Here is a 72089-nt window from a genome sequence, read left to right as displayed (position 1 = left end):
TGGGCCTTGATGCCTTAGAATCAAATGTAATAGTTTTGGAAGAATGTTATGTAAAGCCCTTTCCTTAATGTATGGAGCTTTAAATTAATAAAATTGCCAATGTATTTAGAATTTCTGATGTATTTAACTTTCCATGGATTGTTTTGAGTACCGAAATAATGACGTTAAGTCACCCCAACCTAATTGACAAATGCTACATTGGGATCATGAACCCGCGCTCGGTCACCCTCCATCGCACGCGACAAGGCAGTCGGGGTCGGGGTCGTGATAGATATGGTATCAGAGCAGCTAGGACATGATTCTTGGCCTAGGGAGTTTAGAGAGTCTTTAGAATAGTTTTGAGGTAGATAAGTGACTGGGTGCTCCTATGACTAGGTTGAAGATGCCGAGAGCTCATACCCACGATGCGAGTTCTAGCAATGAGAACATTGAGGTGCTCAGTGAGTTTTATAGGACTCTAGGGTTCATGACCCAGATGATGAAAGAGTCAATGTCAGCTTAGTCTACTCCTACCTCGGAGCAGAATGACAGTAGCCTTATAGAGAGGTTTAGAAGGCCGGTGCCCCCAACCTTTTTGGGGCAAGGAGGAGTAGAGAAGGCTGAGAGATGGAAGAGGCAGATAGAAAAGATCCTAAAGGTGCTGCATTACTCGGGTGAGAAGAAGGTTAGATTAGGAACCTTCATGCTGGAAGGAGAAGCCGAGCACAGGTGGGACTCAGTAAAGCAGTCTTGGGGGGAGTCGGGGACCGAGACGACATGGGTAAAATTCCTGACAGCCTTTGATGAGAAGTATTTTCCAGACTCCGTCAGGGAGAGAAAAGAAGTAGAGTTTATTGAACTTCAGCAAGGGGGTATGACGGTGGAGCAGTACACCCCAAATTTGCAGAGCTCTCTAGGTACGCGCCCCACATTATTAACACCGAGGCACTGAAGCTAGGTAAATTCGAAAGGGGCCTTCCGTCGAATATTAGAGGGAGAGTAATGTTGGCCAACTTGAAGTCATACACTGGTGGACCTCGCCTTAAGGATTGAGAGGGACTGCGGGGACCATAGATCTAGGAAGGAAGGAAAGATAAAGGTTGTGCTACCTGGGAGGTTTGGAAAGAAGCCTCAACAATTCCTAAGGAGGGATAATCAGAAGGCGCAGAAGAATCACTCAGGAAGCATGGAAAGTGATCGATGCCCGATATGCTCTCATTGTGGAAAAGACAACCACACTACCACTGAATGCTACAAGAAGCAGAATGTGTGCCAAAATTGTGGCAAGCCCGGTCACTGATTTAAGGATTGCCCCATGGTAAAAACTGAGGACTGACTGAAGACTCAATGACGAGTGTTTGCTCTCATCAAACAAGAAGCCAAGGCGTCCTCCTCAATGAACAGAGGTACGCTCTGTATTTGCAGTGTTAGAGCCAAAGCCTTAATTGATCATGGTTCCCCTCATTCATTTGTTGCACCCCATTTTGCTTGCCATTTGAATGTTACACCTGGATGTCTCAATTATACTCTGGTAGTAATCACACTTATGGGGGATTCCATGGAAACTGATAGGGTATTTAGACAGTGTGGGGTTAAAATTGATGAGTGTGACCTACCTATAGACTTTATCCTCTTAGATATTCAGGACTTTGATGTTATTTTTGGCATGGATTGGTTGTACACCCATCGTGCCACCGTCAATTTCCATGAAAAGACAATAACCTTTAAATGTCATGACCAAGCATAACTACACTTTGAGGGCACTAGGGATATTTCCCCTCTATACCTTATTTCTGCCCTCCAGGCCTCTCGCCTCCTGGCTAAGAAATGTGAAGGGTATCTAGCCTATGTAATAGAATACTAGGGTGTTCAGGCCCAACTAAAAGAAATATCGGTCGTTAGGGAGTACCCTGAGTATTCTTAGAAGAGCTGCCTTCCCTATCTCTAATGAGAGAAGTTGAATTTGAGATAGATGTAGTCCCGGGCATGGTTCCCATCTCTAAGCCCCGTATAGAATGGCTCTAGCTGAGTTGAAGGAGTTAAAAGAGAAATTGTGGGAATTGTTGGATAAGGGGTTCATTCGACCCAGCGTGTTACCCTGGGGTGCACCTGTCCTATTTTTGAAGAAGAAGGATGGTCCCTAACGCTATGTATTGACTATAGGCAGTTGAACCAAGTGACGATGAAGAATAAGTATCCCCTGCCTAGAATTGATGACCTCTTTGATCAGCTCTAGGGGGCCTAGGTGTTTTCAAAGATCGACCTCCGATCAGGGTATCACCAACTGCAAATTAAGGAGGGAGATGTCCCCAAGACTGCTTTTAGAACTCGATATGGCCACTACGAGTTTCTTGTAATGCTGTTTGGGTTAACTAATGCCCTTGTGGTGTTCATGGATTTGATGAATAGAGTGTTCCGACCTTTCTTGGATGATTTTGTAGTAGTTTTTATTGATGGCATTTTGGGGTATTCGAAGAGTTGGGAACTGCATGAGTAGCATCTGAGAACAGATTTGCAAACTCTGAGGTCGAAAAGATTGTATTCCAAACTACGCAAGAGCGAATTTGGCTCCTCAGTGTAGCCTTCCTTGGTCACATTATTTCGAAGGATGGGATCATGGTCGATCCCTCTAAGATTGAAGAAGTGCTTAAGTGGGAAGACCAACAAATGTAACTGAAGTTCGCAGCTTTCTGGGGTTTACAGGATACTACCGGTGCTTTGTAGAGGGATTCTCAAAAATAACGCTTCCCCTTACTCGGCTCACCCAGAAAAATACAAGATTTTTGTGGTCAGATGACTGTGAGAGAAGTTTTCAAGAACTTAAGAAGAGATTAGCCACAACCCTAATACTAGCCTAGCTTAAAGGAAATGAAGACTTTGTGGTTTATACCGATGCATCCCATAAAGGACTCAGGGGTGTACTCATGCAGAGAGGCAAGGTCATTGCATATGCCTCCAAACAATTGAAACTGTATGAGAAGAACTATCCAACACATGACTTGGAGCTAACGCCCGTAGTGTTTGCATCAAAGATATGGAGACAGTACCTCTATGGGGCCCGGTTTAAGGTATTCACGGATCATAAGAGCCTCAAATACCTATTTTCATAGAAGGAGTTGAATATGAGGCAAAGAAGATGGATGGACTTATTAAATGATTACGACTATACAATTGATTACCACCCAGGCAAAACTAACTTATGAGCCGATGCCCTAAGCTGGAAAGCTGTAGTCTCAGTGGCACACCTGATGGTTCAAGAGGTGACATTGCTAGAGGATACAGTAGAGTGGCACCCAACTCTACCCCTCAATGATAGGGTCGGTGTACTTCCCTGTGTAAGGGTAGAGCCCCAGCTCTTTCAACAGATCCAAGTAGCGCAAAAAGAAGACCCTCAGCTCATGAAGGTTCGTGAAGAAATGAAAATGGAGGAAAAAGAGGATTTCACTTTGGGCAGTGATGAGATGTTGAGGTTCAAGGGCCGAGTGTGTGTTCCTAATAACGATAGTGTAAATCTTTGAAGAAGCACACCACTCACGCTACACAGTAAACCCTAGGAGTAAAATGATGTATTAGGATCTTAAAAAGACCTTATGGTGGAACAACATGAAGAGAGAAGTGGCTCAGTTTTGTTGCTAAGTGCTTGACGTGTCAGCAAGTGAAGGCGGAACATCAGAAACCTGCCGAACTGTTGCAGACCTTGCCCATACCAAAGTGGAAGTGGGAACACATCACAATGGATTTTGTTTTTAGATTTCTTAGGTCAAGTGTTGGACATGATAATATTTGGGTCATGTGGACTGATTGACTAAGGCCGCTCATTTCTTACCGGTCTGCACGACTTATACCCTAGATAAGCTAGCCTAGTTGTACATTAGAGAAATTGTAAGCTTACACGGTGAACCCATCAGCATTGTGTCTAACAGAGACACTATAGATTCTAGGCTGGCTTACAATAAGCTTTGGGGACCAAACTTACCTTCAGCACTGCCTTTCACCCCCAGAAAGATGGGCAATCAGAAAGGACCATTCAAACACTGAAAGACATGCTAAGGGCGTGTGTCACTAACTTTAAAGGAAGCTAGGAGGACCATCTGCCCTTGATAGAGTTTGCCTACAATAATAGGTTCCAAGCCAGCATCCAAATGGCACCGTATGAGGTCCTATATGGGAGGAAGTGTAGATCGCCCATCGGTTGGGATGAGGTTAGCGAAAGGAAATTACTGGGGCCCAAAATAGTCCAGATAACTTCGGAAAATATTGCCTTAATTAGAGAGTGTCTCAAGATAGCCCAAAGTAGGTAAAAGAGTTATGCCGACAATCGCAAGAGAGTCCTCGAATTTGACTTAGGTGATCGGGTCTTCTTAAAGATATCACCGACCAAGGGTATTATGAGATTTGGAAAAAAGGGAAGTTGATCCCGAAGTATATTGAGCCTTTCAAAATTCTGGAAAGAGTTGGGAACATGGTATACCGACTTGCCCTGCCACCTGAATTTGTTAATATTCACAACGTCTTTCATGTATCATTGTTGAGGAAATATCAACCTGACCCATCCCATGTTTTGGAATGCGAACCAATCCCACTCAGGGCGGACTTGACCTATGTTAAATGGCCAATTGGGCTATTAGACTAAAGAATACAAGTGTTACGCAATAAAGAAATTTCCTTGGTTCGAGTTCAATGGAAGTATCACTCAAGAGCTAAATCAACATGGGAACGGGAGGATGAAATTCATGAGAAATACCCCCACCTTTTTTATTAACACAAATGTGATTTGGGGGGCAAATTCCTTTTAAGGGGGGATGATGTAAGGACCACAATTTTCTCTCAGTCCAAAGATGTGCACGACGATGAGGGGTGAAACAGAGGTCTAGCAACATTTGGAGCATCATCGTACATGTATAAGAGCTTAGCATCATCTGTGACGAAGAAGCTCAAGAGAGAGAAAGAAGACACATCACCACGCTTGAAGATATGGATATGCATTGCCGTCTGTGAAAGAGGTCTAACATTGGCTGTGAAGAGAGAGGCAAAAGAGCAATACTGTGAGTAAAAATTTGAGCATTGCCGTCAGTGTAGTGCCATTTGGAGCATCACCGTGCGTGTAGGTGGCTATCGCCGCTGATGAAGGCCGCAAATGAGCAAAGTTATGCATGAGCTGGCAGTAGCGTCGTGAGTGAAAAGGTAGGACTGCTGCCAGTGCCACACTTGTCAGTGCCGTACCTGTCAGCGCTACGCACGATGATGTCAGCCATAATGTTCTTTAACCAGAGTACATAAGTCTTTCTCCTCCCCCTACTAATGCTGTTTTTCCCCATTTTTCATCTCTCTCTCTCTCTCTCTCTCTCTCTCTCCCTCTCTCTCTCCAAAGAGGTTATTGCCACCAGTGAAAGGGATCTCCTCGTGAAGCTCGTGAAGCCTGAGAAGGAAGTGAGTGGGCTTGAAGACACTGTGAGGAACAGGTAAGTGGATTTAGTGTCGTGCATCATTTCACTTCATAGGATTTAAATTTAAGTTGATATGAAGAGCAAGATGATAAAATGAGGTGTATGAATATAAATGAAAAAAAATGGGCTTGCATGAGTGTGGTTAGGTGCCTCGATCTCGTCCTTCGGATTTGGATGATCTAGCAACACGCGTCTCAGGTTTCGGGGGAACCCGAGGCTTGAGATCGCTCTCTCGGGAACCTAGCTTTAAAGCGAGGACTGGTATACTAATTGATGAGAGCGAAATGTAAGGTGAGTTCAAGACTTACTCAGGCTGGCTCATGTGGGCACCCTCTTAAATCACGAAAAAAGCCCCCCAGTCCTACAACTGGTTCAAAATCACCTCCCTTGGCATGTATTCTCCTATTTCTGCAATCATATATATGTTTAATTTTATAAGACAAGTAGGCCGAAGGACCCCACCTTGTCTTTGGGTGAATTTACACAAGGCATTCAAAGGAGAGAAGAGAAGAAGTGATGAGATGAGGATTGAGAGAAGGAAGAAAAGAGAAGAAGCAGAAAAGAAAGAGACATTTGACCTGGTGACTAGCCTAGCACAGTGGCTAGATGGGCATGATGATTGACCTGACGTGGTAGCAAGATGAGCACGATAACAAGACTAGTACGATGGTAGTACTACTCGACGATAGAACACCAACACCAACCAGCCTAACACAACAACTAGTTTGACGTGGCAGCAAGACAGGCATGGTGACTCAGATCGGTACGATGACAATACTGCTCGACGACGAGACTACCATGACAATGCTAGACATGTCTCTTGGTCAAATAAGAGACGAAGTACAAGAAGAAAGAAGGAGATAAGAGATAAGAAAAGCAGAGAGAGAAAGAGAGAGAAGAGAAGAAAGGGAAAAGAAGAGAGAAAAGAAGAGAGAGAAAAATAAGAGAGAGAAAGAAGAGAAAGAGAAGGGAAAGAAATGAATGTCATGCACAACGATGAGCATCGCCGTGCACCACATGGGAAAGGGGAAATTTGTACAGAGGTCTAGCCCGCCACTCGGTTTAAGGCTAGGCTCACTGCGCATATTTCTAGAAGATAAAGGAAGGCTGAGAACGTCATACCCGACAGTGAGTATCGTTGTGCATGACTGGAGAGGAGAGAGAAAAGAAATCAGAGTGAAGGAAAGAACTACAGGGAGGGAGAAAGAGGATTTTAGGAAAGAGGAAGACGAAAGGAAAGTAGAGAGAGACGAAAGGAAAGAAGAGATGGTCAAAGGAAAGTGAGGAGAGAAATTGGGAAAGGACTGGAGGAGTAAGAAGGAATGAGAGAGAAGAGATTAGGAAATAGAGAAGAAGAACAAGGAAAGAGGAGAGGAAAGAGGAACGCACGGCGCTGCCACCGTCATGGGCGTCAGAGAGAGAAGAAAACAGAAGGAGAGATTTGTGCACGGTGTTGCCATCGCCATGCATGTTTTGACAGAGATAGAAGAGAGAAAGATGGATCAGAGTGTCACGACCCCGCACCGGGATGTCTAACCTTCTATATGGACGACGATTGGGCGCGAATTCGTGATTCCCACGTGGCATTCATCACACAGGTAGGAGTAGATATAATGCCTTAATTTGAAAATCAAGCAAGCCGGGGAAGTAATCACTCAAATAATCTCAAATATTTAAAATTAACAAGCCCATTTACGAGGAAGATATTACATTGTATTATAGCTCCAAAAATGGTACAATAAAGTTCAAGGATTCAAGGCCCACAATTACAAGATTTTCAAAAATGAATCTAAGCAAGGCTGAGAGCCCAACACCTACAAGATTCTGAAGTTTCTCCAAAATGTGGTCTCCTCAGTCCTCATCTGCAGCCCATACCTCCAAATTGTAACCTGTTGCTTTCAATCTATAGAGAGAAAATGTAGTGGAATGAGCTTTGAAGCTCATTAAGTAGATCTAGTGTTATGCATTGGTAACAAGTCTATTCAAGATAAATAAGAAATTTATTTGAACGTAATCAGTGGCAGTGTAGTAGTTTGTATATTGGTCATCAGGTCAGTACTTCAATTATAAACATGATATCCAAGTAACAGTGCATTAATTATAGACATGGTATCCGAAGGACAGTGCGTCCCTTATATACATATCATGCAGTCATTCTAGTTATAAGAAATCACAATCACAATTTATCCATTACATGCTCACTCCCTAATCCACCTACTCCTGCTAGTGGAAGCCCTATTCATCAGGCCAAGCCAATCCCGTTGCTTCGGACTTCCACCATCCCACAGGAGGGAGGGTAATGACAAGTGGGTTAGTCCACTTCGTAACACCCTCAACTCACGCACACGGTCCCCAGCGCGCCTTGGGGGTTTAACAGGCCTTTACCTTGCAAGGTATCCATCAATCGCATATATCATCTCATGAATCGCAGGGAGCGACCCTCCTTTCTCCCTTAACCAGTTCCTGTCATTGTGCAGGTTAGGGAATATGTCGGCATCACTCTCTCGAGCCCCACCACGTAGCGGTCAGTGTTCCCATCAATAAGTCCAATATCCACTATGAAAGGGCTCGGGTCCCAATGCATAGTGATCAACATTCTCATCAGTAAAACAAAACAATACCCACTACCAATATGTAGCCCGCTTCACTTTTTGAGAAAATCAAACTGTATTCACGAGATCAAGATGAAGCCTCAAATGACCAATAGTCAATACATATTGATGCTTCAATTAGTGACTAAGAAAGAAAGTTAGATGCTTCACTTTTTGAGAAAATCAAACTGTATTCACGAGATCAAGATGCAGCCTCAAATGACCAATAGTGATGAGTGCTGATGTGTTTATACATTTTCAAACATAATTCAACATCTATAGGGAATTTGAAGAATCTCAAAACATGCAACTTTACATTCATTCACAAGGATTTACAATGGTGGAAATTTTGGGGCTTTCGGGTGTCGTTTACCTGGCAAAAAATGCGGCGTAAAAAGAGGAAAAGTTGCTGAAAATTTACAGAAACTGTGGTGGTGACATATCTCACAAAAGGAGTCATATCTTTTGATTTATGATATTATAACAGGGTACAAGAAGCAAACTTTAACTAGACATGCATATCCTTTGTTTGATGCTGATTTGGGCCCAATCAGGTGTCGTTTGGTCAGAAAAAGGCACCATGCAAAAGCCCTCACAATTGCTGGAAATTTCTTTTTCCCACAAGTATTCCCATGTTATCACCACATCACCTACCATTTACAAGTTGACTTAGCAAATTTGACAAGTAGATTTCCTTCACAATTTCTCCAAGCCCATTGGGATGGATAAACGTTCATTCTTTTCATTTTCCATGCATTTCTAAATCCTTGCATTTTAATCTACCATTTTCATATTTTGCATATCTCATTACTCTATGGAAATCTTAAGGCACGATACTAGATCCACATACTTGGTCACAATGCTCCTAAGCTTCCTCGCGCAGTCGTCTTCGAACTAGAGGCCTCCCCATGGTGATAGCACTCCCACGGCTAAGGTGCAGGCATGCACACGGCGATGGGTGGAGGGCGTTATATAAGACATGGGGGTAGGTGAGGGTTGGTGGGAGTTGGTGAAGCCCACTGTGGCTGATGTCGAAGTAGGTGGGGAAGAAAACTGTAGCACGCGTCAGCCGCGCGGCGCATCCCTGACAAAAATAGCACGACGCTTACCTTGTCGGTAGTCGTACTCAATTGGTTGAATGCGCACGGCGTTACCCTCTAGTCTCACACGGCGTTACTCACACGACAGTGACGCTTGCGGCGATGCTCATCTGCTCTTCCACTCGGCGTTAGTTATGCACTCATGCGGTGTTGCCTATTCCTTTCTCTTTCTGCTCCATCGTCAATGACGATGTTAAGCTCCCACGCGTGGAGATGCCTCAGACGGCAATACGACTACAGCGATACGCCCACCGGCGATACGCCAGTCGGCGATACGCACACGGTGATGCTTGCGCACGACGATACTTTGTTTCACACGCGGCAATAATCCTCTCACACTGGCAGCGATATCCCTTATTCACATGCGGTGTTAACATTTCTTCACCCTTGCGCATGGTGTTTGCTTTATGCTACATGGACGACACTGGGCCAAAACACCCAAACGGCGCTAGCCTTCACCCTTAACCCTGGGCGTGTGCTTTCGTCTTTCGTGACTTCCTTCTCTCTCCCCACTGCCGCGAGTGGTCCAGTTCAAATGAATTGTGGCCCTTACATCACCCCCCTCTTAAAAAGGATTCTGTCCCCAAAATCATAAATCAAAGAGATGGGGGTATTTCTCCCTAATTTCATCCTCCTGCTCCCACGTTGATTCTTTCCTTGTGTGATATTGCCAATGCACTCATACCAAGGGAGTCTCTTTATTCTGCAATACTTATATTCTCCGTTCTAATATTTCGATTGGCCGCTCGATGTAGGTCAAGTCTTCTTAGAGTGTGATCAGTTCGTACTCTAAAACATGGGAAGGTTCGGGCTGATATTTTCTCAGTAGGGACACATGAAAGACAATGTGAATTCTGACCAATTCAAGTGGTAACACAAGTCGGTATGTGACGCTCTTGATCCTCTCCAAAAAAGGCCCAATGAATCGTGGGCTTAGTTTCCCTTTCTTATCAAACCTTGGAACGCCCTTGGTAGGCAATACCTTAAGGAAGACCAGATCTCCCACCTCAAACTCGAGGTTTCTCTTATGAGTATCGGCTTAACTCTTTTGCCAACTTTGGGCTATCTTGAGCCGCTCTCTGATTAAAGAAATATTTTCAAAAGTTAGTTGAACTATTTCAAGCCCAAGTAATTTTCTTTCGCCCACTGGGGAAGGGGAAACATGGACAGAGGCCCGGCCCGCCACTCGGGTTAAGGCCCAGCTCACTGTGCATGTTTCCAGAGCATAAGGGAAGAATGAGAATGTCATGCCCGGCGATGGGTATCGCTCTGCATGACTGGAGAAGAGAGAGAAAAGACATAACAGGGTGAGAGAAAGAAAGACAGAGAGGAAGAAAGAGGGTTTAGGGAAGAGAAAGAAGAAAGGAAAGTAGAGAGAGAAGGAAAGTGAACAGCGAGAGAAAAAAAGAAAGACGAGAGAAAAAAGGAAAGTGAGGAGAGTGGTTAGGAAAGAGTAAGAGGAGAAAGAAGGAAAGAGAAGGAAAGAGATTAGGAAGAAGGAAAGAGAGAGAAGGAAACACGCACGGTGCTGCTCCATCGATTGTGTTAGAGAGTGAAAACAAAGTAGAGAGAAGTTCATGCACTGCACTGTCATTGCCATGCATGTTCAGATATGGAGAAGCAGAGAGAAAGATCGAGCAAAGAGAAAATAAATAAAGAAGGAGAAGAGGAAGAAGAATAAGAGAGAGAAGTTCATGCATGGCACTGCCATCGTCGAACACGTTCAGATAGAGAGAAGCAGAGAGAAAGATAGAGCAGAGAGAGAATAAATAAAGAAGGGGAAGAAGAAGAAGAAGAAGAAGAAGAAGAAGAGAGAGAAGAGAAAGAAAAGGAAGATAATGGCATACACGGCTCTGCCACAGCCATGCATGTTCTTAGAGAAGAAGAGAGAGAAGCAGAGAAAAGAAGAAGAAGAAAGAAAAGAGAGAGAAAGGAAGAGAAAAGAAATCAAAGAAGAGGAAGAGTAGAGAGAAAAAGGAGGAGAGAGAAGAAAGAAAGAGAGAGAATTACCTTAAAGAAGAAGGGTACTGGCTTAATTCTTCTCTCTCCTCACTCTCTCTCCAAGAGGTGCCTATCCAACTCAATATAAAAACTCAAACTTTTATTGATGAATTGAAAGTATGAGGGGGATCCTTTTACATTTAGGTTTAGCATGTATTTATAGAATTGGGCCCTAAACATGAGTGGATGCTCAAAAAGTATCCTAATTGATGATAATTACGAATTATTTAAATTAAAAAAATTCTAAAAATGGGTGCAGAATGATTGTTTTGCCCCTGCCTAACAATACATAAAATTCCAAAATACTCCCTGTTGCTGCCCTAGAATGTGCATGATCTTCCATGGGCTATTCGGGGTTGCTCTAGTGCCCATTTGACCAAAAATTGATTGCTTTCTTGTAGGACTCGTCATGGCGATCGATTTGATACCAACTTCGAGCCACGGATCGCGTTTTTAAGCCACGATCATGCAACTCGAAATTTGAATGAATATTGAAAACTTCGAATCGATAGTGTGCTCATATCTTGATGTTTCTTTATGATTTATTCCCTATATTATACTGAGCATGTTGTCATGATCGCATGGCAATAAACATAATTCAATTTCGTGCTTGGGAGAAGATTTTGCAGTCTTGGGTTATTTGTCATAATTTACAGCAACATTATCGGCTTCACGCGTGAATCCGACTGCTCATCATGCACGGCGTTCGGACCAATGGTAGCCCCGGACCTTACACACACAATGGAACTAGTCTCGTGTCAATCCGATGCGCAATCACCATGATATGGCAGCTCGAGCGGATGTGTTGCTGCTGAATTTCCTGCAACTTCCTTCACGAATCATCAACTTCTCTCTAGGTTTTCTCTCTACTCGGGCATCGTCATGAGTGTACCATATATCAAAACGCTCATCTTGACGAGACGAACATGCTCACAAAATTTAAGCATGATCCAACTTGGGACGAGTGAGATATGATTCCTAAAAGTTTATGTTCGAGACTGTAAAAACAATCACCATTAATGGTAATTTGGTGTAGGGAGGGCGCAGGGGAATAGTGTGCGACCTACCCCTTTTCGGTCTTTTATCCATAACATTATCTTGGAGCACCCGATTCAACCAAAACTTGACCCGAAGGGTTTTTAACCTTGCTAAATCCAACGACAGTGGTCCCACAGTAATTTGATGCACCGAAAATAGAGTTCTAGTTTTGGGGTCCGTTTCAGGGTGCTAAAGACTAATTTTTCTGAAATTGTTTGTTTGTTTGCACTCCCTTAGACATGTCGGATTAGGACAAAACTTGACAGGTGGCCTTTTGAAGTCCTTATGAAAGTTTTCACTTATTTTGGGACAATTTTGAGACTGTCGAGAATTCCACGACAATTCAGGCTTCATTGATCAGCTTCTCTTTTTATTCCAAATCGGGGACCCAAGTTGCTGAAAAATGTCTTCAAATAGCTTGCCCCGACGAATGTTGTTCTTCTAGAGAAGCAAGAAGAAAGACATTCAAAAAATTTCCTTCGGCTTTATTACTTTTTTCTTCCTAATCACAAGACCACGTGACTGCTAAGGAAATCCACACAATGCTGTAACTAGGACGCTCAGATGTTTGTATGTAATATACAAGTCCTTTCATAAGGACTTTAGAGGGAGAAGATAATTTTTTGAGGGATCCTATCGAATTCCTCACCCTCAAGGGACTATTTATGATTCTGACAGTTGAGGATTTTGTATAAACCTCGTTGGTCAGAATCAGGCCTGTCTGGTGGCCAAGTGTCATGCTTTAGGGTACTTCTTCCCATTTGGTCTGAGTTTCTTTGTTTTTGGATTGACAGCCAAAGAACCTTTGATTGGTGTTGTTTGCTGCTACGCCAGGTTTGCTTTTGACAAGCAGGGTACCTCTGTGGGCCTCATCTTATCGGGTTCAGTCGGGGGATTTTTGTTGGCCTGTCCCGAAAGTCTGGGCCTGTCGGCTAAGAGGGATTTTGGGGCAAGGCAGCCTCATGGAGGGGCATCACCCTTAAATCTCTGGCAGGTTTTACCCTGGCTTTGTAAGTTTCTTGCCTTCGAAGGCGTCTTTAGTTTGTCATAATGATTCTCTTGTTTTTCTTATTTGTTTTAGATGGTCTGATGAAAGGCCTTTGGTTGGCATCTGTCTGCGTGGTGCACCAAAATTTCCATGGCGGGCAGGGTACCTCAGTTTATCGAGGTGACCGGCTTTGGGCATAACCCCTACTTACTGCTAGCAGTTTCAACAATCAGGATACCTCCCTTCTTTGTCTGAGGCATCCCCTAAGGGCTCAATCCTGTTGCTGCATAACAGGTCCAAGGTCCGGCTGACATGGCTTTCTTGGGGCATCTTCAGCATCTTGGAGTGTGTTTAGTGACCTCCTAAGAATGATGCTCTTCTTCATGAGACTTGTCTTGCTATCTTGGGGAATCTTCTGTCCTTCGAGTCCTTTTTGCGAATGGACTCAGGTCGTCGAAATCTTGCTTGATGCTCGTATTTTTGGGTCCTGGTATTGTGACACCAAGGATTTTTTTTGAATGCGGGCTGAAGCCGCCTATGGAGGCGAGTGTTGCATCATCCTGCTTATTAGTCCAAGCGTCCTTTGCAAGTTTTCACTTGGACTTGGGAAGCGACACCGTAGAGATGGTTTTCACCAACTTCCTTTTATTCAAGGCTCTTTTACCCATGACCTTTCGGCCATGTCCACCCTTATTCTTCCATTTTTTTCTCATGGTGCCTTTTCGGGTTTTCACCGTGCCCGAGTTTTTATTTACGGAACTCTCTTACTCATGGTTTCGTAACCATGCCCATCCGTCAGTTTTACTCATGGCCTTCCCTTGTCTAGGTATACACCATGCCCATTATTTTTTCTTTTTGTGAAGGCATGTTTAAGGTCATGCCTTCGGGACCTGTGCGAAGCCTTTTAATGTCATGCAGTTAGGACGTGCACTACAGTTTAAGGTCATACAGTTGGATCATGGTGGTGATGAATGGCAGTCTATGGAGGCCATAAAGTGAGTATGGTGGTGGTTTTGACTCACTTTGGGGAGATGTCACAAGGCTACCTATGCAAGATGGATGATGTATGAATGGTGGGTGAAAAGTGGTGACCCACTTGCTAACGGCGAATATGGATGGCGGGATGACTCACCGTTTTGTGAGCACGAGTGAGACTCACTGGGGAATGATGAATGAAGGGAATCCCTGGGGAGTTGATGAAGGTGATATGTGCACATGGACGGGCCGATTAGGGAAGACGTGTGTGAAGATGCATGTAATGGGTGTGTGTGGGGGTGAGTTTACCCAAGACCTGTGCAAAGCAACTTAATGTCGTGCGGCTAGGATACATACTATAGTTTAGGGTCACATAGCTTAGACCATAGTTATGCAGTTTAGAGTTATGCAGCTAGGACCATGAAGTTTAAAGTTGTGCAACTAGACCTCCACTATAGTTTAAGGTCATATAGTTTGAACCATGGTGCTAAGCCTTTTAACATCATGCGACCAGGACATGCACTATGGTTTAAGGTCATATAGCTGGGATTATAGTTATGTAGTTTAGAGTCATGCAACTAGGACCATGCAGTTTAAGGTCGTGCAACTTGACCTCCACTATAGTTTCAGGTCATAGAGTTTTGACCATGCAGTTTAGGGTCGGGCACCTAGACCAAGGCTATGCAGTTTAAGGTCATGCAGCACAAACCATTGTGTGGGTCACTGTGTAGGTGAAGCTTTATGAGGGATAGGTCTGTAGATAGCAATTTAACTCCCTGAGGATAAAATAGTTAAGGATATACCTAAGCAGAGGACTTAGACGGAGATGGTGACTCGATGAGGAGTGGCAATTGAAAGAGGACTTCTGGGCATTAGGGGGTAAGCATGGTGTTTTAAGGTGAAAGATGAAACTCCATGGGGAATAGCTTGGTGCGAGACTAACCCATGGGGATTGAAGGGGTAAGCACGACCTTTTTGGCATACACCTAACTCCACTGAGGATGATGGGCTGCGGCACTGGTGTAACTCTTACTGGGGATGATGGTAGAACACCCACAGTGGTGATCGAGTTCAACCATACGCGGGACTAGCATGGATTCACCAGTTGCACGAACGGTGTAAAGCAGTCACTGGTGCACGACGTTAGTTCACAAGCAGCATTCGTCAAGGAGTTTCACTCATGGCATTAGTCGCGAGGTTTCACCCACGGCGTTAGTCACTAGCTTTCACACGCGTCGTTAGTTGCGAGCGGCGTTGGTCTGAGTTCGGGCCTCGAGCTTGAGCCTGGGCCCAGCCTTGCCCTTGTTCATTGCTGGTTGAAGCTCGACATTGCATTGACAGCGGTAAGCCTCTATTCAGGTCTCAGGTCGAAACCCAACCCAGTTCGGCCCAATGTCGTTTGGCCTTCAAGGACCTGTCTGGTATTCTTGTTATGTGAGGGGCACTTCGAGGAAGCGTTTTCTATATAAGGGGGTAAACCCCATTTTTATCATTTTACAGAAGGTAAAAATAGCTAAGGCTTTTAATAGTAAGAGTGAGAGAGCTCCTAACGGGAATTCAGGTGAGAACACAGAGCTTACAGGCAAAGACAAGCACGTCTTCTAGAAAGAACTAGCAGAGTTGCGCAGGGGGCTTCGCTAGGGTCACTGCTGCTGAAGTTGAAAAGCAGGCAGTGCAAGCAAAACGAGGAGTTGGTCGGAGTCTGTAGAGATTAGGCAATGGTTCTAGGAGTACCATAGAAGTTACTGCAAGGAGCAGCTGGTGAACTTCCGCTGGTTTTCAAGAGTTTTCCAATGGTTTTCGACTATCGGGAAGAAGAGGGGAAGGTCTGTCAGTGAGTTTTTTTACGAGTGGAAGTGGTTTCCCGGTAGGAAGACGAGAGGTCACAGTATAGTGAACAGCCACTGGAAGGTGGATGGTTGTTAGCGAGACGAAGGTGCACAAGCAACCGAAGGGTCAGGAACTGAAGGGTCTCGAGAACTAAAGAGTCACGGGAATCAAAGGGTTGTGGGAATTGAATAGTTGCGGGAACCAAAGGGTCGCAAGAATTGAATAGTCGCTGAGCGTCTGAACAGTCACGGGGTGACGAAGGGTCTTAAGGAAGCTGAATAGTCACTGTCGCTGGTAATCGAAGCATCACAAGCGAGCACGCGCGGTGATAGCGAACCCTAAACCCTAAGTCGACATTAGCTTAGTCGACATTAGCCCTTTGTCAGACACAACCAACGTTACTCCTCGAAGCCACAATTGACGCTAGTCTTTTGAAAACACAGTCGAGGTTAGCCCTTAGAAACGCAGCCGACATTAGTCTTTTTGAAGACGCTCATCATTAGTCTCGCACAACACTTGTCAGTACCTTAGTCACGCATGATCAACAACATGACGCACATGGCGTTAGTCGTGCATGGAAGTAGCTGCTCTCTCAGTGATCCTTTCATGAACAGTGGTGAATCGTGCTCTGCAATGATCGTGTACAGCGACAACTTGGGCTAGCAAACGCTGGTAACCAATGGGGAGGCCTGACTTATGAAGCCTGTTGGAAGCCAAGTCCTCCAACACAATTGTGAACTCCATGTTGTTTTGTGGAAGGGCCCTCACTGTGAACATGGTATGCTCTCTATCATAGGCCTATTCCTTGCCAGAGAAGTCTGCTTTGTATTTTTGATAATCTCAATCAAAGCGCTTCTACCTTCTCCTAATGTGAGAGCAACTTTTGACCTGTGACCATCCTCTTTTCCTCAAATGCAAGAGCACTGCTTTTGATGCGAGAGCAATTTTTGGCCTATAACCATCCTCTTTTCCTCAGATGCAAGAGCAATGCTTCCGATGCGAGAGCAGTTTTTGGCCTGCAACCGTCCTCTTCTCAGATGCAAGAGCAACAGTGGGGTCAACTGTTCTCTTTTCCTCAGATGCAAGAGCAACACTGGGGTTAGCCGTTCTCTTTTCCTCAGATGCAAGAGTAACGCTAGGGTCAATCGTTCCCTTATTCTTAGATGTAAGAGCAACGTTGGGGGCCAGCCGCTCTCTTTTCTTCAGATGCAAGAGCAATGCTTGATAATATATCCCGGTAACTTCCCTAATAATGGGTTTCTGATTGTAACTTATAATTTTTTCAATAAAAGAATTAAGCTTTATTGAATTGACTTGTTCATTTTCCTTTTCATGTCATTTCTTTCTTCTATCCTTAACTCCTTTGCACGTTGAGTCTTTTAAACACGTATCAAGGATAATACTTCTTTAGATAGCACCCATTGATGGGGGGCATCGCCTCCTCTCCATCAGGATGTGCCAGTATGTAAGCACCATTTGGTGAGACCTTCTTGATTATAAAAAGGCCTTCCGACTTAGGTTCAAACTTTCCTTTAGGCCATCCATGCATAACTATCGTCCTTTTGACAATTAGAACCAGATCTCAACGGGTGAATAAGCGGACATTGAATGACTTGTCAAAGGCGCTCTTCATTCACCCCTGGTTGAGCTCATGATTCTTCTGAGCTTCCAATCTCTTTTCATCAAGTTCATCCAACTCTTGGTAACGAAGCTTGACCCTCTCATCTTCAGCCAGTCCTTGATGTATGGCAACACGAAGCGAGGGCAGTTGAATCTCGAGGGGTAAGACTGCTTCACCTCCATAGACCAAGGAATAAGGAGTGGAATCGGTAACATTTTTTATGGTAGTGCGATAGGCCCACAAGGCTTTCAAAAATTTCTCGTGCCAAATTTTCCTTGTTTTTTATACTGACTTCCCCAAAACACCACGTAGAGTCTTATTGAAGGCCTCAGTTGTTTATGATGAAAATCTGACAGATCTTCCGATGAAGATCTCTTGGATCTTAACACCTTAAACTTATGACTATGAAGTGGTAGAGAAAGTGAGAAAAATTGAATTCATATCTAAGGCCAGATCTGCCTAGGAACGAGCAGATCTACACTCACATCTGTGGTAGAGCCTACATGATCCAATACATTAAAATATGAATTTTAAAGCAAATTAACAGATCAAAATAAATAAAATAGAATCAAAAGAGTAAAAGAAGAAAGAAAGAAGAAGAAAGAATATCAAATTGGGCCGGATGGCCCGAGACTCCTGAGCCTTCTAGGGTTCGCCCGTATCAGCACTGGGGTCCTCTTTGCCTTTCTGATTCGAATGTTGGTCAGCAGTTCTCTGGTGTAAAAGGGTTGTTATGCCCTAGAAATGGTTTTAGAACAAGGGTTGTTGTGCCCTAGAGATATAGTTTTCTAGCTTAAGGCTAGGGTTTCAGGAGGCTAGGATTTCTGAAGCTAACTCTTTCTTACGGTTTTTAGCCTTTTCAAGAGAAGTCTGTATATCCCCTGTTTCTAACTTCATCTGCCCTTAAGTAGCCACGAAAAAGGGAAATACAAGGGCCCAGGACTTGTTGGAATGGATATACATCCATAACCAACAAATCTCGAATCAAACATATAAAAAAAAGGGTACGGATTTGGGCGATATGCCTAATGTCACTCAAAAAATTGGGCAAAAACATCACAAAAGGGTAGAACAATTGAAATTTTAAATTTGGGACAAAAAAATCTGGGCGACACTTGGCTTGTCGCCCAGTCCAGCCAGGGCGACACTACTAGTGTTGCCCAAGCCAAAAGGTTTTCAAATTAAAAATTTCCAATTTGAGTGTGTTCCTCAGCCACCTGTGAATCTCTCAGAGAAAATTTGGGTCAAAACAGGGCATTTACAGGATTCTGGGTCAAAACAGGGCTCTTGCAGGGTTCCGTGCAGGTAGACTGGTTCCGGGTCATAGGGCTATGTGAACTATGGATTTTTGGTTTACTAGGATAATGTGGTCCTAAAGGTTCATAAACCACAGAATTTGCCAAATTAAAAACGTGATGTCTACAGTTGCCCCTCTTTGGCACTCCCTATCCTTCGAGGGATATGTAAGTAGTAAAGAAGTAGACACTCTGGCATTCCCTGTCCTTCAAGGGGTAGGTGAACATCAAAGATTTCTTCCTGTAGTCACGTGGTTCGAGGCAACACCAACTAATCCCTCCAATTCATTGTGGTTACGGAGCTCACCCATCTAAGGCATTTTTCCTTTTAAGGTTTTTGACTTGAGAGGTTGGTGAGTTACACAAGCTTGAAACTCGAGTTGGATTTTCTGGCCTTGTCACTTAACTTCAAGGGTTTTGTAGTTTGAAAATTTTTAACCCTGTCATCTTCTTTGATTTCCTAGGAGTTTTCTAAGGCTGTCTATAGGACAGGCTATCTATAGGAAAAGACTTGTCTGGTCGAATCCAAAGAGAGAAATGAGGGAGCAATGCGGCAACGCAGTAATCATCATGTACGAGTGTCCAAGCTTCTTTGTCTTAAAAGTCGCTTTAGAAATTTTGAAAGTAGGGGGAGATTTGAAATAGAACCTGGATCAAGGACAGGTTACGATTTTAATAAAGAAATTAAAGTTTTTTAAAACACAAGACATATAGTGAAAATTTTTAAAAGAGAAAGTTATTTCGAAAAACAAGGTTAGTTAACCATTTTAACTCCTTCAACCATAGAGCCTTCTAAGCAGTTTAGTGTCATGCAGCGATGGACCATACACTCGACCCTTTTACGTCAATACGGGGATAGACGGAATACACCCGATCCTTTTACATCATACGGGGATAGACGGAATACACCCGACCATTTACGTCAAACGGGCATAAACGGTACCTACCTCGGCTCTTTTACGTCGCATGAGTTTGACATTTTTCCATCGAACAGGGTGGTTGTGCCCCTGGATACACCCGACCTTTTGCGTTATACGGGGCTAGACAGTACCTGCATCAGCTCTTTTACATCGCACGAGTTTGATGTCTTTCATTGAACAGGGTGGTTGTGCCCTGGATACACCCGACCTTTTGCGTCATACAGGGTTAGACGGTACTTGTCTCGGCTCTTTTAGGTGGCACGAGTTCGACATTTTATGAATTGGACTTTGGTTGGCAGTTTAGGCTCATCGCACCGATGAGCTTTTTTTTTTTTTTTTTTTTTTTTTTAGAATTTTTAGAATTTTTTGAAATTTTTATTTTTGGAAAATTGGTTGGCAGTTTAGGTTCATGCCACCGAGGAACCTTTCCTCTTCTTTTTTTTTGGTAGTTTAGGCTCTTGCCATCGAGGAGCATTTCCTTTTTTTTTCTTTTTTTTTTGAATTTTTTGAAACTTTAAATTTTGTAAAATTGGTTGGCCGTTTAAGCCTCATGGCACCAAGGAGCGGTACCTTTTTTTTTTTTTTTTGAGTTTTTTGAAATTTTTATTTTTGGAAAATTGGTTGGCAGTTTAGGTTCGTGCCACATAGGAGCGTTTTGCTTTTTTTTTTATAAAAAAGAAAAAATTGAAATTTTATTTTTTGGAAAACTGGTTGGCAGTTTAGGCTCGTGCTATCGAGGAGAGATTGAAATTTTTTTAAATTAATTAAAATGTGTGAAAACACTCATAAAAATACATGACAAAACCAAATTTGGTCCACACAAGTCCCCAAAATCAAGTGGGAGCATTTTTAAAAACATTTTTGGGCGACACGACTGGTGTCGCCCACCTAATTTTTTTTTTTTGCTGGAAATGCTGGGTAATACTAGGAAAAAAAAAAAAAAAAGTTGTTTTTTATTTTTGCCGCCCATACAAAAAAAAATTCTTTTTTTTTGTTATTATTATTATTTTTTTATTTTAAAGGAAAACAACAATCATTTTTCACAAGCCTTTTTTTTTTCTTATTTTTCAATTTAAAATAAACTAGTGGTGATGGTCCAAATAGCTCTTTTGAGACCAAATGGTTACATTGAAACGACAAAACAAAAGGAAGCAACAAACTGCACTCAAAGATTTACATATACGATAAAAAAAAAAAAGAAAACGAGGACCTACTGATGAAGATGGAATTTCTCCAAGTCAGAGCCACAACTACATTTTATTCTACTCACTCTAGGAGAACTCCAAATTAGGCCCGTTTTTACTTGGGATGCATTGCTAATTGATGTTTTCCCTACACTGATGAGGATTTTAGTGAGAGAAGAAGCACTGTGAAAAGAAATTGAAGAGAGTTAGCTGCTAAAATTGAAGCCATGAGAGGGACCCATTCCACAAATACACACTCTCTGTTGATCCTCCCATCTTTCTGTCTCTAAGCTTCTATCTTTCTTTCTCCACTTTCCCTCTCTAAACCAACTCCCTCATTGCAATCTTATTTCATTCAGTTGGGGATTCATAGGTGGTCGAAAATGGAAGGCTGAGAGCGTCAATGGACGCTTGGGTTGGATCATATTTCCAAGTCAAAACACCAAGCGAAGGTACAAGTTCGTGCTTTTGATATGTTTGATGAAATGTCTTAGTGAGTATTGGCTTAGTTCCCATTTGTGTGGTGTTGGAGTTGGCATGCTACTAATTTTGGCTTAGTAAAACAATGTTTTTTTTTTTTTTTTCAAAATTTGAAAAACTTGTTTGAATTATGTAATTTACTTAAAAAACTTTGATTGTCTGTTTTCACCTTTAGTAAAAAATCGATTTTAATACAATTTCTTTGCTTCAAAAAATGCTTGAATATGACCATGATATGTTTGTTTAAATGCCTTAGTGAAAATTGGGGTTGTCCTCTTTTTGGATGGTTTTGAAAGTTGCATGCCACTGATTTTGGCTCAATAGAAATGATGATTTTCTTCCCCCAAATTTCGAAGTATTCCATTCGAGTAATCTATGGGCGTCTACAAAACAATCTCGAGATGTAGAGAATGCAGCCTCCATGAATAGGGACTGGTTCGGTGAGGCCACACCACAATAGTGTACGACCTACCTGTTTGAGGTAATTTGGGCCTAGAATGTACTTGAGAGGTCCGATTGAGGCCAAATTTGATCCTTGAGGGTTTTTCAACGTTTTGGATGTGATGGCGGTGGTCTGGTCTCTCTTTGAACCCCATCATAGGGTTGTAGTTGTAAAGTCTCTATGTTTTCCAAGGTTGCCTAGTGTTAGGCTTATTTTGCAGTGCTCCCTTGGTCTGACGGTGTCTTTGAGTATCGAGAGGACCAAGTCCTCATTGGCTCTATCCTTATTCACACCAGAGATTTAAGTACATTAAAAATGACATACAACAACTTGCCCCGACGGATGTTGCACTTCGAGAGAAGGGAGAAGTGCAACATTCACAATAAAATTGACCGTCGAAGTTCATCTTTCAAATCCTTACTAAGACATGTTTATTTCCTATCAACAAATATTTTTCTTCTCGATCGCCAGCATTAGCGCAATCCTTGAGGAGGAGATCATGCCAAGATTCTTTACTGAGGGGCGACCGATGTGGACTCGAGCGGTTGCGAGTTTTGCTTAAGGGTTTCCTTCCCAATGCTATTGGAAGCCTTTTCCTTTTATGGGAGAACGCATTGATAGGCTGCCTCGTATAGGGCTTACCACTCCATTTCAACGATGCCTCTTAATGGTCCAGCTAGTGGGTTCCCTTAGTGGTCGTTGCCCCAATCTAGCTGGTGGGGATGCTTTGGCTCTGGGGCCGAAACTTTTGTTTTTGGCTCTGGGGCCGAGGATTTTTGTTTTGGAACAAGGGCCGAAGATTTTTTTTTTTTACTTTGGGGTTGGAATTTTGGTTTTGGCTCTGGGGCCCAAATTTTGGCTTTGCCACTGGGGCTGGGATTTTTATTTTTGGCTCTAAGGCCGAAATTTTGTTTTTGGCTCCGGGGCCGAAATTTTTGTTCTGACTCTGGGGCCAAGATTTTTGTTTTGGCTTTGGGGTCAAAATTTTGTTTGTTTTGACACTGGGGCTTGAATTTTGTTTTAGCTCTGAGGCCAGAATTTTGTTTGTTTTGGCACTGGGGCCGGAATATTTGTTTTGACACTAGGGCCGGAGATTTTGTTTTAGGCTCTAGGGCCGGAATTTTTGTTTTGCCGTTGGGGTCGGCTAGTGGGTGCCCTTAGTGGGCATTTGATCCCATTCTGTTGTTAGGGAAGGGCTGATATGGGTTTTACTCGTCGCCTTTGCAATTTTCATGCTTGTAGGCTAAGGTCTTCTTCTTTTGGTCAAAAGTTGCATCAACCTATTCTTTTTTTTTTAATCCAAACGCCCTTTCAGGTTTTCACTTGAACTTGGTAGGAGTGGTGCCACAAGAATGGTTTTTGCCAACTCTTTTATTGAGGAACTTTTACTGGTGACTTCATTTTTACTCATGGCGCCCTTTGCCTGGTTTTCTTATTTTTAGGACACTTTTACTCATGGCTTCATGGCCATGCCCGCCTCTCATTTTTACTCGTGGCGCCCTTGTTGGTTTTCACAATGTCCTTTTTTTTTTTTGTAAGTTTTACCCATAGCTTCGTGGCTATGTCCACTTGAAGCTTCTATTTTTACTCCTGATGATTCTCATCATGCCTAACTTCTTCTTTTTTCTCTCAAGGACTCCATCTTGGAGGGGTTCTGCTTGGATAGGGTTTACTGGAGCAGCGAACACCGTAGATTAGGTGTCAAGGGATAGAAGTGTGACATGGCTGCATCATGTATGAGCGCGTGGAGAGCTTTTCTTTATGAGCCGCTAATTGTCGAAAAATGGGAGTAGAATGAATCTGCGAGTCGGCAAAACGTTCTCAGGGAAGGCAGTCTTTTTGATGACGGGCCCGCGTGTACAGGAAACATTGCTAAGAAGGTAGAAGGTCTCCGTGATAAGCCTGCTGATAGGGAAAAAGTGACGTCCGGGAGGCGAAACGGTGGGATATTGACCCTTGATAAGGCGACGCCTGGGAGGCGAAGCGGCGGGAGATTTGCCTTGTGATCTATTGAATGTGACACCTGGGAGGTGATGTGGTGGATGATTTCGCTAGTGATCTGTCGAAAGTGACACTTGGGAGGCAAAGTGACGGAAGACTTGACTGACAGTCAATCGAGGCATTGTCAGGGTGGCAAAGTGACGGGAGATTAAGCTATGGCTAGATGAACCGTCATCATAGTGACACATGACCATTGTGGTCTGACGAAACGCCGCCTGGGAGGCGAAGCGCTTTTTTGATAGGCATGTGGTTTTATAAAAAGACTAGGCAGAAGGAGTGGGAAGTGAGTTCCTTCTCTTCAAGAAGCTTGTTCACCTCTTATTTTTCTTTGTAGAGGGGGAGAAGAGATCTTCCATTTCTGAAGTCTTTGTCGGGAAGGCCATGCCCTTTGTTGAAGCTGGCGTTCGAGCCTTAGGTCTTGGAGCGCGTCCAAGCATTGCACTCCTGGGTGAAGATGTTGAACTATGCGAAGGTGTTGATGATGGACTTGGGCTAAATCGTGGGTTTGTGCCTTCTGATCTCCATTGTTTGCTTGTGATTCTGAGAGAAAAGTCTGAGGCTATGCATAAGATTCTGAGGGTCATCAGGCCTGAACCAATCTCGTCCATCCAAACATGATGACAGATTGTGATGGTCTTCGTTGGCCCATCATCTCCTTCATGATGGTTGACCAAACGAATGATCTAGTCAACTTGGATGTTCAAAACTTGGGTGCACTGTCAATAAGTCGAGTAGGAGATTTTCTGCTCAAATTTTCACTTAACTACCTCATGTTTCTTTGCCTTCACTAGAGGATGAAAAGGAGCAAGAGGCTATTTTCATTCTTTTCAAGATCCCTTTTTTTAGAAAAGAATGACCTCTCATCTTGGAAGACACTACTGCTTTAAAGGGCGGCAGCACATTTGGAGGGTTGTATCTCTAGATGGGAGACTCATTTCAGAACGGATCTAACTTTTTATAGCTACAAATTATTGTAACCACAACTTTGTAATCCTTTTTGTTCATGAAATAAATCTTTCCTTTTTTAATCCTCCTTCTTTGTGGCTTGTGTTTCTTCTAGTCTCATAGTTTGCTCGCCTTTTCTTTCTTTCTGTGCTTAGTTCTTATCCCTCTCTGATGATGGGGATAAGAAAAACGGGCTAAGAGACTTGTTTTGCCCTGAGGGGGTCATGCCAAGTGTCTAGCATGAATGGTTTGAATGCCCTCTCGGATTTTCATTCGAGCCATTAGGGTGTGCGTCATTTTTTGTTTTCGAAAGGACCCTGCTTTTTTTTTGTTTTTCTTTTTTTTTGGGGCACTTGACCGCTGAGGGTCCTGTGTGTGTGGATAGCGCAAGGAAGACAGCTCGCCTGTCTATCCAGTGTAGAAGTGCACAAATGTGTGTTGAACCCCTGGGGGATGCCCGAAGTTTGTGTGGGTCGAAAGGGAGTAATGCATACCTGAGATGGGTGGTGTTTTTGCTGAAATGCGCACACCATTTGAGCGAACAGAGGTGTGCACGGAGTGATAGAACCATGCTGTCTTTTTACGTCGAGTTGTTTATGCTCAGTTGTGTCGGGATCGCATGCCCTTTCGCTTGTGTATCACTTGTGCTTCTATGTGACGAAAACGAGTGACCTTTCACTCGTGTGACGCTTCGCTTTACATGTCGTTTGTGCTTCCGTATACCTGAATCACGCGACATTTCGCTCATGTGCCGTTTGCGTTTCCACGTGACTAGGCCACATACTACTTCATAGGTTTACGCGATACTCTATCCTTCTTCAGTTATAAAAAGGGCCCGCAGGGGTAATTTCCTTTGTTTTATATGAGATTTTTATCTGAAGTAAAAACCCCAATTTTTTCTGCCTGCACCTTTTTTCACAACCATTCTCGAGTAGAATCTCTCATCCTCGAGTGTTTTATTAATAGCAATGGCTGGCTCTAGTTCGACCCCTCATCAAGGTAGAGTCCCTCTTTCTCTTTGATTTGGTCTCTTTTCTTTTCTTTTTCTCTTTGATGTGCTTGTTCCTCTACTAAGTCTTGGATGTTTAGTTGATCGTGGCATTTACTCTTATTGTCTATTGAGTCCTACGGGCATGAACATTCTTCTTGTTCAAAACCTCTTTTGTTGCCTTCAGTTCATGGTTGCTTGGTTTGCATTGATAGTGCTCAAGCGTGTTTATGCTTATGTTTGTTTGTCGTGGGCTTTCCAGCCAAGCCGTGACTTGGTCGGTGAGAGTAGCCATGAGAAAATCTCACTCATGGCTGAGAAGGCTTACCCGAGGCATCTCGTGTGTTGTTGGACCTTGGCTAGACTTGGCATGTATGTTTTTTAGTCACGCTCAGTCTTTGCATGTGCTTTTTTGTTTTTGCTCTGTGCATGCACATTCTTATGTGAGCTTATTCCTGCGTGTACTCGAATTTGCACGTGTACATTCCGTTTGCATATTTTTCCTTTTTGCTTATTCTCTTTTTTGGTTCTTTGCGGTGAAAATCCTAGACGTGAACCAACTTCCCCATGAAGGGGAATTGGGAACCGACTCTTAAACCGGTGCCTCTCTTGTTAGAGGGACTTCTCTTGGGGCCCTCTCACCTTCTCAAGAGTTAAGGTGGCCTCTGAGCATCACCTACATAGGGGAAGAGGCCCGGCTCAGTAGGTACGAAGATGCCGACGAGGAACCTCTCGTTCAAAGGGCTGGTGTACCCCATTATCATGCTCTTCACAAGAATTTCGATTCCAACGAGGATTTGCCTACGCTGGGGAAGAGGATACTGGCTAAGACAAATCCTTAATGGGCTCTCGATGCGCTTCGTTTTGAGGGAGAACACCAATATATGCCAGGGGACAGCACTTAGACGATAGATGTCCTCAATTCACATGCTAGTACTCTAAAAAGATGTGGGCTAGCCGCGGCATGCTAGTGCTCGGCTCGTTATTACGACCGCTGCTTCAACACCATAAAATCTCTATTGGAGACATGGTGTCATAAGACCAATAACTAGCATTTGGATGGAGGTGAGGTGGGAATCACTCTTCTGAACTTGTATTTCATGGGAGGTTTGTCCATGCTATGGGAGTTGCATGAAGAGTTTGTACCCAATAACGGGGCTATTTTAAGGAATCAGGCCATTAACGGCAAGCCAAATCTTCATGGTCTCCGTGAGTTGTTTGAGATTTACCAGCTCTTGCACTCGGAGACCAAACTCAAGTCTGAAGGGGTGCATTTTGAGGTATGGAGGGACTACTTCCATGGTGACCGCCAAGACGGTGAGGACACGAGTGCGTGTGCCTTGTGGGCGGATGAGAGTTTTGAGGCGGAGGCAATCAAGGCCTCAAAGAGACCAGCTACTCCTCCCTGAAGAGAAGAGAAGGACCATGTGTACCTGGCCTCCTACCTTGTCCTCTTTCTGTGTAAGTTTGCCCTGCTAATAGAAAGGGCTATATCATTCGGTCGGCTGCTTTTACGTGGCTTCCATAATGGCCCATGGGGAGGATTTATCTTTGGCACAGTCTATTCTGTGCAGCATCTATCATGGGCTGGGGTCAATTGCATGAGACAAAGTTCCCTCTAAGGACAATAAGAGTGAGGTCCTAGCAGGCGAAGGCTTTCCCTGGCATTTCACGATGAGCTTCTTGGTCCACTATGTCTTTAGGTGGCTCTCGGCCTACTTCCCTGGGACGTACGAGATTAATGGGAGTCTTGTGGATGCCGCCTGCCTGCCCTCACATGCTGAAAGTTGCTGGCATGAACGTTGTGTTTAGGGAGCCGGAGAAGGCCTGTGAGCTTCTGGTTGATGCCCCTTTCTTTAGAAGTGGGAGCCCGTTTCCGGTAGGTGGCCCTACTGCTGATATGTACATTAATGCTTTCGGTGGGGTCCTCAACAAGGTGACCACAAAGACAAAGGAGGCCATGTACCTCATAAGCGTAAGAAGCTGCATCCTTCCATACAGAGGTGTGGGGATATGAAGTTAGAGGGCTACTTCTCCTTCGCTTCGCACATCAGCATGGCCTGGATCAAGGGTGCTGCTTCGACATTCCCTTCAAGAAGAAGTATGGGAAAAAGGGGGCGTTGCATGATCTAGAAGCCCCTGGAATGAGTCGTGAGGCATGGACCGAGCTTGACATGAGGATGGCGTGGGAGACTTTCCTTCTCCTTACGGGGCTGAGAAAATTCATGGTCCCTCAGTTTCGTCGCGTGGGTCACGCGACAAAGAGTTATCGACGGTGGTGGGATGCTACCAACCGTATGTACTAGCGCTCTGACCACCCATAGCAGGCCGTCAACAGCACCAAGTGTGATGGTAAGGTCGGGAAGCGTTTCGCTCCTCGTATCTTCTCTGAAATTTCTATTGAACCATTGCCCTATCAACTGGGGAGAGCATGCTAAGCCCCGCTCTTTGAATAAGGACGATGTTGGCTGGGGGTATTTATCTCTGATGGGTGAGACAAAATCCTTGTTTGAAGACCTCAGTTCCATCTTTGGATGGACTAAAGGAGATGCGATCTCTGATCACGAAGGAAGATTGGTCCGGTGCCTCGATGCCCAAACAAGTAGTGGGTCTCACTCTGGCCCAGTTACTAGGCCTAGACATGGCCAGAGAACTCCCGTGGGTACAGGGCCTAGAAGCGAGCCCCTAAGAGAAAGAGAAGAGAAGCACGGGGTAAGATAAGGAAAGGAGTCGTAGGGTCCCAACTCTGTCTCTGCTATTTTAAAGAGAGGGACCCACCTGAGTAAAAAAGGCTTGTCCATTGAAGGCACGTCACCGCCGCCTCCACCTCCCAAGCGCGCAAGAGTAGACGTATGTGCAATCTCAACTCCAACCCCTGTAGCATCTGTTTCGGCTCCGAGAGCAGAGTCAGAAACTGCTGTGGCTCAGCCTGAAAGGTCAAGCTTAACCTCATTCAGCTTGAGGAGTGAGTCAGAAGGGCTCCCCTCTGAACTAGAGGTGGTAGCAACACCTCCTGTCGACAGCCCTGTTGGGTCTCTTGCATGTTCTTCCTTGAGTCCAAGAGATTTCCTGACAACTTTTGCTTGAGTCCGCCCGACCTAATTGAAGAACCAGTGGAGTTAGCACCAAGCAATGATACTTCTGAGATGAGGGTGGTCCATGATTTGGCCAAGGGAGTCACCCAAAGCATTTCCCATCTTGAAGTGCGAAGGAAGGTTGCGTTGGGAGGTGGGAAGGAGCTGAAGGCGAAGATCCATGAAGTTGTTCATCGTTTTTAGGGGTTCCGAAGCTCATTCCATTTGCGAACTTTGAGGCCCATCCAGAATTGTTTGGTAATTCTTTTACATGTGTGGAATGATTCTCTTTTCCCTCTTTGTTTCTCTTGTTTCCTTTGTTAATGGCTTGTTTCCTCCATTTTTTCTTTACGCCTATCTTTTATCCCTTCAAGAGTAGGTATAAGGGATAAGCCTAGAGACCTGCCGGAAGTGAATTTTAATTCTTCCCTGCATGACTTGAATGCCCGCTAGGGTTTTCGTTCAAGTCTTTTTTTCTTTGTTTTTTTGTTGTTTTTTTGTTTTTTGATTAGGAAGTTTTAAGGTCATACCGCCATGACCATGGGTGGAGTAGTTTTAGTGTCGTACGGCCAGGACATGTGCTAACACTTTAGCGGTCGTATAGCTTAGACCTTTGTTCATGAATAATATCTTTATCAGACCGTTGTGCGGGGCTCCTTTGTATCTTCCCCTGTATGGGATGTATCATGGCTTGTCCTCACAGTCATGTATTGACCGCCGTCAGCAAAAAGAACTTCACTTGGAATGAAATTTTACAGAGTAGGAAGAGTGGGAAGGAGAGCCGTTTTAATTGAGTGTTGAGGGGGTTTCAAATTGTAGGGTTGTGCTCGTCTGACCTGTTTGTTTTCCTCTCTTGTTTTGGGCGGATGGTTTTTTTGAGCTCGACGTGCGGGTACCACGTTTGCTTGACGAATAGCCTCCTTCATGACGCTTTTCATCTTTCCACAACCACACTATACTTCCCAGGGTCTAGGCGTTCTCGCATGTTCACTTGTTGTGGGTCTTCGACCTCATGAGCTTGCTTTAGAGGTGGAGATGATGCATTGTTTATGGCTATCTCATCGTTTCGTATATACCTCTCCACAACAAATAGAAATGCAAAAGAGTGACACAGGTCATGCCCTTTCAATTGATGATATCGGTACCACAAGTCTTGATCTTTTTGTGCCACCCATTTCGGTTTCTTGGGTACACAAGGCATGATCATTTTGTGTTGTATCATTTCGTCAAAGAACGAGGAACATGCGAGGAGACAATTCCTCTACAAGGGCACCGTCAGACGACCCTTCATGGACTATTACCATATGTGAATCTGCCAGAGTTTCGAAAGACTTCTTGAGGCTCTCAAAGTTTATTTGCCCCTTTTGAATTAAAGCTTCGATGTGATCATTGATCTGGAGGTAGTCTTGCATGAGGTGGCCTAACATTCAGTGACAGGTGCAGTAGTTGGCGTGATTGATGAGTCTTACCTATTTTGGATTTCTAATGTCAGGAAGGTTCATCATGCCTTGTTCAATCAGAATTTTCAATAGAGTTAGCACCCATGCCTTGTTGAAGTTGTATGGTTAGTTCAGTCTTCGGATGAATTGTTCAGTCCGATAGTAGCTTTGTGGTGGAGGTACCCTATTGTAATTTTAGTAGCTTTGTGGTGAAGGTACCCTATTGTAATTTTGTGTTTGAGGCTGTTGCTGCTGGGGCTCCCCTTGACCCATGGGTGGCAACCCTCGAGAGGTGTCTAATGTTTGGAGAGGAGTAACATTAGCTAAGGATTCAGGATGGAGAGGAGTGGCGGTGACTATCGCACTGACTGGATTCCTTTGCTGGCTAGCCCCAGGGTTAGCTTTGTTATTAATGGAATTTCAAGTTCAGTCCCCGCCCCCCCCGCCCCCCCCTCGAGGCCTGAGCTCGATTTCCTCTATCATGCCTTAGTAAGCTTTCGATTTTAGCTGCCTTTGTGATCATGTTAGAGCAAGTGGTAGGCTTAAAAACTTCGCCTTCGACGTGCAAGGAGATTTTCTTCTTCATGTTCCATAAGCACGTTTGTACGGCATCAATCTCAATCATAGGATTGCTCTGGCACATGGCGAGGTCTCCCCATCTCTGGATGCACTCACCCACTGACTCATCCATCTCTTGAGCCATTGTGAGGAGTTCTATTGCTTGAACATCCAGTTCTGCTTCGTAAAAGAGCTTCTACAACAACTTCTCCATCTCTTGCCAGGAATGAACTGAATCTGACGGAAAGCGCGGGTACCACATGAAGGCAGGCACAACTAAAGAAAGTGCTCATACCACTTGTGTCTGAATTTGAGCATGTTCTTACTCCAATCGAGCGATCTCTGAGTATTTGTAGAAGATCTCGATATGTGAAGAATGCAGCCTCCATGAATGGGGACTGGTTCGGTGAGGCCACACCACAATAGTGTAAAACCTACCTATTTGAGGTAATTTGGGGCCAGAATGTTCCTGGGAGGTCCGATTGATCCCAAATTTGATCCATGGGGGTTTTTCGACATTCTGGATGCAACAGTGGTGGTATGGTATTTTTTTGAAGCCCCTAGCATAGGTCGGTAGTTATAAGGTCTCTTTTTGGCATGATAGTACTCTTTCCAAGGTTGTCTAGTGTTAGGCTTATTTTGTTGTGTTCCCTTGGTCCGGTGGTGCCTTAGGTACCGGCGGGACCAAGTCGTCACTGGCTCTCTCCTTATTTGCACCAGGGGTGTAAGTACGTCTAAAATGATATATAACACCAACTTGCATGTTATTTTAGCTCTATTTACTTCTGAAAACCAAAAACAAATCACTATTTTTTGGCAAACAATTAGTATTCGAGCTTAGGGGTTTTCAATTTGTTTAAAAAATGGCTAATCCTAGAGTTGCTTTGACTGATTTAGTGAAGATTGATAAGTATGATGGCTATAATTTCTTACTTTGGAAGAGTAAAGTGTCTTATTTGCTGCATACTATTGACTTGTTGTATGTAATTGAAGAAGAAATCCTACCTAAACCTGATGATGATTCTACACTTAGAGAGAGACATTGATACTTGAAAGAATGTTAATTTTACATGTAAGGGAGCTATTTTGAGTTTCCTTAGTGATAGATTGCATAAACTCTTTGAACCCTATGCTAATGCTAAACACTTATGGTAGGCCATAGAGAAAAGAAACACCAAGGACAATTATATGGAAAAACATTAACCCTATGAAAGATATAACCAAAACAAAATGAGAGAGAACCAATCGATGCTACAAATTTTTGAAGACATGATTGTAATGGCTAACCAACTTGTCGTTATGGAGAACCGATTTTCAAGCGTCATCAAATCATGAAGATAATAGAAAAACCTTTGTAATTCATCAAAATACCTTAAGAAAAACTTGTGCTACAATGCTATCATCCACACCCTTGATGATTTAGTAGGATCTTAGGATGAAGAGAATGATTGGGCAGAAAAGAAAAATGAACGAGCCCAATAAAAGGCTTATTTGGCTACTAAAAAAGGGTATCCAATATCCAATCATAAGAAGAGAAGGAAGAAAATAGAAAATAGTGAGGAAACAAAAAAAGAAGACAAGATAAAAGAAAAGTTCTTTAAAAATTAAGAAGATGCTTTATTTGTGAGGAACTTGCTCATATTACCAAATTTTGTAGGGCCCCACCAAAGAAGAGAGAGAGAAAGGAAAACCTAGCCACCTAAGGGATGTTGCATTAATGTAAGAAGAGTCTCTCACAATCACTCTCCAATAGTTGGTGGATTGACTTGGGTGCAACAAGGCATATCACCCCAAGCAAGAAGCACGCGGTGTACTTACCATCAATTATGTCCTCTGTGCCCTCGACATGAGGCGTAACCTCATTTCTTTGTCTGCGGTAAATAAAAATGAGGTTGAATTGAATGTAAGAGGGGGGAAAATATCTTTTCAGGCTCATTCCCATCATGGCTCACTATCATTGCCTCAACTTGTTCGCCTTGGTCGGATAATTCGGCAACAGGGATGATTCTGGTCCTCTTCACACCAGGATATGGAAATCTGGGAAATAGGGGCTGAGCTTGCCCAAATTCATCTTGAGATTGCCTTGCAGTGTGAGTAGGCACTAGCTTTGAGCGGCTTTGGGGATGGATTACTGCCGATTCTGATGCTTGAAGGCATTGGGACCATCATTCAACCTGAATGGGCTCAAGATGGCCTTGAGGCCATATCTCTTTTACTTGCTCCGGCCTTGAGGCCGCAGATCGGATGGAGTGAGTCCATCTTCTTGTACCTCGACGACATAGTAATGAACAATGTTGCTCATTTCTGGTTATTCTGTGGCTTGCAACGGATAAAACAAGTTTTGTTATAGTAAGTATCCTAAGGCTGAAGACTCTGCTTTTCATTTTTCGAGCGGCACCCTCATCTCTTTTGTCTATTTAATTCTGAAGTTCCGATAGATCTTTTCCCAGAATAGGAACCGATCTCGATTTTCCTCCCGACTGGCTCGTCTTACAGAGATGAGTGCAAAATTGATCAACTTCTGCAACGTATGTCATCCAGGAAGAAGGGAACTCACGGTCAACTTTAGAGGAATAAGCTTACTTGGAGAACGGGGGATGCTGACAGAGTATCTTGCCCCAAGGGCTAACTTGCGTGTTTAGAGAAGGAGGAGTAGTCTGACTGGTGCTTACAAGGAATTTCTTCATGTACCACATGATAAGCAACTTCGGGGTAGTGAGGGGTGTGTTTGATGCTCCTTTCCTCTTCCACTAGCAGAGTCATTGAACCTGCAGGTGTGTGCATAGCCCACAGCAGTGTTCGGGGTGGTTTGTGACCCAACCCCTCGTGAAGTGGAACGCTGAGCATTCGAAATACCCGCCTTCTTAATTGGGTTGGCCTTAAGGCCTTCAACATGCATGTGCATTTTTTTAGAAGACTTTCGATTGCCTCTATAATCGTGTGCTCATTTGGTTAGACCCCTTGGGCTCCCCCGAGCTATGAGATTATCATGAGGTGCATTAGGGGCTTAAAGACCACTTGTGATGACTCCAGGCCTCGAGAGACCCGAAGCAGGTGAGGAGACCAGGGTAAAGTGTTACCTTTCCCATCTTGTCATGGTGATGGTTAAACCATCAACCGTGACATGTCTGAGTGAATGTGTGCGGGGAGACTTTGGGCACTCCGAGCAGGTGTAGGAAGTGCTAGAGTGTGGTTTGTGTGGGGATACGCTAGTCCTCACTGCACGAAAAGGAGAAGTGGTGTCGTGACCACTTTTAGACTTGCGACTGGTAAAGTGCCTACCAGTAATAGGGTACGTATGACAGGGGGCGGTCACAGAGCCACCAATGCAACTGACATCAATGGGTTTCTCTTTGATATCAGAGGAGGAGGGAGAAGGGGTTTGAGTTCCCTGTCCCCTAGTTTTTCTAGCTTGAACTAGGATGGTAGGGCCAATCAGGCCACTTGAGGAGGACAGGGGAGAAGCAGGATTAATCATTCTGCTCTCCATAGATGCGGTCACAAATATGGGGATGATGAAGTCCCCAACTTGGATGAAAGAGTAGTTAGAGAGAGAATGAAGAGAGATGTTTGCCCGAGAACAGTTCAAGCCAACTATAGGATGGCGTGTCCCAGTGGAGTCACCAGTTTGTCAAGCTTGATTTTTCCTTGCACGTAACATGGGAGAAAATCCTCTCTCAAACAATCGCGGAGGTTTCGTGCTCTGCATGTTTGTGAGTGTGCGCAAACGTGCTCTCCTATGCGCGGATAGGAACCAACAAAGAAATAGATTTTACGACGGGGGTGCGTTTTAGGTGCTAACCTCGTCGCTTTGGGGATCAGGATACACCCGGGTAGTTCGCCCTCTGAAAACAATTACGAAGCCCTCCGGCTGTTTACCAGCACAGTTTGGACACGGACTCTCCTCATAATTTCAACACGTCGCTTTGTTCTTTTGCGCTGGAAACTGCAATATGGAGTCGGTTGTACTCCTCTATAGGGGCTCACTCGAATGAGGGTTGCTGGCAAAAGAGGCGATAAGGGAGGAAGACGACCAGAATCCCCCTATCCATGCAAACGCTACTCGCCCAAGCGATCAAGACAATCGAAGGGTTAGATCTCTCTTGACGATCAGCTCAAGAAGACTCCTCCCGAGTGATTGAGGGAGCGTATGTGTCTCTCACAACTCAACTTGACAGTACGGAGAGGAAATTAGAGCGATGGTCTGAGGGATGGAACTCTTAGTCCGACTTTGAAAGGTATTGGGTCGAGCGTATGTCAGATAGCAGGATGCTATGTGGTGTCGCAGGTTTCCTGCCTCTACTGTATAGATGCAAGGGAAAGCGACGGGACCGCATGTTTTTTGCAAGCACGGGTTACTGCACGAGGCAGGCCACGAGAGAAGAGAGAGATGAAAAAATAAGAGAGAGAGAGAACAAAGCGACACAACTAGAGTGGGTTAGGGGTAGTTTCTCTGTTTGAAAATTTCTCTCTTTAGTGCAGGATCCAAGGGTTAGAAGCAAAAGATAAGTAGAAACGAGCTTAATGCCTCTATTTCGTTAAAGAATGATCTGGCCCTTTTACAATTGATCTAAGATTGATAATATAGAGGACCCATCGAACAAGGGTGGATGCTTCAAACTAAGCCTAATAACAAATAAAAGAAATTACAATAAAATCCCGAATTTAGGAATAATGACCAAAATGCCCCGTAAACCTTTTACGCTAATGACGAAACCATCCCTCTTTAAGGTTCCTTTCGCCATTGCCAAATTTTGGAAGATTTTTTGGATGCTTGTGATGGTGATTGACATGATCGATCATTGTAGTCTTGATGCTTGCTTGATTTTGAAGAGTTTGATGCCTTTTGATCGTCTTAAGATAGACTTTTTCCTAAGATATAGAAATCCGGCTAGATCGTGAACTTTGGCCATCAATGCAGCGCGATTTATGGTGTTTCGAGTCTTATTTGATTACAAATTAAAGAGGACACTACCACAGTCGTTTCGCACCAAATTTTTTTCGTTTTGGCTATTGCTTGAAGTACTTTCTGAATTCGGGAGATCGTCGAAAAGAGGGATTCCGGCGATTGGGTGATCTTCCTTTTTTTTCAACCTTGGACTTTGTGATTATCCGTCTTTGGATTGATGATAAAATTTATACTAGCTTATAGCCCTTCGTGATATGGTTTCATCGGACCTATTTTTACGATGATCTGATGTACAAATCTCGAGTTTTTTCTTCACAAAGTTCGAGATGTCTTTTCTTCAAAAGCTCTGATTTTCATGGTTTCAAGCTCATCTTCTCTCTAAAAAATCTTTGATTCTGGGTCATGTCACGACGCGTGCCATATGTCAAAATGATCGAGTCGTCAAGACCTAGCGTGTGTTAGATTTTGAGCTCGTTCCGATTCCATTCGACTAATCTCTGGATATTTGCAAAACGATCTCAAGATATGGAGAACGCAGCCTCCATGAATGGGGACTGGTTTGGTGAGGCCACACCGCAATAGTGTAAGACCTACTCGTTTGAGGTAATTTGGGCTCAGAATGTTCCTGGGAGGTTCAATTGAGCCTAAATTTAGTCCCTGAACGTTTTTCAATGTTCTAGATGTGATGGCAATTTTCTGGTCTAGCTTTGAAGCACCTAGCATAGAGCTTTAGTTGTAAGGTCTCTTTTTCGCATGACAGTACTTTTTTCAAGGTTGCATAGTGTTAAGCTTATTTTGCAGTGTTCTATTGGTTTGGTGGTGTCTTTGAGTACCAGTAAGACCAGGTCATCACTGGCTTTCTCCTTATTTGCACCAGAGATGTAAGTACTTAAAAAATGACATACAACAAGACAATGGTCTTATCAGGACTCACTGAACGAAGAAGAGAAGTGGCATCAAGAACACTTTTAGACTTGCGACTGACAGAATGCCTGTCAGTAACAGAGTGCGTATGAGAGGAGTTGGTAACAAAGCCACCCATGACATCAATGGATTTCCCTTTGATGTCGGAGGAGGAGGGAGATGGGGTTTGAGCACCTTTTTCCCAAGCTTTTCTAGCCTAAACTAAGATGGGAAGGCCAGTTAGGCCACTTGAGGAGGATAGGGGAGAATCAGGATTAGTTGTTCTGCTCTCCATTGGTGAGGTCGCAAATATGGGGATGATGAAGTCCGCAACTTGGATGAAAGAAGAGTAATAGAACCCCATTGCAGTTTTAGAAACAGAAAGAAGAGAGATGTTTACTTGAAAGCAATTCGAGCCAACTATAGGGTGATGTATCCCCAGTGGAGTTGCCAATTGGTCGGGGCCTGATTTTTTCCTCGTGTGGACGGCTGGAGAAAATCCTCTCTCAAACAACTGCGGAGGGTCTGCACGTGCTGCACGTTGTGAGTGTGCTTACGCGTGCTCTCCTAAGCACGGATAGGAACCAACAAAGAGAGATTTTACGATGGGGGATGCGTTTGGGCGCTTACCTTGATGTTTGGGTTTAGAGACACACCAGGGCAGTTCGCCCTCTTAGAAAAATTACGAAGCCCTCCGGCTATTTGCCAACGTGGTTTGGATGTGAACTCTCTTCAGGCTTTAACATGTCGCTCCATTCTCTTACACTGGAATCTGCAATGCGGATTCATCGATACTCCTCTATAAAGGTTCGCTCAAATGACAAGTCGGCTGGCAAGAGATAGAATGAAGGGAGAAATTGTGACAAGAATCTCCCTATCTACACAAATGTTATGCGCTTGAGCGATTAGAGCAGCTAAAGAGTTAGAACCCTCTTGACTGTTGACTCAGGAAGACTCCACTCGAATGAGTGCAGCAGAGGACGTATGTGTTCCTTATAGCTCAACTCGACTACACAGATAGGAAGTTAGAGCAATGGTCTAATGGTTGGAACTCTTAGGCTGACTCTTAAAGGTATTGAGTCGAGCGTATGTTTGATAGCGGGATGTTATGTGGAGCCGCAGGTTTGCTGCGTTTATGCTCGAGTCACGAAAAGGAAGGTCGCAAAGAGAGACAGGACCGCGAGTTCAGCGACTCTGAGTCATTCAATGCGACAAGAATGAGAGAAAGAAAGGGAAAGAGATGGGATAGCGTGTTTTTCGTGGGTCTAAATAGTTGCGTAGGGTAAGCAACAAGTGGAGAGAGAGAATGGAAGAAAGAGGAGAGAGAATGATCTTGAGGCATGGCCTAGCCTAAGAGAAGGAGAGAGAGAGAGAATGGGACCACACGCTCAAGATGGGTCAGATGTATTTTCTCTCTCTGAATGTTTTCTCTCTCCACGCTGATGGATCCAAAGGTTAGAAGCAAAAGGACAAGTGGACATAAGCTTAATGCCTCGATTTTGTTAATGAATTATCTAGCCTTTTTACAATTGACCTAAGCTTGTTTATATAGAGGATCCACCAAACAGGGGCGGATGCTCAAAAGTAAGCCAAATCATAATTAAAATAAATTACAATAAAATCCCTAATTTTGGAATAATGATAAAAATTCCCCTTAAACCTTTTGTGCTAATGACAAAATCATCCCTCTCCAAGGGGCCTTTCACCATTGCCAGATCTTGTTTGCTTTTTCTAACGCTTATGGCGATGATTCAGATGATCCATCATCGTAGTCTTGTTGTTGCTTGATTCTGAGGAGTTTGATGTCTTTTGATCGTCTTGAGACGGACTTTTTCCCGAAAGGTAGAAATCCGGCTAGATCGTGAACTTTGGTCGTCAATGCAATACAATCCATGGTGTTTCAAGTTTTTATTTTGATTGCAAATTAAAGGAGAGACTACCACAATCGTTTTGCACTAAGTTTTGTTCATTTTGGTTCTTACTTGGAGTTTTTTTTAATTCGGGAGATCGCCAAAAAAAAAGGATTCTGACGATCGAGTGATGTTGCTTTCTTTTCAACCTTGGAATTTTGTGATTATCTGGCCTTAGATTGGGATTGAAAGTTATACCAGCTTGTAGTCCTTCGTGATATGGTTTCAATGGACCTGTCTTTGTGATGATCCGATATACGGATCTCGAGTTACTGCTTCACGAAGTTCGAAATATCTTTTCTTCAAAAGCTCTGATTTCCATAGGGTTTTGGGCTAATCTTCTTTCTAGAAAATCTTTGGTTTTGGGTCACGTCATGACACATGTCATATGTCAAAATGATCGGGTCGTCGAGACCAAGCATGTGTCTGAATTTGAGCATGTTCCGACTCCAAAGAAGCGATCTATGAGCATTTGCAGATGATCTCGAGATGTGAAGAACGCAGCCTTTATGAATAGGGAATGGTTCGATGAGGCCACACCGCAATAGTGTAAAACCTATCTATTTGAGGAAATTTAGGCCTAGAATGTTCTTGGGAGGTCCAATTGATCCCAAATTTGATCCGTGGGAGTTTTTCGACTTTCTGGATGCAACGGCGATGATATGGTATTGTTTTGAAGCCCCTAGCATAGGTCTGTAGTTATAACCCCTCTTTTTGGCATGATAGTACTCTTTTCAAGGTAACCTAGTGTAAGGCTTATTTTTGCAGTGTTCCCTTGGTTTGACAGTGTCTTAGGTACCGGTGAGACTAGGTCGTCACTGGCTCTCTCCTTATTTGCACCAGGGGTGTAAGTATGTTTAAAATGACGTATAACACCAACTTGCATGTTATTTTAGCTCTATTTACTTCTAAAAACCAAAAAAAATCACTATTGTTTGGCCAACAATTAGTATCAGAGCTTAAGGGTTTTCAATTTGTTTGAAAAATGGCTAATCCTGGAGTTTCTTTGACTGATTTAATGAAGATTGATAAGTTTGATGGCTATAATTTCTTACTTTGGAAAAGTAAAGTGTCTTATTTATTGCATACTATTGATTTGTTGTATGTAATTTAAGAAGAAATCCTACCTGAACCTGATGATGATTATACACTTAGACAGAGACATTGATACTTAAAATAAAAGAATGATAATTTTACATGCAAGTGTGCTATTTTGAATTTCCTTAGTGATAGATTGCATAAAGTCTTTGAACCCTATGCTAATGCTAAACACTTATGGTAGGCCATAGATAAAAGGCACACCGAAGACAATTATATGGCAAAACATTAACCCTATGAAAGATATAACCAAAACAAAATGTGTACATTTTTTATAACGTGATTGTAATGGCTAACCAACTTGTCGGTTATGGAGAACCCATTTCCAAGCGTCATCAAATCATGAAGATAATAGAGAAACCTTTGTAATTCATCAAAAGACCTTAAGAAAAACTTGTGCCATAATGCTATCATCCACACCCTTGATGATTTAGTAGGACATCTTAGGATGGAAGAATATGATAGGGCCGAAAAGAAAAATGAAAGAGCCCAATAACAAGCTTATTTGGCTACTAAAAAGGGTATCCAAGATCCAATCATAAGAAGAGAAAGAAGCAAAAAGAAAATAATGAGGAAACAAAAAAAGAAGACAATATAAAAGAAAAATTCTTTAAAAAATTAAGAAGATGCTTTAATTGTAACAAACTTGATCATATTACCAAATTTTGTAGGGCCCCACCAAAGAAGAGAGAGAGAGGAAAACCTAGTAACCTAAAGGATGTTGCATTCGTCGTAGAAGAGTCTCTCACAGTCACTCTCCAATAGTTGATGGATTGACTCAGGTGTAACAAGGCATCTCACCACAAGCAATAAATATGTGGCGAACTTTATATAGAAGAAGGTTGGTGATTGAAAACTCTATATGGGAAACTCCTCGTACCCTCAATGATGTCCTTTATGCCCTCAACATGAGGCGTAACCTCATTTCTTTGTCTAAGGTAAATAAAAATGAGGTTGAATTGAATATAAGCGGGGGGAAAATATCTTTTCTTCAGGATGGTGTAGAAGTGGCTAAGGCCTCACTTTGTGGCAGTTTGTTTAAACTTGAGATTAATGAAATGAAATCATCTTCCTCTTATATTGTTGATTCTTCTTTTCAAGAAAGCTGTAATGTATGGCATAGAAGATTAGAACATATTTTCTATAAAAAGGTGTCGAGAATAATGAAGGATAAATTAACTCCTAGTGAAGAAAAGGATAAATTTAAATGTGAAAACTCTTTAAAATAAAATATGCATAGAAAATCATTGTCAAAGGGATTAAGGGCTGAAAGTATTCTAGACATAGTCCATACTGATATTTGTGGAAGATTAAATGCTAAAACATTTAAAGTACATGATTATTTTATCACTTTTATCGATGATTATTCACGATATACATATCACATATTTGATTTATCATAGAAGTAAAGCTTTCGAAAAATTTAAAGAATATAAGATGGAGGTAGGAAATCAACTAGATATGAAGATTAAAATTTTGAGAAGTTAAGTTAGAAAAATTTTGTAAAGAACATAGGATCATTAGACAATGCACACTACCTTATACACCCCAACAGAATGGTATGGTTGAAAGAAAAAATATAACCTTTTACTAGAGATGGTTAATTATATGATACAAGAAGCTAATGTATCTTACCAATTTTAGGAAGAATCCTTATTAGCCTCAACTTATATATTAAATAGAGTACCTAACAAATCTACAAATATAACACCTTTTGAATTATAGTTTAATAAGAAACCTAATTTAAATCACATTAGAGTTTGGGGTTGTCTAGCTCATGTCATTAACCCAATTAGAGAAAAACTAGGACCTAAAAATATTAAATGCACTTTTGTTAGATACTCTAAGTCACTCTAAGTGTTTTAGATTATATGATCATGAGACTAAGACCATCATAGAAAGTAGAGATAGTTATTTCTTTGAGGATGAAGAAATGTCGAGAATATAAAATTATAGAAATAAGAGAAGAAGAAATGGGGCAACCTAGTAATTCTTATGAGAACCCTAGTAGTGACAACCATATTCCTATTATGATAGAGCTTAGGAGAAGTATTAAGGAAATAAAAAGACCTAGTTACTTGGATGACTACTATGGGTATAATGTAGAAGTTGATCATGAATCCATGAGTTTTAAAGAGGCCATAAGTTCATCTGCGGCATCCAATTGGATGGAGGCAATAGAATATCACTCATTGATGAAGAATGAGACATGGACCTTAATAGACCTACTTGAAGGCCATAGAGCCGTTAGCAGTAAATGGCTCTATACTAAGAAACTGAATCCAGATGGAACAATTGATAGGTATAAAGCTAGACTAGTTGCTAGGGGTTTCACCTAAGTAAAAAGGGTAGATTATAAAGAAACGTTCTCCCCTATTGCTAGAAAGTCATCAATTAAGATTGTACTAGCAATAGCAAATTATTATAACTTTGATATACATCAAATGGATGTAAAGACAGCATTCTATATAGAGAATTAGAGGAAAGATTTTATCAAACAACCCGAGGGATCGAGTCTAAAGAACAAGAAAATAAAGTGTGTAAGTTAAAGAAATCCCTTTATGAATTTAAATAGTTCTCAAGACAATGGTATTTAAAGTTCAATGAGACACTAAAGTACTATGGCTTTGTTAATATCAATATTGATTATTATGTGTACATCCAAAGTAGTGGGGGTAGTCAACTTATGTTGGTGTTATATATAGATAATATTATCATTATAGGTAGTGATCCTAAGGTTATTAAAGATACCAAAGAGTGGTTATGTTTACAATTTGAGATGAAAGATTTAGGAGAACTATAACAGGTTCTTGGCATACAAATTACAAGAGACAAGAAGAGGAGATTACTCTACTTAAGCCAATAATTATATATCGTAAAGATACTAAAAATGTTTAGAATTGATGAATCTAAACCAACGGGAACCCCATATGAGAAATGGTGTAAATTGTCTAAGGACATATATCCTAGGACTGATAAGGAGAAATAATTATGGTAAAGATCCCTTATGCATAAGAAGTATGATCATTAAACTATTTGATGAACTGCAAATGCCCTGATATAGCATATGAAATAGGGGTTGTTAACCATTATATGAGTAAACCAGGCATGGAATGTTGCAAGCTTGTAAAGAGAATATTTAGATACCACACAAAGATCACCAGTTATATCCTATGCTTTGGAGATAGTAAATTAGAACTGCAAGGCCATAGTGATGCTAATTGGGCTGGTAGAGAGGACAGATTCAAATCTACATCTAGATGAAATTTTACTTATGGATGAGCATTTATATCATGGTGCAGCCATATACAGAAGAGTACATCACATTCAACTATGGAGGTAAAGTACATAGCTTTATATGAGGTGGTCAATGAAGCACTATATTTAAGAAAATTGCTCAGTGAGATACCCATTGGCAAAGTTTGAAAGCATTCCAATAGTTATTTATTGTGACAATCAAGCTGCCATAGTTATTTCTAAATATCTTATGTACTACAATATAGCAAAACACATTAATAGAAAGTATCACTCCGTGAGAGAGTATGTGAGACGAAAGGACATAAAAGTAATATATCTCCACATAGATTTCATGATAGGTAACCCATTAACTAAAGGTGTCAAAATAAATACACCTTAAAGGTTTGTAAAAGGTATGGGACTGAGATCCATATGTTTCTTGTGATACGCTCATGATGAGCCTTAGTAGCGCAACTATTAAGCATGTGGAATGTTATGTGATTACCCTTTGCAAGTGTGGCATATCCGCCTTTGTGGCAATGAGGCCTATGTGGCATATCTGCTTTTATAGCAATGAGGTTGGTTAGAATATATCTTTCGATATTTAATGATTCATATATGTGGAAAAATCCCTTGAAGGGGTAAGTTTCACAAACCAGCACCAACTAGTAGTCGTTTTTACTTCGTTATCCACATTGCAAGACTACATTGGATTATTATACTTGGCATAACTTATTGACTATGACCTCTAGCTAGTAGTCATTTGACTCCCTGTTCTGCACTGTGATGGCTAACTTGAATCTCTGGACAGTTGAACATGACCTCTGACTAGTAGTGTTTTGACTATGTGATCCACATTGTAATGGCTAAACTGAACAGTTGCATTTGGCATAACTCACTAAGAATGACCTCTAGTTGCCATGTCTTACAAACATTGTCCACTTTGCGATGGCTAGTTTGGATAGTTTGAAGATCCTTATGGAATCGTGGCATGATTCATTGTATTGATGGTTATTCACATTTTTAGGTAACAATGACTCCTTTTGGTGATGTATGCTTTACGGTGTGAGTATACGATGCTTTACGGAGGACACTAACGAGTGAGAGAGAGAAAGTCCATTAATCTAAAAGCATGGAGGTGAAGTTTATGATATGGTTCATGATCACGCAATATGTCACGGCCATTGATGAGCGTGGGAATGAGTGTGGTTTATACCATTGAGTAGATGGATCATATGTGTGGATAGATTTGTTGTTTGAAGATGTATGGCTCAAGCACCTTCTATATAGCTACTAAAAGTTTGTATGGTAATTTTACAAATACTTTAAAAGAAGTGGGGGAATGTTAGAGAAAACGTGTTTCCAAATGTTTACAAAATAAGGACCTGATTTTTATTTTATCTTTTTTGTTCTACCCCACTTAAAATGAATTTTAAAATAAATTAGTACTTTTATAGAGAAAAATAAATTGCCATGTGGAGTGAGAGAAAAGTGGCTATTGAGAAGAAACACTTGGTCATTCTCTTTATATGTATCTCTCTCTAATTTTCTTCTGTGGTTATATATGAGAAATGGTTTCGGGATGCCTAGGTACCTTGCACAAGCTCTCTGTCTCTCTAAAACCTCTTTGTCTCTCTTAAGCTGCCTTGTGAGCTTGGTACAAATGACGTGCCTCTCCTCTCTATGAGAGCCCTTTAGTGTCACGGGATAAATTACAACACCTTGTTGGATCTCATAGTAGTTTCTCTCTCTAGCCATTGTTTTGGCAGTCTTATCTTCTCTCTTATACAATATGTTCATGGAAAGCTCAATCTCAGCAAGTTTCTCTCTCTAGAAAAGCTACAAAATTGAGCATGTAAAGGAAATAGTGAAATAGTACTTGAAGTTACAGTGAATTTGTTCTAAGTTATTTGAAAGGCTACAAAATTGTTGCTCATACAATATGTTCATGGTGAGTTTGTTCCAAGTTTTTGTTCATACTTTGCTATCTGAAATAGTACTTGAAGTTAGAGAAATATTGTATGAGCAAAGGAAAAATTATTGGGCATCATTTTATATTGTTGGAGTCATTTATATTGAGTTTTTGATGAGTTCATGCTTGTTGGAAATTACATTGGGATTGCTTTGAAGAGGATTATAATAGTCTCAATTGATTGTGGGTTTTGATTCCTATGTGGATCATAAAGTAAATGATCTTTGTGCATCTATTTTGAGTCCTAAAGAAATTTACAGCAAATTTTTGTAATTATTTTGATAAGAGTTGCATTCCATAAGTTTGATAATATTTTTAGTTGAGTTCAAAACCCAACTTGTATGTTATTTTGACTCTATTTACTTCTGAAAACCAAGAAGATCCATTGCTTTTGGGCCATCTACTAATCCCTACATGTAGATGATATTTTGGTTGCAAGCGACAATATTGGTATAATCAATCATACAAAATCTTAGCTTAGTTTTTACTTGGAGACGAAGAGAAACCTCCTTTGAATTGAGAATTAAAATAACTACTTATAGGAGTTTGAGACCCTATCGTTATCTCAAGCGAAATTTTTAGTAAGCATTTTAAAGAGAATTAATGTGAAAAATTATAAAAATAAACATATAAATACACCTTTTCTAAAAGGCTTGAAATTTGAAAAGAGAATGTGTAAAAGAAATAGTATAATGCTGAGATTGAAGGAATTCCATATGCTTAAGATGTAGGGTGGAAAATGTAAGCCATGTTGTGCACAAAACCTAACTCCAGTTATACAATTGGTATTGTAAGTAGATTTTAAAGTAAACCTCGGATGGCTCATTGGCAAATGATAAAAAATATCATTATACCCAAGAAACCAAAAATTACAAATTGTGCTTCAAGCTCACAATTTGTAAGTTAGTGAGTACAATGACGCAAATTTTTGTAGGAGAACCAAATGATAGAAAATAAACCTCTAAACATGTATTACTCTTTCGAGGTGGATGTATTTATTGGCCAATCAAGAAGCAAGGTAGTATAACTCAATATATTATAAAAGCCAATTATGTTGCTTATAACATTGGTACTACTTATGCCGTTTGGATTACAAGGATTACAAGCTTCATGAAGGATTTGAAGATAGATATATGATCGTATATGATAATCATGCAACAATCTCATTAATTAAAGGGGAGTGTGTAGCTCCAAGGGAAAGCACACTTGAATTGAATATCAATATACTTATGCCATTATTGATTATAATAAAGTAACAAAATTATATACCACTTGCTAATATACTTGCAGACCCTTAGAAAGTGCTGGACTATTTTCAAAGCTTGTAAATTTGATAGGACTTGAGAACATCTAATTCTAAAGGTCCACCAAAAGGGATTTTCATCGGGAGAGGAAAAATCATGATAGTGTAAAACCCATGACAAGACTATAAATGAATTTTGGTTGAGATATATTCTTACACCTGCGTTAGCCGTATGATGAGGATATACTCATAAAGAATAAATCCGATAAGTAGCCAATAAGGCATGTTGATGTATTTAACTCTTATTGCTGGAAGATGTTGGTACATGTACGGCTATGGTGCCTCATATATATTATATATTTTTTAGTTGCATAAATTAATACTTTTAAAATATTATATATTTATTATATATCTTTATAAAAGATATTTAGAAAAGATAAAATATCTTTCCCAAACAATTAGGGTATAACTCCCATACTCGGGTTTTGATGGCCATCTAGTCGTAGATTATTAGAAAAAACCAAACATTGGAATAACTGAACCCTCTAAAAGATAGAGTTGACAAGGTCACATAAGACACCATGAAAAAGCTTGCTTGAGAGTTACGAAAAAGGTTGGGCCTCTGCGATCTACACTCTTATGGCATCACCCATCAAAACCAGGTAGTGTCAATGTACTCCAATTTTCTTCCATCATTTAGTTGCTCTTCATTAAAATGTGGATGGTCAAGTATAGCTCTTTCATATTGTAGGAAAAAGATTGGGATAATGTTTACTGGCTTCTAGATAAACAACTGCAACGATGCAATTGTTTCAGTCACACCAGATATTCACCAAGGCCACAATTTGCAAAAAGAAACCAAACTGCAGCAGTTCCATAATATAACGAGACACCGATCCATCTGCACAGGGCATTATATACATGAAGGTTTCATGGGATAGGGATATAGAACTAAAAGTTAAGGTGTGATCCTACTAATGCTGTAGAGAGATGGTACCAAAAACAAGACCTCTTTTTTAACTTTGTAAAATAACTTAAAATATATACAAATACGTAGATAGATAGATCGAGATAATCTGATGATAAGGATCGCAATCGCATACAAATTAATGATCACTGCCAGCCCATGAGCATTTTCCTCACACCCTCTTCGATTTGGTTTCTAGCTTGAGAGTGGTCATGGCTGTCATCCAACAGGATCCTATAGACTTCCCATTCCCGATCTCCCATCACATGTCTCCCTATCTCAGCCTGCAATCATTCATGAAAATTCATGTTATTTCTTTCAATAAGGACACATGACAAATATTTGATATTTGGACAAGGTCCCTATGAGACGGCGGACTAACTAATTAAATGAGTCCTCCCTCCATGATTTAATCTAGATGTGGATCTAGGAATCAAAATTTTAGGGAACAAAGATCTGAACCATGATGAGTTAGGAATACGAAAAATGAAGTTAAATTTTAAAAATAAAGAATATTTTTCCGAACGAAGATCTCAACCATGATGAGTAGGAATACGAAAAATGAAGTTAAATTTTAAAAATAAAGAATATATTTCCTGATTAAATATTAGCACCATTAATTTCAAATTTTAATGGGGGACCACTATTTTTTAACATCCATCTACAAGATGGATATTTAATGCGTCAGGGGACACTATTGTACAAGTGCAGTTTGACTGTGAGGCACGGACTACTTTACTGTGATACTTTTCACATTATGCATTACAAGGTCCAGTTTGAGAGAGAGAGACAGACAGACAGAGGGCGCATGGTTTCATTGATTACCGAGAAGATAGAGATCCCAAGCATTCTGAGGGCAAGGGTGATGTCAAAGAAGACGAGAGGCCTACCCTTCCCGCTTAACTCAACCGGATTGGCCACCAACAACTCTGTGTCGGGGCCACGACCCACCACCATCACCCGCAGGGGATGGAGCAGCTCTGACCGCAGCCGCGAGCACAATGCATTCTGCTTCTCGGCATCCACTACTTTCTTCCCATCGGCTTGCATCACAAACAAGTCCACCTCACACAGCTGTTTCCATCTTGCAGAAAATCGCCCATATGATATCTACATAACACAGAAGACAACAGATTTTTAAGGAAGGCAATCATGAAGCAAAGCTTAAGTTTTCTCTGCCAGACTATGCTCCTATAATCAACGAAGCATCAAAACGTATTGTCGATTTTGGTGATCCATTAATCTCTGCTGAAACGATGAATGGTGATGGAGAGAGAGTAAAAATGACATGAAATCAGTTGTGGTTCTAATCAATAACCACCACTGTCCATCATTTCAAGCGATGGTGATGATCCCAAATGTCTGACAAATGGTGGACTAAGTTCCCATTGCTTTATTGGATTGTAGTATAATTTCCCTCTTTTCCCATCACTCAGAACAGCGTGTGAGTACCTGGATATTGTAATCTTTGAGGGTTCTCATGATGTCATAGAGGAGGCCTTTGTGATCTCGGCAGAGAATTTGGATGAGGGTATGAGAGGGACGGAGAGAATTGTCTACTGTGACAGAGAGATGGTTGAGTTTATCAAGTGGAGAAGGTTCCTCATCATCAACATTCAGCAATTCATCAGGGATTGCAGGTAAAATGAAGGAAGAGCACTGGTGTCCCCCCATCTCTGGGTCTGCTGGTTCGATCTCGCACTGGATAACAGACTCTCCAAGAACTGCCCTTAGCTGCTCACATGTGTCCAGCTGTCTCTTCTTTGTGTGCATAAGCTCCCTGATTCATACAATCCAAATGCAACAACATATTAACCTCTGTTTATGTTTTTTTTCCTTGAACCATAGAGAAGAAATATCCTACTAACAAGCAAAAGCAACCACCACTTATTTTACTGCAATTGAGACTTTGGGGTAAACCTTGCTTCATCAGGCAATGGACTCTGCATAAGAGCCCCAACAACTAACAAGATGGGAAACACCAAGTCGCTAAAACCTGTGTTCCTAGTCCTCGAGCTATGGTACGGTTCCACAAACAAACTAGAGTGATGAAATGGGGTTGAGCCTAGGTACTGTAATTATGGCTTGAAATCCAACTGAGGACAGAGAGAGGGCTAATGCAGGATAAACAGTAATGACAGAAATGGCAGTGTTGGGAGTTCACCACAGCCTGTTGTCTTCTATAATCAGAGTAATCAATTGAGTTTTACAATAACCTATTTTAGATTCTTTTTTTCTTTTGAATGAGTTCTTAAAATATTCATTATTGTAATGGGATAAAATCGATATCCTAGAAAACCACAGATGATCATTAAGTGTCATCATCCTCAAATCAATGAATCAGCAATAATACAGGGTGTGGGACCAACGAGAAGATAACACGAAAAGTGACAGGTCCTGCTCTCTCCCCATCAATGTCCATCCTTCCATAGATTGGACAGGTGGATGGACGGCGATAGATACTTATAACCATTGATATTTTATGATGACATAGATCAGAGAACCCTTTCCCTATTCCAATAAAGATTTGAAAAATGTCTATAACATAACGGGATGGGGCAGGTCAGTCTCCATTTTATGATGGTAATTGGCATTACAAAAGAAAATCAAGTACATAACAGAAAGAAGGAAGAACAAAAATAAATGGAAAATCGAGAAAAAAAAATTACAATTGGAAAAGTTAACAAGGAAATTTTTAAGGAAAAATTTCCAAGGAATATAATTTTTACTTCTGTAAATAGATGTTTTTCTCCAAAATAATGGCCATTATTGTGCAACGTTTTCTAAATAGCCACCATCATTTCCATTTTCTAATATTTTGCACCTACTCTACAAGTAAAAAAGTTAATCTCTTAGGACAAAATTAACCCCCCTTTCAACACATGTTTCTCTCCTTTCTTATCACACTCATCATTTTTTCACTTGAAGAAGATCCAACAAAAAATGTCCATGACTGGCTTCTGGGCACCAAAAGTGTGCCGGTCTAGCACATGTTTTGCTTGACCAACTCTAGGGCCCAAAGTGTGCCAGTCCGACACAAAATATGCCAAATTGGCTTCTAGGCCCCCAAATGTGTCAGACTGGCTTCTGAGCCCCACAATGTGCTGAACCAGCCTAGAGAGAAAAAGTGCGAGCTTGATAAGAAGGGAGAGAAATGTGGGTTGAAAGGGGAGGTATTTTGGTCCCAAAAAAATAACTTTTGCACCCAATGATGGTCAAGGGGGTATCTAGAAATTTCCCTATTACTTCACCCATTAATTCTACGTTAAGTTACAAAGTGGGAGTGTTACAATAGCAGCTATTTACACTACAATTCATTTTTCAGATCATGACTATAACAAGAAAGGTACCACTAAAAGCGTAGTGTCTATAGTGTATATATAGTGTATAATAAACAGATGGTTGTCCACTACCATAGGTGAGATGGCGATGGACCATTGTTCAATGTCCTAGACTAGAAGAATAAGGGTTCACCCCCACAATTCATCTTCGGAAATGAGCTGTGGCTACCGATTTGCATATGGAATATTCTTGACGAAATGTTGTAGCGTTCTAAGAATTGGGTGAGTCAAGTCAGGTGCTCCTGAGTTACTCAGACTTGGCAAGGTGCCCATTCCGAGTAGGAACAAGCCAAACTCAGCCATTTCCTACATCTTAGTATTATAACTTATATAGATGGTAGAATACTTGAGAGCACTGTTTCAAAAAGCGGACCGCCCAGCGCCTAGGCGGATATCCCTAGGCGCCCACCTGAACCCGCCTAGGCGGCTGCCCAGGGCCCGCACCCCACCCAAGGCCAGAAATGTGACTCCTTGAGGGTTTTTTTGGGTCTTTTTTTAATACTAAATGGGTAAAATTGTGGGTTTTAGGTTCATTTGAAACCTAAACCCCATTAGAGGCTATTTTAGAGAGAGAAAAGCCCAAAAAATTACTTTTCTACTAGGCCGCCTAGGTTCTGGGCACCCACCTATGCCCTGGGCAGCCTGGACCCCCCCGACCGCCTAGGTGCCGCCTAGCGCTTTTTGAAACACAGCCTGATAGACTCTTCCCTTTCAGTACAAACAACTCAGACTCAAAACCCTACCAAGTCCCAATCCGAGCCTTGGTTTCTGAACATTGTCATGTTGGTTTTTGGTGCTAGTGTGTGCCTTATGGATAACCAATTTCCCTTTGTTAATAGGAGTAGCCAACAAGGTTCGCGACAGTACAAAGAGATAAAGCCGAAATATGTTTAGTGTTGTAAATTATTAGTAAGCTATTAGTATAAATTATCACTGATTTGGCCGTTGAAGATGAGAGAACAAAGTTTGATAAGGATTTTGGAAATCATATATTCGGATGAAGATAACCTAGAGAAAATCATATCCAAATTAGAAGAGAATGATTTGAAAGAGTATAATCTAGAGGAAATTCTTAGAAAAAGAATTGGGAAACTACAGTTTACATCAAATCATATGGAAATAAGTGGAAGTTGAAAAGTTAGACTACTATTGGAATGAATCTTCTTTATCAATACATTGTTTCTTATGCACATTTTTCTCTACTCCAAAAGCTTATGGAAAATAGTAAATAGTTAGGTTTTGCTTTTTGGGACAAAAAAATCAATTGACAATCTACTCATAGGATAACTCTTTCCTGCAGCAGTTACTAATATATTTTTAGTGTCCAATTAGATGGGGTATTCATTCAAATTAAGAATGGAAGTTCATTGCTTTTTGTTCCCCTATAACTATAAATAATACAATTAATTGGAGTCATATGCTTTATCCATTTATTCACTCAACTCAACTGTAAATTGATTTGGTTCAGTTACCCTCTTTGAGTACAAGCCCCAGGTGCCACCTTCTCTCCAAGAAAAGCCAACAAGATCTCAAATATATTCTATATCCTAGTAAAAACTTAGAGACACTCTTAGGGGTTTGTGTGAGAGAATCATTCGAGTCTATACTCCATTGCGGCTCAAGGATTCGTGCTCTATATATGTGCCTTTAGCTATTGTAATCAAAAGACCAGCCAAAGATTGAACTTGTATCATTCAAGGAAAGAAGTTCATGCATAAGAGGAGTGAAAGCCACAGTAAAAGGTGAATCATTTCTGAGTGGTAAGTAATCTGTATCTGATATATGATCCACTGATTATGAATTTTTACTTTTACTCTGCATGGTGACCCACATAGCTAGCTAAAAAAATATATATACCGAACCTTTCAAGAAAAAGAAATATACTATTTAGGAAAATTCAACAAAATGAATGTGATTATAAACATACAATTACTGATAACCATAGATTGGAATTTGAATAGTCCTACTTGGAAATAAGCCAAAGGAGTCCCCATTCCTCGCGGTTCATTTTCAGATGTATTCAAGACCTCTTCTCTCTTAAAACAGCAACTTCCTCTCAGCCTAACGAGAGAGACTTCTTCCCCTGTTCTTCCTATGGTTTCATGGTCATCTACTTCTCCCCTTCTTTCCCCTCACCCAATCAAGCAACTAGAAGGTACTGAACAGTTTTCCAAACTAAGTGTGGGGGTTTGCATGGTCAGTTCCCCTAAGAAGAACCGATTTTCGCGGACCACACCCTTTTACCATTGTCCATTCTCTATTGAAGCCCTGCTAAGAAAGACACCTACTCGTCAAGGATCCAAACGAGTAGGTGAAAGGCAAAATATGTTATGTCCTGCGCAAAGCCTCAACCAGCCGGCCCACATCTCTAGCCAATGCAAAATTGTTTTTAAAATAACCTAGAGATCTAGAACAGCCTAACTAGCCTTTTTCATGAAGAAAAGACCAAACAAAGAATGAAGTAAACCAGAGCCCCAAAATGTCCCCAAAGAGTCATCTAATCCCATTGATGAGAGTCTTCGAGAGCAAGAATCTAATGATGAGTCTGATCCCAAGGAACTCCCAGTCCAAGTGGAGCAATTCATTGTACCATTTGACTGCTCCCCATGGCACGCTATTGTGGTCGTTGTACCACAAAAGGATGAACATGTCGAAGGTTGTATTGGACACGGGGATTTTAATAAGCCATGCTCAGGATGAACATGTCGAAGAGTGTATTGAACACCAGGATTTTAATAAGCCACGCTCTAAATATAATTCCTCCCTGCCAAATATAGATACACTGGTTGACAATAAGGGAAGGCAAAAGATGTTATCCTTTATGGATGTCTCCGCAGGCTAAAATTAGATAACAGTGGCCATTGGAGTCTAGAAAAAGACCATGATCATCCACGTCATGATGCATGATATTATGGAAGACTTTGTTGATGACATCCTCGTCTAGTCGAAAACAACTGAAAAGCAGCTTCTAAATCTCCAACTGGCGTTCAAGAACCTCTGGAAATATCAGTTAAAGCTCAATCCCCAGAAGTGTCGCTTTGTTGTTGATTCTGGTAAACTGCTGAGATTTGTTGTTAGTCACAGGGGCATCGAGGCATACCCTACTAAGATAAGGAAATTGCAAAGATGCCGCCCCCGACAATATTCGACAGATCCTAGGACTTCAAGGAAGAATTCAGGACATCAGACACTTCATCTCTCAGCTCGTAGATAAATGTGCTCTATTTAATCATCTTTCAAAAGGATGTCCCATTCATATGGGACCAGGATTGTCAAAGGGCTTTGATCAGATAAAAGATTACTTGATTAACTTGCCAGCCCTTAGCCCTCCGATCCCAAATCACCCTATGTTCTCTCTCTCCCCGTCATGGAGAAAACAATGGGAGCAATGCTCGGGCATAGTCTATTACATCAGCACGACAAAGGAAGAGAACACATTGTCTATTACATCAGCAGGACAATGGTAGATCATGAGACTCAGTTTACAGACATTAAGAAGCATTGCCTTGCACCTGTCTAGGCAACCTGAAGATGTGGCATTATGTAGTATCACATTCCATCAAGCTTATCTCTAATCTAAGATGGCTCCTCCAAATTGGAGAAAAAAATTCTTAATGCCTGCCTCTCCAGATGAGACTCTTGCTAAGTAAGATCGAGATGAAATACGTGATGCAGAAATCTATCAAGGGGCAATCCATAGTTGATCATCTCGCCAAACATTCAGCCCCAGATCATCCACCAATTAACTCCAACGTCCCATAAGATATCATTGCCATTAGTACATTCTTGCCAGTGGGAGCTTTATTTTGATCATGGCCGAAATGAATATGGCTCCTGCATTGGTATTATCTGATGTTCACATATCAAGTTGTCATCCCGACTACTGTCAGATGTAACTTCCCTTACACCAACAGTACTGCAGAATATGAGGAGTTAATCATGGGCCTCAAAATTCCATTTAGGAGGGGGCCTACATGTGATAAGGGACTCTATTATATTCATAAATCAAGCTCAAGGAAAATGAAACACTAAAGATGGAAAGCAATCCCCACATATGAACACATTGACAGCCTGTTCAAAAGGTTCCATAAGATAACAATCTAGCATGTGGCTCGAGCTCCCACTTCCTAGGCATTATCTGTATCACCCATCCTAGGTGTCCCTGGTTAGATAAGAGAATCATCCCATTCTCCACCTCCCAGGAATATAAGAAGGAGAAATTCGAAGGTCACTCCTATGGGACTAAGGGTATCAATTCATATTCTGATACTAACGGCAATAGCCAACCATGAGTTTATCTCAATAGTCTTTTTAAAATTTATTTTTCTTTCAATATTTTTTTCTTTAATTTCAAATATTCTAATTGTCCTTTTAAAATTTACTTTTCTTTCAAGGTAAGTACGTTCTCCTCTAATTTCAAAAAAAATTGTCAGTTGTCTTTTCAAAATTTACTCCTTTTAGGCAAGCATTTTTCTCCTCAAATTTCTAAAACCTTTAATTGTCCTTTTAAAAATTTTAGTAAGTATTCCTCTTTTCTAAAATTTCTCTCTATTTTCAAAATTTTCACAAATGTTTTTTAAAACAAAGGGTTGAAGCTTTCCAAAGCGATGATAGTCATATTAGTCTAAATTTTGGGTGGAGCATAATAAGACCAATTATTTTGTCCAAAGCATACCAATAGGAAAGCTGACCCAAGCATACCTATGGATAACAAGGGTTTTGCGTGTTCTAACTAACAAGTCACTTCCAGGGTACCTTCTTTTTTTACATTGTTTAGTTATTTTATCTTTTACTTTTATTTATTTCCTATTATTTTCCTTTTTTTCTTTCTTATTTGAGTCCCCATTTGGATAAATGTTGGAAAAAATTCAAAATCACCGCCTAAGTGATATGCTAGAGGTAATAGCACCTTAGCATACTTTTGGTGGGGACCCTTTTACCTTCCAAGTCCTTTTATTTTTCTTTCTGAATTTTATATTTCATTCAAATAAAGAGGTAAGCCTTCTCTCCAATGGTTCGTGCAATCTAGTATGGGTAGGGGCAAAAGTCAGGGGTAAATAGGAGTAGCAAGAATTAAGGCATTGCCTGAGCCAGCTCTTGCCCTAACCTGGGCCTAGTCCATACCTAGCTGGCCAAGCCCAAGCCCAAGCCAAACCTGACTTGGACCATGCCAAAGAGGCCCTAGTGCTGGGACGAGTGCGCTGGGCCTATCACGGACCTAGGCCAAGCCCGACCAACATTACTCTCTAACCATGGTGAACCAGCCATGGCCCAGCTCTCGGGCCACATTTTTTGTGGCCTAGGCCCTAGCGTTTTGAGGCTGCGCAGGGCTGACAAGCGCATTACCTGACCTAGGGATACACAAATCTAAAAGTACTATTTTTTTTTTTTTAAGCATGAGAATTTGCGTGACATAATATACCAAGTCATAAAGTAAAGGAATCAATCAAATACAAAGTAGATGTCCATGTTCATTTCATTAGATTAAGTTTAACAAGCCATCAAAGGTATACCCTTTACTAGGAAATAGACAGCTTTTTGACAAGACAAACTTAATCGGCTGATGGACAAGCTTAAAGCCATTCTTATTTGCAAGATACAACGGAACTAAATTGCTCTAGACATTGGGTTATGGTGTACATCAAGAAGAGCAAAGATTTTTTCAGATGTGACCTTCAATTTGACTATTCTTCAATCTCAACCGGGAAAGCAAGTTTAGGCCAAACCCTCCAATGGAACTATGAACTCCACTTTATCACAAGACTTTAGACCTTAGGTTCAAACCCTCAAGACCTAGTCTAGGATATCATCTTCTTAATACTACCTAACCCTTAGGTTTAAAGAACGATGAGATACATATGCGGTCTAGAAAGTGTAAAATCCATCTTAAAGATGGATGCAAGTAGGTGCTCCATCTAAAAAAAATGTAAACTAACGGTCCAAATGTTTTCTTACTAAAATTATTATTTCAAGTTTTTAAAATTTATTTGTTTTACGTATTCATGATCTCCATGGGCACCTACCATTTCTTGCGTCTTAAACAAGCTCCTATCATTAGAAATATGGTTAGTGGCTTGGGGCTCAACCCCCTAATCTCTTGTGCCCCTGACTCTATTAAATCCAAGGTTTCTTCTCTTCCATCTTGATCATGGTTCCTTGAACCTCTGGCTTCTTCCCCAAATGTTCTTGAAGAGATGCACCTTAACCACCATCCTTGACATCTCCTCCTTCATATCTCAGAGCTGAGTCTCGTAGTACTAGAAATGGGTCATTAGCTCTTCCACGGTCATCTTTTCTAAGTCATACTTCAAACATTCTGAAATCCTTCCATGAAGGAGGAAATTTGGAAATTATGGTTACTACTTGAAAAGCTCCATCAAGATTCTGGCCACCAAAGATCTCGTTAGTGATTTATTATAGTTCACGTACTTGAGCAAGAACTAGCCTGTCATTAGTAATTGTAAAGTTGTGGAAACACGATACCAAGAATGTCTGTCTATTAGCATCTTCCAACTTGTACTTTTTCTGCAATGTTTACAACGGGCAATCCCAAGTACAAGTTGAACTAGGTACCACTTATAAGTTAAGGACATGCTACATACAAATGTAGTCATCTTCCACCCACCGTTGTGAGCATCACTGGTGGAGTAGAAAGGTTGTCCCTGTGCCTATGCCAGCTGGGCCATGGTAAGCTCAGCCTAGGTCAAGAGAACATCATTTTCATAGTTTGCATGCATGGGTGTGGCCTCAGTGGTTCACATGGGTGTTTCCTTAATGGTCAGACCCAAATGAGCCCGTTGCTTCAATGCTTAGACATGGAAGCTCGAGATGCTCTTGCTCTCTTCAAGATATTTAAATCCCCCAACTTGGATGGTCAACAATGCCATTGGGTTGTGGCGAGAAAAATACCCTCAAATACAACCAAGCCAAGGGAAGCATTGCAAAGATTCTCCGAGTTTCACACTCGACAAAATCCCCTAAAAGCACAATCCATACTAATTTCCCCTTAGAAAAATCTGTCACATAATGTCTTAGAATGCCTTAGAAAAGTCTGTCACATAATGTGTTAGAATGCAATGAAGGGCAGTTCTGTAATTTGTGTGTATTTTATGTAGTTTGTATTACAAAGTTTTTTTCTGTAATGTATTAAGGAAAATCTGTCCTTACTCAAGATGCAATATTACATATATATTATAATATAAGAATTAAGACCATGCCCTAGTGTGTATTTTCATGGTAGAATAGTGTGTGCCTTTTTTCTCTATTCTTCTCTATGTTTCTCAAGGTATTGGAGCAAGGTTTGAATGTATCCTCAGCCTGATCAGCTCTAATCAAGGTAACCCATATTTCCTTATTCTTGAAGATTCATTATCTATTTCTCAAAATCCAATTCTTCCTTTCTTCATCTTCTCTTAGTTCCTCCATTTTAGAGGCACCTACTGTTCATGCCGGTGTTCATGCTACTATTCTTTCTTCTAAAACCTCATATTTCAGCCACAAAACTCTTGATTCTCTCTTCATTCAATACAAGACTCAATATCTTGTTTGAAATCTATAATCCTGCTCCTCAAAGCCTATTTCTCTCTAAAAAAAAAAAAAAAAAAGAAATATTCCTAACTGATGTTCTCCTTTTTGGTTCTTGAAATCTAGTTCAATACTCTAACTGCTTTTCTCGCTCTTGCTTTTCAAAACTTAACTGTTGCTTTCTTTCCCTTCTTTCTTTTTCCATGAGATCTCTTGCACTTTTGCTCTTTCTTATTCTATTAATAATGGCCTTGTCATCATCTTCTACTCCTATTGGTCTTCATAATCCTCAATGCATACGTTTAACTCAATGCCTCAAACTATTTTACTTGCAAAGGTTTAAATTTAACTTATATAAGCCGCCAGCAATTATTGGGTCATATCGATGCTTCATCAAATGCTCTAGTTGGGTTTCTTACAAAATAAGAGATTAGTGAAAATGGAAAAAGTAATAAAGTTGTTTAATGCAACTCTGCTTATGATGACTGGATATCTAAATACCAAAAACTCATTGGTTGGAATTGTTCCACCGTTTCAGAAGAACTTATTCCTCAAGTAATTAATTAACCAATTGTTGGAGCAATCTAGGAGGCCCTTCATGACTTATTTTCCCAAGAAGCAGAGCCCTAATTATGCATCTTTGAAATGAGGTTCATGTTTGAAAAAGAAATAATACGTCAGTCTTCGAATCTATAACAAGATAAAAGCCCTGTGTGATCAACTTGCTATGGTGCAAGATCCTCCAAGTGAAAAGAACAAAGTCCATTATGTTTTCATAAAGTGTTTATTTCCTCTATGATGATGAAGACTCCATTTCCCTCATTTAGCAAATTACGACCATTATTGAAGCATTATTCAATCTCAAACCATCATTAGAGAAGTCTTCTACTACCAATTCTCATCCAGCGTTATTGTCAAATAATAATTTCAATGTTGAATTCAAATCTGGTGCAAGAGGTAGAGGATGCAAAGGTAGAGGACATGGAGGTCGAGGTGGAAGAACTATTTTCATCCTAATAAGGGTCGTGGGTAGGATAATTGGTCTCTTAGATGGTGGTGTTGTTTACGAGATATGTAGAAGGAAGAATCATACACAACCACTAAGTGCTTTACTTGTTAAAATACCCAACTAGTTGAAAGTCAAGATGTGAGCCTTAACAATTTTCTGGAGAACTAATTCTTTGGAGATTTAGCTATCACATCATCTACAGAGACAGGTCAAGTAGTGGATAATGCTGCTGCAAATCATGTTTCAAGTGATAGAAGTGTGTTCTCATCCGTAATTCCTTACAGCAATGGCTCTATTTTGATTGGTGATGGAATCTCCCTAAATATCATTCATGTAGGAAATGTTATGGTACACTCCTCATGTGGTCCTATCCGTTTATCTAATGTTTTCTTTGGTCCTGAGGTGTATCGAAATCTTATTTCAATTCCTCAGTTTGCTCAAGAGAATTCTACATTCTGTGTATTTACCCCCAATTTTTTTTTTTTTGGAAGAAACAACAATCTAGGATAATGTGTGCTAAAGAGTCTCGTCGGGGGCAGCTTTATATTATCGATGATTATGGCAAGAAGAAGCTCCTGTTGTTCTTTTCTTCTTTTAGTGCCAGTAAAGATACCAGTATTTGGCATCATTGTTTAGGTTATTGCAGTCACGGATCTTTGAATAAATTATGTAAAGAGGGCTTAATTCCCTCTAATCTTGAGATTCACTCTTTGTTTGCGTCAAATGGATGTAAGTATGGTAAATATGTAAAACTTCCATTTATAATTCAAAATAAAAGAGCTTCTACTCCCTTTCAATTAATTCATTGCTAATATTTATGGTCCTTCTACACAATCTTCTTTATCTAGTTCGTTTTATTATGTTACATTTGTGGGTCATTTCTCGTATAACCTAGATAATCTTCCTTAAGAAGAAATCTGATGTGTTACATGCTTTCATGGTTTTCAAAATCATTGATGAAAAACACTTCCAAAGACCAGTAGTCTACGTCCGTAGGGGAATGAGTTTTCAGCCCGTAACTTTAGAACCAATCTGGAGAATAATGGAGTGAAGCAACAAATATCATGTGCAAACAAACCTGAGCAAAATGGAGTAGCTGAGAGAAAACATACGTATCAATGAAGTTGCATCGTCTATGATGTTTATGAGTGGAGTTCCTAATTTTTTATGGAGAAAAGAATTTTATAAAGCAGTTTATCTAAATAATAAGTAGTCTACAGATTTTTTACATGGAAAATCACTTTACTAAGTTCTGCTTAGGAAGGACACTGATTATTCCACATTGTGCCCATTTGGATATTGTGCCTATATTCATATTGACAAGATCCAGAGAAATAGTTGTCCCTAAAGGCAGACAATTGTGTTTTTATAGGGCATGTTGATGAATACAAGGGATTCAGATTATATAGTCCTAGATTGAAAAGAGTTCTTCTCAAGATATTAAACCTCTGATGAAAGGAGGACGTATATGCCTCTTCATTTTGTGGATGCAGGTGTTTCATGTAAATGTGAAGTTCCATTGCATCATGAGATTCATAATCTACCCAAGAATCAAGTTGTAGAAATACCATATTTTATCGATAAAGATGCAAGAAAAGTATTGAGCAACACCGTCTTGAGGGGAAGATAATTGATGAAACTCCTCCAAGACCTTAGGAAAGAGTTTAAGGAATATTTAAATAAAGATTCTCATAAAACTAAAGCCCCTCATAAATAAACCAAAGATATTATAGTATATAAAAGAAGAAGACATGAAGGACAACAAGAAGATATTTAAATGAACACTCTCGTAAAGTTGAAGACCCTCATACATCAGCCAAGGATATTATTGTGCATCAAAGAAGAAGGCGTGAAGGACAAGAAGAACACAAGCCCGTTGAAATTCAAGATCTCACTCAAAACCCATGCAGGTCTACCAAAACAAAGCATCCAATTGATCGATGGACATATAACACCTTAACCCGTTTCAAGTTTTTGTGTGAAATTTTAAGAATCAAATAGTCTAGAAGTTATCTTGAGGCAAGAAAATATAGATGATGGTTCAAGGCTATGGCAGAAGAGATTAAGGTTACATACATTAAGAAGACTCAGGTGATAGTACCTAGATGTGTAGATAAAAAAGTCGTGGGCGGCAGCAACTGGGCTTGTAAAATGAAGTACAAGTTAGAAGGAAGTGTGGAAAGATTTAAAGTGAGGCTGGTTGCAAAAGGTTTTAATCAACAACATGGACTTGATTATAATGAAACAGTTAGTCTTATTATTAAGATAGCAACAGTTCGGTTGGTTATTTCCCTTGCTTTAGCCTCTGGTTGGTCTCCATTTCAGTTGAATGTTAGGAATACTTTTTATGCATGGAAAGTTGGTTGAAGTGGAATACAAGGAAAAACCATGATTATAATGAAACAGTTAGTAGTATTATTAAGATAGCAACAGTTCTGTTGGTTATTACCCTTGCGCTAGCCTATGGTTGGTCTCTTTTTCAGTTGAATGTTAGGAATACCTTTTTTGCAAGGAAAGTTGGTTGAAGTGGTATACATGGAAAAACCACCAGGTTTTCATGAAGCGAATCTAGAGATTCCTGTTTGCAGGTTGGACAGATCTATATATGGTTAAAACAAACTCCAAGAATGCGGCTTTAGTGCTTTCACAATACACTAAAAGAAAGCGGTTTTACCAGGGCAGCATCAGATTATCCATTCTTTATTTGTCACAAGAAGGGAGGTGGTATTATTATGTTAATGACATTATAACCATTGGGGAGTTCTACACACTTGATTGATGGTTGTCAAGAAAACTTTGCATGATAGATTTATGAAGAAAGACTTAGGTCAGTTGAGAATTTGAGATACTCCCTGGGAATTGAGTAAATCGAAATGAGAATGAATTTGCTTGTCTCAACAAAAATACACTCTAGACCTTCTTGGAATGGAAAATATGACCCATTGCAGGCCATATTGTACACCAACTGCTCTAAACAAAAGATTAAGTATATCTGAAGGACAGGTTATAGATAATCTAGAGAGATACAAAAGTTTAGTAGGTGCATTACAATATCACACTCTCACAAGGCCTGATATATCATACATTGTTAACCGAGTGGGTCAATTTATGCATGCTCCCGCTGACACTCAAATGGAAGCACTAAAGAGAATAATCATATATGTAAAAGGAACAGTGAATCACGGGCTACTTGATGAGTGAAACAACATGAATAAAATGAATATTGCTTCAATAGTTGGGACTGTGATGCAGACAAGGTTGGAGATCCAAAGTCTAGAATATCAATTTCAGTTTGTTGTGTCTTTCTTGGTACAAATCTACTTTTATGGAGAAGTAAGAAGCAGAAACTTGTTGTGAGGTCAGTACTGAGGTTAAATAACAAGATCTTGAAAGTGTAGGTTTCTGAAATTTCATGGATCCGAAGTATTGTTTTTTTACATCGAACAAAAATATGCAAGTCAACAATTCACTATGACAAAGAGAACGCCCTAGCAGTTTCAACAAATCCAGTATTTCATTATCGAACAAGCAACATTCAAATAGATTGCCATTTTGTTCGTGACAAATATACATGTTCAAACATGATGTACAACTTGAGAGGGAGTGTTAGAATGCAATGAACGGCCGCTTGGTAATTTACATGTATTTTAAGTGGTTGATATTATAAAGTCATTTGCTGTATTGTAGAAGGGAAAATCTGTCCTTACTCAAGATGTAACATTGTCTATATTAGAATACAAGAATTAGGTTGTGTCCTAGTGTGTATTTTCATGGTAGAATAGTGTTTGCCTCTTTTTGTCTTCTTTATGTTTTTCATAATGAACTTTGAGTTGGTCCAAGTTTAACCGAAAATAGTTCAATAAAACAACTTACGAAGATATTTCGATCAATCACAACAAATTGTCGCAGTGCATCAGCTAAACGAGATGGAAACGAAACAGGGGCATAAAGAACTGGAAAATAAAATTCAATCATTAATTATATATGTATGTGTATGTATACCATGCAAAACCGGAAGAAATCAAATTGGTTCCAAAATGATGGGTTACACGTGGAAAATGTAACTCAACACATATCATGAAAGAACAGGGGATATAAAATAGTTGCAAAGCAATTGGATGGCAAGGACATGCAACCACCATAACTGTAGCAAAAAGTCACCTTAACCACATGACCCGGTACATGTTAACCGTAATATATAGTAAGAACTACCACCAAGAGTCACATACCATTGTTAAATGTGTCGTTTGGGAAAACATGTGTCTTTTGGGAAAGGGGCTGGGTCATGGTGGTAGCACCCCACACCCTAGTCACCACATTGTAATTTTCATTCCCACCACCAACACCACCTCATTGATACCTTCAGAAAGCTAACTCTTAACCTACTTTCAAAAATGGGTAGAGGCTGTCTTCCCCACTTAATTACCCAAAACTAAAAAAATAAAAAAATTGGGTGTTTTTGAGAAAAAGTTCCCAAGGCTGTATGAAGGCTTACTCGCTCTCCGAAATGCAACTAAGTTGTGTAAACAACAATTAAGGATTGATCGGAGGTTTAGCAAGTAAAAAGTGAAGAATTTTACCTAAACCTCAACAACCACCCCAATTCAGGCTGGGTGTGTAGGGGTTTTAAGCATGCACGCATATTTGAAGCATTCAAAATACCTCTTCCAAGACTCCACAGGGCTAAACAAACCTCGGACCTAAAACAAAAAAACTATCGACCAGCTTGTCTCAAATGACGTACTTAAGCATTCAAGCAGGGGTTAATAATTGTAACTTTGGCATGACATAAATTGAAAAATGAGACCCACGAGGCAAATATATTTTTCTTTGAAGCATATAAATCGAACTTAATTTTAGAAAATAGTTTTGGTAAAATTGTCAAAAAAATTGTATTGGGTCGGTAGGGGTATTTCGAGGTACAAGTAAAGACATGCGTAAAAAAGAAAGTATGAAAAAAGATAGGTGCCATGACATATATTTAAGAAAAACGTTTATATAAGTGCGAGGCTCTAAACAATCAAATCAGGGCACACCTCAAATTGATCATCTCGACCTCAAGATACATGGACATAAGAAAAATAGATTTGAAGTTTGAAAAATAGTGCATCTTGTAATGTATTTTTGGGCTGTTAATTTTCAAGATTCTCAAGTTTTCATAGGATTTACACTATTTTTAAAGCTTTAAATTTTTTAATGAAAATATATTTTAAGGCTATCAAAAAGATTTTCAATATTGAAACCTCATTTCTCCACACTATTTGAAGGTGTGGTTTACATTGATTATTTAGAGCCTCGGCTCTACACAAACCATTATTTGAAAAATTGTCCGACCTAACTGCTAACCGCCCAGTTAGATCGGAACTGGCCCCTTGCCGGTTCCAGCTTCAAGCGGTTTTGGTGATCAACCGGTATTTTAAAAATAAAAATTCAAAAAAATATCTATAAAATCCTGAATTTTATTTGTAATACATTTTTAAATATTTTTTACACTATAGTAAATATTAAAAATTGTTTTGGTCATTAATACTCACTTTTAAAATCGATTTTTTCATTAATTTTCAACTTCATTTGAATGTTTAATCATTCTTTACGTACTTTCCATATTTTAGTACATTTTTTTTTATCTTTTTTCATTTTTTCAATATTTTTTTTTTGCTGCCCGCGACTTGCTTGAATAGAATGGTTGAATCCGCACATCAGGCCGCCCTCAGGTTAACCGGTTCTATTTTGCGAAGATAATACAAACCGTACGCCCGTTATTTACCCTATATTTAATGCTATGTAACCACAGATAGAAAAATATTTTAATAGGGTCGTAGGCCAATCTAGCGCTGCAGCCTCCTCACCGTCTATTAATTTGGACGGTGACGATCCTTTAATAGGTGTACAGTTTACTCCTGCTGGAGCATAGCATGTGTGCTCTTATGGAAAAGAAAGGGTAAAGTGGACTAAAAAGAACATGAAAGCCGTGACTCCCAATGAACGGCCCAGATTTAGCAAATTCCCCGTTCCCCTCCACGTAACCGGAGCGTCTCTTATCTGATGTGTCTCCACTATGACAGGCCTCGCCCTTATATGCTAATAATTACAAATGGACGGTCAAGATTTTCCACAGGACGCCGGCCAGCCGCCTCTTAAAAATCCCTAAACCCTACCCACTAAAATATGAGAAAAGGAAAAGTAGCACCAACTCAGATATTAGATGGACGGTGTCCATGAATCCTATGGAGACGCAGATCCAGATCATACAAAGATTCAGACACCTTTCCGATTCCCACATCACACTGGAAATGAAAATGAATGATTGAATGGAATCACAGGGGAACTTTTAATCAACTTTTTAATCCCTTATTTTCCTTGATCCACCAGAAAATCGCTACAAAAATATCAGAGAGAGAGAGAGAGAAAGATACCTGGTATCGGTGATAAAGAAAAGGTCCATGACATTGCCATCTGGGGTAGTCGAAACCTTTACCCTTTTGATTGTGAGCTCCAATTCGCAAAGCACCTCAGTTACATCTGCGTCACAATATAACAAAACAAAAAAATTCCTGAATCTCGAAAAATCCTGTTTATCAGAGAGTAGTAGTGGTACTGATTGCGATTATGATTATGATTATGATTAAGAGATACCGTGTAGAAGGCCACTTCGATTGGGAGAAGAGAACTTGAGCAAATAGACCTGAGGTGGCTTAGGGCTTGCTTCAAGCGATGGTGAGCAATAAAGTGAGGCGGCAGAGGAACAAGAAGGACACGCCGAGATCAACCGCTTCTTCAAATTGCTCCACCTCACCGCGTGCCCTGGCCTCGACACCACCCATAACACTATATAGCACCACTTGCCATCTGTCGAAATATCTGTGCCAAACAGAAATAGACAGAGATTTCAATTCTTCTTCTATGTTGTTGTTAGGTTTGTTTGAGAAATTGGTATTGCTAACCTCCTCTGACGATGCTGAGAGAAAATTGCAAGATTATGCGGCAGAGGTCGCAGCCGAGGCCGGTCTTGTCGGGGCAGTTAACAGTGACGATGGTGGGATCTCCTTCGTTTTGTGCGTGCCTGATTAGTACTACGTCGTCACAAGTGATACCCATCCCTTCTCACTTTTTCTTGGAATTTGCCTTTGCTTGAAATCTGAAGAAGCATCGTAAGTGAAATACGAGAATTACTACTCTGCTCTTCTTTCTCTCTCTGTAAAACCTGAGAAAAAAAGAGGGATTCTTGGGCCTTAGAAGTGGACATATGATGAAATTTTAGAGGGGTGCAGAGTGGGAGAGGGTTTAGAATTGAGAGAGATGATTTTGACGCCCCCTTAGAGGCATAATTGACGGTGGTGATTCCTGCCACGTGGCACTTTCTATGGCGAGTTTCATCACGTGCCTCACGAAAGCTGAGCATCCAACAACCCTACTTATCTCTCTCCCTCCTTTCAAGTAACCACCTTACCCATCAGCCTCTTCTCCCAATTTTTTCTAAGCCTTCACTGCTGATTCAAATAAATAAATAAATAAAATTGTCTTATGCGGGCTTCTATATCAAAAACGGATGCGGGTAAGTGTTCTATCTAAAAATAATGAAAACAAATGGTCCAAATAGTTTTTTATTAGATTTATTATTTTTAATTTTTAAAATTTATTTATTTTCTCATATTTATGATCTCGATATTAGAGATTACATGTCTTTAAAAATTAAGTGACATGTATTTCTACCTATGAGGGCTTGACCCATTATTCACAAAATCACCCAATCTAACCGCTAACCTCCTTGTTAGATAGGAACTGATAAGTGGCCGGTTTCGATTTTGAGCGGTTAGGGTGATTAACCGATATTTTAAAAAATATTTCAAAGACAATATATATAAATTCTCAAAAATAAAGAATTTGATTTGTAATGCATTTTTAAATATTCTTTACATTATGGTAAAAATAAAAAATTGTCTTGGTCATTAATACTCACTTTTATAATTTTTCTATTTTTTTTAAAAAGTTTTAAAAATAGACATTGAAAAATATAAAATGGGTTAAAATCCATTTTTTTCATTAATTTTCAACTTCATTTGAATGTGTTTAGTTTTAATCATTCTTTTCATAGTTTAGTTTTTTTTTGTATTTTTTTATTTTTTTATAATATTTTTTTTACTACCCAAAACTTGTCATGTTAGAGCGGATGTTAGAGCGGTTGAATCGACTGGTTAATTCGGTTAAAGCGTTTCCAAATCTATATCCCGTTAGTCGTTTGGATTCGATTTTGTGAACATTGACTTGACCGCATAAAAACCGGGTGAAATAAAAAACATCCTTTTTCTCTCAGTCGCCTCTCCTCTACCGACCAAAACATTTCCCTGTCAACAACCGATCTTCCCATATATCTACGCAGCCTTAAAAGTAAAACGGTGAGGTAGTATGACGTTGACACCTCATACTATTGAGGTAAGATATACCTCAAAACTATGTTGAAAATACAGTTTTGGTATTACAAAACCTTGCAATGATATGAAAATATATTGTTGCCATCCATTATGAAATTTAGAGTATAAAAAATGGTTATAATCAAGCAGATCTATAAAACACTTGAAAATCTTGAAAATGGACCTTGACTAGAAATCGCACTTTTCATGTCTATGAATATCAAGGTTGAGATGATCAATTTTAGGGTTTTCCAAAATCGTAACAACTTTCTCTAATAGATTTTTTAAAAAAAATTTTAAAATTAAATAGAAAAATGCCCCATATACAAACCCCTCTTTCATCATTCACCATTCACCAAACAAAATACCTATTCACACTCCTCAATCAGATAATTATTTATTTTATTTTTATTATTATTTTATTAAGATATGGTAGTAATAATACCAATTAATATCCTATAAAATAAATTTCTCGCGACACTTTAAGCACAATAAAGATTCGATGATAACATGTTTTTCATGTATGTAATATATAAGGTTCTTAGATATTATGCATTGCTTGTGCAAGTACCCGTGCATTGCTCGAGATCAGGTTTTGGCTTATGTCCTGCTAAAGCCTAGTTATCCCACACAGTTGTCACAGAAACACTCAGAAATACTCGAGCTCACAAAAATATTTAAAAATAGACAATAATACTAAAAAATTATATATGCCTTAGCTCACACAACCACGAGGTATACTCATATCGTCCTTAACTATAAGAAACCCTCAAACCTCACAGCTGAAAATCTCTTAAGCATTTAGCCCTCATGATTCGGGGTTTTATGTCTCTCCAATTCTCAATTTGCTAGGATTAGGCATGACAAAAAGTACTTATTCACTATCATTGTGACCAAAAACTGCCACGAAGTGTTGGGAACAAAGCATTGAAGGGTCATAATTCGAACATCACAAAGAGATCTCTCCCATGGCATCTTTCTCTCTCACACAAGCTCGTACGAGGATCTCTCTCACCCACATGCATCTCTGCCAATTTAGCATGTATCTCCCTCTATGGGCCATCTCTCGGACACCACAAGAATCTCTAACCCACAAGCATCTCTCCCTCCCTAAGCTTTCTCTCTCAGACACCTCTCTTAGGCAAGACAGATGAAAAAGCAGGTAAGATTTTCCCTCCTTTTAGAAAGAGGGAGAAAAATGAAAAAAGGGACAAAAAATTCACCCACTGAGAGAGAGACTGCTTAAGATTATTTATTTTTATATGTTGGACGCTACTTGGGCGAGGCCTCTTGGACTTGTGCAAGTGACTCGCCTCGAGCTACGGGCAAGTCCATTGTCCCTCGCCTCGAGCTACGGGCAAGTCCATTGTCCAAGCCAAGTTTCCAAATATTGGTAATATTATATGTATTAGATGTGGTGGATTTCTCCATTGGGCTAAGTTTCCAAATATTGGTAATATTATATGTATTAGATGTGGTGGATTTTTCCTTTTTTTTTTTTTTTGTCCTAAATTCAAATAAAATGTATAAATTATTTTTTTACTAAAATTAACCTTCTTTCCCCCTTTTTAAAGGGTGTGGTTTGTATAAAGCTGAGGCTCTAAGCATGTCGAAAAATGTGGCTTCAATATGGAAATCTTTAATTAGATTGAAAATATATTTTCATCTTTAATTATAAAATTTAAAGTTTCAAAAATAACGTAGATCGAGCAGATCTATGAAAACTTGAATAAATTAAAAATTGACGGTCCAAAAATGCGTTACAAAATGCACTATTTTCAAGATGTGAAATCCACTTTTTTCTCAAGTCTATGCATCTTGATATCAAGTTGATCAATTTAAGAATATTTGAGCATCAAAACAATCTCTTTTAGTAAAAGTTATAAGATACGCTTTAATTTGATTGTTTAAAACGTAGGCTCTCTATAAACTTTTTCCCTTTAGGGTTAAATGACCAAAGTAGTGCAAATTTCCATTATCCTCTTTTTGCGAGTAACAAAAGTCATAGACCCAAAATACACCCTTTGAACAAAAACTCTAGATAATGGAGGTAGGATTGGGATATAGCTATGGTGTGCTGGTCTCTCACACTACTCTTCTCTCTTTCTCTCTCTAAAATTCAGAAGCACCTTGGCCCCAAAAAAAAAAAATTGCAATCTTGCCCTTACAAGGGACTCCCCGTATCTATTGCAAACTCATATTAGCCCTTAGCTTTTTCTAATTCTCTCCACCATTTTCTTCCTAAAATGTCGTGCATTGCACTACACTAAGCATCAAGCGAGGTATCGACAAAGATATTGTTACCCTATTGATGTGCGTGCCGACTCCATTTTCAAGCTCAAGATGGGCATACCTGGTTTCGGTGAGCACGCTTTGTACTTTTTTTTTTTTTTTTTTTTTGAGAAAATCACAAAAGAAACCCAAGACGACACTTTCTATGTAACTTACCTTTAATCTAATTTTTCTCTCACTTTTTTTTCTAAAACAATCTTTCTATGTAAATATCCCTCAAGGGAAAAAGTTTTTTTTTTTTAGACGAAAATACCTTTCTTGTACATAAAAATCATTTTGGCCAGATTTGATGTTGCCTTTTGGACCCCAGTAGCACGTTGCTGGAGTGCACCATCACATTGCCGAAGCGCACAAGTGTCGGACCACCCTAAGACAATTACCGGATCGAAACTGAGTGTTGATGGACTGCCCATTACATACTACCGGAGCTCTGGAATCCAATAACATCTACTGCCGGACCACCTTTTGCAACTGCCAGACCACCTTTTGCAACTAGCAAACGGCACTTTACACAATGCCGGAGCCCTATTGCCAAACCATACTTTACACAGTGCTGAAGCCCTATTGTCGGACAACACTTTACACGGTACCGAAGCCCCTATTTTGGTGGGATAGAGGAAAGAGATGCGTGGGTAAGGTAAATGTAAGGGAAGGTAGTTTAAGGCCAATTTGGATGTCAAATAAAATAAAATTCTTATCCAATAAAATTATTGTTTTTCAAATACCAATTACAAAAAGTACCAATCCATTTTTCTTTTCTTATAAAGCCATTTGGGTGTTAAAGTTTATTTTGAAAGAAAGACTAATGCAACCTTGTTGAGGGATATTTTTTTTTTTTTTTTTCTTCTTTTCACCCCTTTTTTTTTTTTTTCTTTTTCTTTTCTTTTGGCAAAGATCACTTATAAGTAGTCTTATTACAATAATTCGTGCTTCAAAGAAAATAAAACTAACAAATCCAATATCTTAAAAATTTTGATGCCAATAAACCAATTTTCTTTAAATAAAGAAAATATCAACAATTCTTATGCTTGATAATATAAAGACAATATAATTAAATATGACAAGAAATAAAAAAAAAAGTGTCAGAGATTACCTCGACCGGGCTTATTACACGCCACACCAAGCCATCACCATCCAATGGTGCGGGATCAACGATCAATCTTCAATCTCAACCGGGAAAGCAAGTTTAGGCCAAGCCCTCTAATGGAACTATGAACTCATTTATTACAAATCTCAAATCCTTAGGTGAATCCCCTTAGTGACCTAGTTTGAGAGAAATATTTCTCTTTTCTACCACTGCCCTATAGTTTAAAACCCCAATGAGAGATGAGAGATGAGAGATCAAGAGAGGCTTGAGAGACCACCATGAGAGAGATATCAAAGATGAGAGAGTAGGGAGTGCCCCTTTGTATCTCTTGAGGGAGAGAGAGAAACTTTCTTAAGATAAAGAGAGAAAATCTAAGTGGGTTGTGCCCCTTTGTGGGTGTAGACAGCCCTCTTGAAATTCTGGTTAAGGGAACTCCTAAAAATCTCGATGCTCGTCCTAAATGACCATACAAACTTTAGTAGACCATAGACAACTTAGACCCAATTTCAACACTCCAAAATTACCAAAATCCTATCTCAAATTGAAGTAGAGCCTGAGATCTTTCCAACGGTCCAAGAATCGCCTAAATCGAACCTACGGATAAAAAGATATAATAAATGATAATTTGGTTCCTGTGAGACCCAAGTGTCGAGCTGCGGGCCGGGCTATAACTCGGCTCGCGAGGCCCAGAGTCGGGTTGATGATGCAATCAACGCATCTGCTGATGCAGTAGACGCGTTTTCTTTAATTAGATAGGGCTAAAACTTCAAGATAAATCCAAAAAAATCCGAAAAAAATCCAAAATGTTTCTTTAAAAAATAGCAATTAAAATCTATAAATACCCCATCTCCCTAACCCAGAAGGGAGACAAAAAAAGAAAGAAATCCCTTAGAAAATCCTGAAATTAGAAAAATAGCCCAAAAAAGACCCAAAAATAGGAAAACCCCTTAGAAAATTCCTAAAAATTAGAAAAATCACCCAAAAATCCTAAAAAATCACATAAAATCTCGGAATTCATATTCAACCTTAAGAGATCCCAAAAACTTTAGAAAACTAAGGAAATTCTTCATCAATTCTAAAAAAAGCCTAGGTAGACCCTACCTAAAATTCACAGCTTTTCTCCATGCCTTAATAACCTTTCATCTAGGTCAAAGAACCTTAGATCTAATAATTCAAGCAATCAAAAAGCATCCAAAAAAATGAGATGGTGGCGCACATCGGAAGAGCGGCCTGATCCAAGCCCAAAACTCCTGGTTTCGGATCCCTAGAGGTAAGTATATATTTCTTTGC

At 40.4% G+C, this 72089-nt stretch overlaps 1 protein-coding gene and 1 long non-coding RNA gene across 4 annotated transcripts; one reads left to right on the top strand and one right to left on the bottom strand.

Moving 5' to 3' along the window:
- Nucleotides 1–20982: 20982 nt before the first annotated feature.
- LOC110007840 (uncharacterized) lies at nt 20983–44889 on the top strand. 2 transcript variants are annotated; one of them, XR_016059784.1, is made up of 2 exons: nt 20983–21421; nt 23526–24920. It is a non-coding gene; the product is annotated as an uncharacterized LOC110007840 (long non-coding RNA). The 2 variants fall into 2 exon arrangements; XR_002282122.2 differs by lacking the exon at nt 23526–24920 and adding an exon at nt 43981–44889 and having other exon boundaries at nt 20989–21421.
- A 2123-nt stretch (nt 44890–47012) lies between these two features.
- ACR10 (ACT-like superfamily protein) lies at nt 47013–66477 on the bottom strand. Of its 2 annotated transcripts, none has more exons than XM_006851236.4 (6): nt 65954–66477; nt 65646–65870; nt 65426–65531; nt 48588–48915; nt 47961–48245; nt 47013–47419 (listed from the first exon to the last, which is right to left on the bottom strand). In XM_006851236.4, exons 1-6 carry the CDS (start codon nt 66105–66107, stop codon nt 47282–47284), a joined length of 1236 nt encoding a protein of 411 aa, XP_006851299.1. In that variant the 5' UTR covers nt 66108–66477; the 3' UTR covers nt 47013–47281. The 2 variants fall into 2 exon arrangements, with proteins under 2 accessions (XP_006851299.1, XP_011625901.1); XM_011627599.3 differs by having other exon boundaries at nt 48026–48245.
- Between the last annotated feature and the right edge of the window lie 5612 nt (nt 66478–72089).

The sequence above is a fragment of the Amborella trichopoda genome, chromosome 7 (assembly GCF_054954075.1).
Source record: "Amborella trichopoda isolate Santa Cruz 75 chromosome 7, AtrichopodaSantaCruz75HAP2 v2.0, whole genome shotgun sequence".
NCBI lineage: Eukaryota > Viridiplantae > Streptophyta > Magnoliopsida > Amborellales > Amborellaceae > Amborella > Amborella trichopoda.
Note: the sequence above shows the minus strand (reverse complement) of the source record. Positions and strands in the feature narration are given on the sequence as shown.

Excerpts from the sequence above, each read along its gene's own strand:
- ACR10 (XM_006851236.4), bottom strand. The coding sequence starts at position 66,107 with ATGGGTATCACTTGTGACGACGTAGTACTAATCAGGCACGCACAAAAC. Across the intron at positions 65,871-65,953 it reads TCTCAGCATCGTCAGAGGAG|ATATTTCGACAGATGGCAAG; the intron begins GTTAGCAATACC and ends TGTTTGGCACAG. Across the intron at positions 47,420-47,960 it reads TTGGGATCTCTATCTTCTCG|GCTGAGATAGGGAGACATGT; the intron begins GTAATCAATGAA and ends GAATGATTGCAG.